Source organism: Perna viridis, chromosome 5 (genome assembly GCF_037379345.1).
Source record: "Perna viridis isolate PV_CMFRI_1.1 ecotype Kerala chromosome 5, ASM3737934v1, whole genome shotgun sequence".
Lineage (NCBI taxonomy): Eukaryota > Metazoa > Mollusca > Bivalvia > Mytilida > Mytilidae > Perna > Perna viridis.
The window spans coordinates 35715934-35788022 of NC_142449.1; the positions used below are offsets into that span (position 1 = coordinate 35715934).

At 33.7% G+C, this 72089-nt stretch overlaps 1 protein-coding gene and 1 pseudogene across 2 annotated transcripts in view; both read left to right on the plus strand.

Moving 5' to 3' along the window:
- The first annotated feature begins 1261 nt into the window (after positions 1 to 1261).
- On the plus strand, positions 1262 to 16842 carry LOC148617252 (uncharacterized). The gene is made up of 4 exons (XM_088584785.1): positions 1262 to 1630; positions 13536 to 13703; positions 15107 to 15256; positions 16069 to 16842. The coding sequence occupies exons 1-4, from the start codon at positions 1432 to 1434 to the stop codon at positions 16137 to 16139; spliced, it is 588 nt and encodes a 195-aa protein (XP_088440911.1). The 5' UTR covers positions 1262 to 1431; the 3' UTR covers positions 16140 to 16842.
- Positions 16843 to 60859: 44017 nt separating this feature from the next.
- The window catches only part of LOC148617253 (myosin light chain kinase, smooth muscle-like), an 11784-nt pseudogene continuing 554 nt past the window's right edge, over positions 60860 to 72089 (plus strand). Inside the window, exons 1-7 of the transcript XR_015922500.1 lie at positions 60860 to 61037; positions 63785 to 63943; positions 65738 to 65902; positions 66698 to 66742; positions 67345 to 67635; positions 69269 to 69560; positions 71173 to 71459. The product of XR_015922500.1 is annotated as a myosin light chain kinase, smooth muscle-like (transcript). The remainder of the gene's footprint in view (positions 61038 to 63784; positions 63944 to 65737; positions 65903 to 66697; positions 66743 to 67344; positions 67636 to 69268; positions 69561 to 71172; positions 71460 to 72089) is intronic.

Below are 72089 nucleotides of genomic sequence, written 5' to 3' on the forward strand. Positions count from 1 at the left end.
AATCTAAAGTAAACATAAACTACAACGACAAATTGTCATCATAAGGTTGCAATTTAATCGGTTTTAATCATTTATCAACATCTAAACAAACAATGTCACGAAACAGCAAAACATGTATTTATCAAAGTTGAAATTATCGACAACAGGGTTACATTGAATGTCGAGGTTACATATTTTAGGTGTATTTTATATGTATATCCTACATCACCTTAACTACATAAACAAAGTAACAGGAAATGAGTACACACAGGATGACAATTGATTAGACACCTTGCAAAAAATATATATATAAATCCATAGTGTGATTACAACTGTACATCTGTTTTTAAAAGAATATTTTAGTTCAAATGAATGCAAAGGGAAGTCCTAGGCAAATTAAAATTGTCTTTTTGTCGTGAAGAAACTATTTCAGAACTTGTAATAGAGTGTTTTTACATACATAAATTAGTTGACATTTCGAGACCATGTGGACAAAGTGGCCAGTAAAATATATATATAATCAAGACATAGGTTTCAAAACACTCTCCTTATTTTTTTATTTTTTTTATTTTTTTTTTTTGCAGTAGCGCAACTTCAGTTTACTTTTTTATATCTAGCGTATATTCAAAGTATATATTTTTAAAGTAACTCTTGTTCAGTAAGATATACTGTAACCTGTAACCCAGTTGCTTCTTGTCGCGGTTTCTGACATGTGACAATGTCAATTTTCACTGCTTCAAAAATTAATAGCGTTGAATAGTGTTAAAAGTTAATCAGGCAAGTACTATTTTCGCGCTTTTCTGTTTACCACAAAAGATAGTCAAAACTAGTACACATCGAAAATTAACACGTTTACAGTATTTTATAGTAAAATAGGTATTGACAAAAAATGTCTCTTGTATTAACCATAAATGAATTGTTAAATTTAGTGTTTGGTTTAAGAAGCGTGTTTAGATGAATTTTTGAAGTATTGCCGAAAAGGTGGGGAAATATTGATTTTTTTTCTCTGTCAGTTTTAACTTTTCTTTTTAATCAATAGCTTTCTTGTTCAAATTATATTAGTTGGTGGGCATGAATAAATTATTTAAAAAGCCTGACCTCATATATGTAATGTACATATAAAGGTTCTTTTCCTTTCTTACTGATATTGAGTTGTAAAGTATCGCAATACGGTAAAATAAGTACAAGCTATTTTAAAAAAAAAATAGATAGCCTGCGTAGTAAAGTTTGTTCTTTTTACTTATATTTTTCTACATATCATTTAGGAAAAACCTCCAATTATCGACACAGTTATTCGAACGCCATTAAGTTGCCAGTATTTTGGCCAATCGGAAACCACAATTGCGATCATGTGACTTGCGTTTCCATAGAAGGTGTAAGATCAAAGGGTAAAAAGGGAAGCTATACAGAGTGCGTCGGAAAAATAGCAGCTTGTACTTAAGGGTCGTGAACATGGCTAAACGTCTTCTTGTTAGTTTTTTCTTAACAGTTCTTACTGTTCTAATTGAAATCTGTACTATTGTTCCCTTGGCTTCAAATAATTGGCTGCTAAATGAGTACTTCAAATGTGGATTGATGAAATACTGTAATTTCAGCGTGAATTCTGCAGAAAGTTGTCAGAATCTAGAAGAAAAATTGCCTTTTGAAAAAGGTAAGAGTTTAAGTTTCTATAAAACTTGGTTTATTTAACTCATATGTAAATGACTTATAACTCAATTCTGAGCATTATGAGATTTTGCTATCACTGGGCATCCGTCATCGGTAACATTATTTCAAACATCTTCTCCTATAACGCTACTGAACTAGTTAGAAACAAACTTAAATGGGAATACTCATCAGGTACTTTGCCGAGAAAAAATAAATGTGTAGATTTTTTTTATCTAATGTCAAATAAGGCCGTTGTATTCATAAATAATTGCTTTAAGGACTTAAGAGTTATTGCTGCTTTTATGAAATTTATACCTCATTTTGCAATAATTGGTTATTTACATGTGCAATATGACAGTCCGTTATTTGATGATTAATTTCCATATTATAAAAACCTTTCATCCGTCAAATTTTGTAAATAAAAATCTTTTCATGATATGGCTAGCTCTGAAGTAGTAACTTCTGACCGTTTGAAATCAATTTTGGTATGAATATATCTCAGTATATACTACCCAGAGCTGAAGTGGAGATTTGATCAATCGAGAAATCTACTTAAAATCAAGGGACATTTTCAAATGTTCTAAAATCATTTTGGCATAAAATGTTTCTTTTACCTTAAAAAATGGAATTAGTAATAAGCATGTAAGCACCGTGGTAATTCTCACATTTTTATTTTGATATTCTAAGGATTTCAAAACCCAAGTTGGAACTAAAAATGTAGAACTTTAAAACATTTCAAAATCAAGTAATTTTAAAATACTATAATTTTTTTTAAAAAGTAGATTTCATTAGCCAGTCGGGTTAGCAAAAAGTACAAACCAAGAACATTGAAGACTCAATATCAATACTTGCTACATCTATGTTTTCCAAAATATTTGCAGAAGTATATAGAATATGGTCATCACTTAAGAAGAGTCTGAGTTGCTGATCTACTTTTTTTTGTGTGTGTATTATTTTGGTTGTTTGATTTTCTTTGTTTTGTGTATCTGTTATCCATGTCTGGTCTTTGTCCCTGGATTGTGTTATTTTGATTTCCGCTAGAATCTGGGTACTCTTTATTACTCATTCATTCGACTATATTTAAGCATGGGTTTATTTGCCTTTTTCAAATTGAATTAATCATAATTTCATGTCAAGAATTAATACCAAGCATTGCATGCTAGGCTAACGATAGACGTTCAGTCAAACGGAATAGGTATCAGTCAGAAATTGGTCATGGAAGTGAATACAAAGTGATAGTAGTCTTTAAATATATTAAAAATGAAAATATGCAAATCAATTTAAAATAAAATAAACAAGAAAAAAACATTTCCAGACAGGTTTCATTTTACAATCAAAACATGACCCCGCAAGGGTGTAAAGGTACTTTGAGGGATTTTTTGCTAAGGGAAATAACTCTACATTGACATATGTGACGTCAGACTGGCGGGGCCGTAAGGAGTGGCGTATTCGGAGAGAAAACTTTCGAATGTCACCGTACTAGCATCGTGTAAACGGTATGTCGTGGTTCCTATGATACATTTTAACTTCTTATTTGACAATCCATTTTTTATTTTTCGGTTTAAAACTGATCGGAAAGCGTATTTTGAAGAAAACTGGAAGAATCTTACCACGCCCATCGATAACTTTCGACCAATCAAAGGCTTTTGGTCATTCATTAGGATCAATGTGAAGCATCACCTATTCAAGTAACTCGGCATGATTTCACCAAGAACTGAAGACAAAAGCTGGGGAATGGTAGGCATTTAAATTTGATTTTTACGTCTGATCAATCGTAATCAAACTTAGGTTCAGGAAAGCGTTCACAACCACAGGTTTGCTACCAAATATGAAGTGAAATTAATGCCAGACTGACTTGCACTTCTTCTTAAAGTTCTTTTCTTCTTGTGTACATTATTTATAAAGTTTGTTGCCTGATTACTTTGTGTCACACAGTACACTCACTTGTTTCTGTCAACAGTAAACCCCTCCGCCTTTTTTGACAGAAACAAGTGCCTGTACAGGATGCACTGTCAGATCTGGGCTACATATATGCGTATAAAAAGCAGTTATCAACTCAATTATATACACGTATTTACTTTAGTAGACAAAAAAGGGACAACACTAATTCTAAGCATATCACAGGCATGCATGTAAAGATTAAGAGTTCGAATGATAAAAGCTATTGTTGTTGTTGCTGGTATATTCCTCCAGTGACAGCGGATCACTCTACAAATGTAGATATATATTAAATTGAATGTTATCCAGACGCTTTGTATGGGACAGGATAGATTTTACACTTTGCCAGGGAATTTCGTAAGGTTTTCATATATGTAAGATACTGGTTGATAATTAAGCAGACCCAGATCTGGTTTGCTAGTGTGACTGGCTTTGTTTTATGGAATCTTCTATACACTAATCATCCCCTTAATTGCCCTGACAGTAACTACACAAAATATATGTTTATAAATGACATGCAGTGATTATACTTTGTGTGCATTAACTATGATCACAATAAGTTAAAAAGCTATACATATGTACAAAAATGTTAGCTACATGTATTAGAACATGTACATACATGTATTAATAGTCTGTACATAAACATGTGAATTATTAATACCGACACAAGTGTAGGCACTCTACTGTTCACCTCATAACATTGTGTACTACAAATTTTACAAAAGCAACAGATGTACGTGAATATTGTAAGATAATAATGATGATAAACACAAGTATATACAGTACATGTACATGTAGCTTAACATTTTTGTTTGTTAAACAACATTACTGAACATTTGTATACATCCTGTGTTAAAAGAGCAAGAAGAATAAAATTTACAAAAAAGTATGAAAACCTATGGTATTGATAGTTTTTAGGCTACTTACTGAGGGAATGATATATATAGTTATCAATTGTACATTCTAGTAACTTCTATAATTCTACATAATAAGTTGATATGCAGAATATGAGTTGCTCCAGGTCTGTTTTTAATATTATAAACCAGTCTTAAACGGAAGTGAGACACTCAATGTCTTGTTCAGTTTACCAAAAAAAAAAAAATTTGTGACAAAAAAGAAAAGTATTTGTACATTCTGATAGCTTCTTGTGTACATGTACATTGTAACAAAGCATTTTTATAGGTAACAATGTCATTTTTTAAAAGGATAATTTATGTCTTAGCACAGGTTTGTACTCGTGTCATTATTATAGTCGGCGTCACATAAATAACATACTGTTAAAATTTGAAAAAAAATATTTTCTACGACTTTATTGACACCTACCGTCGTTTAAATTGTCTTAAATGACTTGCTCATTCGTTTAGCCAAACGGCTTCTCCCTAAACATTGAATCGTTAAATTCCGGTCAGATTTTAATTCTAGGTGCCAATATTTACATTGTAAAAAATCGGCCATGTTTACAGTGATCGGGTTGCTAGGAGATGTTGTTTACGTAGAAATGGTTTGTCCAAAAACCGAAGAACCCAGAATGCACTTCGGCGTTATTTCGGATATCTCGGATTTATTTTACGCGAACAACGTACAATACCGAGAAGTTGATCAAGCAGACGATTGTCACCGGAGTTCGACGGGAACTTACGAACTTCGTTTGTAAACAAATCGTCCCGTAAAAACCAACATGGCGGATATTAGTATGGGATTTTCCCGTAAGGATTTGTTACGCATGATTTAAGCTAATAAGCGACTTGTTTTTGAGAAGCTGTTTGGCTAAACGAATGAGCAAGTCATTTAAGACAATTTAAACGACGGTTGGTGTCAATAAAGTCGTAGAAAATATTTTAATTCAAATTTTAACAGTATGTTATTTATGTGACGCCGAGTATAGTTTGAAGTACGTATGCATGCATGACTTTTGACCATAACATTTATGTATTATATTTGGTATTATCCTGATTATCATAATATATATATGTTTAAGCATCAAAGAATTGAAAAGCTAAAAAGCATTGTGACATGGGGTGTCACTTGCTTTCCATGAACTTTTGTATTGAATCATGCCTAGCAAATACAAGTACCTGAACATGCCATTGTACATGTATGTCCATGTGCATGTACATGTACCTTTCATTTAGGTGCTTGGGAATTATATGTGCTGGCTAATTAGATCACTAATCAATAGTGATTGAAGTACATTATCTAATGTAGCATGTTCAAGATGTTGACAAAAAATATTTTTCGATCATTAAACTAGATCGAATGCATTGCATATGGTTAACACTCAGGAACAGTCATTTTTTTATCTCCAGGTGTGGGTTGGCAAAATATAAATTTACCTTAGAAAAACAGGATTGACACCCCCCTCCCCACCCGGCCCAACCCCTTTACAAAAAACGGTAAAATGTCCAACCCACCCACTTTCAACTACAATGTACTAGAAATATGAAAAAAATGAGACCCTCCCGTTAAAAGCATGCGATGGAAGTGTTTCTGCCATGTGTAAATGCATTAAACAAAGAATTGTCGATTTTAATGTCAAAATTTCAATATTCATTTCATAATGAAAGCATGTATACTTTTGATTTAAAGATCATAAAGATCATAAAGTCTGCAGTATAAAAGTGCACACAGACTAAATAGGAAGTGTTTTGATATACAGAGATGCTTAAATTTCAAAGATAATATACGGGGAGGTTTAGGTATGCAGACTAAAGTGCATAAATCCATCTAGATTGATCAGGGATTAATTTTATATTCAGACAGGCAAAAAATAGAATACAGAATACACAGGAAGTAATTTTACAAGCAAAATAGAAGTGTGTTCTACATATGCAGAGAGTGATTTTATATGCAGACTGGAGTAAAAATTACTGTATTAGATTATTATTATATTGGGTGTGATTTTATATGTTGACTGAGTATGAAAGTGCGTGAGATGGTGAGTGATTTCCTGTGCAGACTGGGTTATAAGAGAGTATCTAGCATCTAAATATAAAAGAGTATGTTGCATACTCAGGGAGCAATTCTAAATGTAGTCTGGGGTTTAAAATGCTCATACCATGCACAGCACATACTTTGGTATAACAGCACATATTACATTTTCTGGCATAAAATTTATTTGTACCATATAACCATAAATGGTTCATATTAAAAGAAAATCATGACCCCCCTCCCCATTCAAAAAATCAGAAAATTTTTTTTTCTTTGACACCCTCCCTAACTAATTTAAGCCAGCCCACGCCTGGAGATAAATAATGACCAGTCCCTTAATATTATAACCCCACTCAAAGAATGGGAGTATATTGCAATCAATTTCTTTATTCAGTGAATTTGTTTGCCCTTATCTCGGCTCTCAAGTTTGGTATTTGGTTTTGTAAAGATTGGGTATGGGTAAAATAACGTATATGTACATAACACATGTACAATATACATCAGTGTAGAAAATGTCTGTATAAACATTCCTGTAAAAAATATGACATGTGATAATCAAACCATTATTCTATACATAGATCTTGTGAACACTATCTCCAGTAGTATTTGATCACTTGAGAGAAACTTTGTTTTCTATATGACGGCTTGATAACATGTATGTAGTACACTTGTACCTGAACATACATTGTTACCAGTATATTTGGAAGATAGCAGATTGAGATAATCAAGTTATCTTTTTTTGTCAATAACAATCTTCAGAGCAAGTTCTTCCGTCTTAATCACTGTATCTTAATTAAATTTTAATCACCATATACATGTACATATGTGAACATGTAGATCATGAACATAATAAGCATACTAAGGAAATAAAGATTTTAAGAGAAAACATAATCTTTTGAAAGTTTTGTTTATACAAATATGCATTGTCATAACTGTGTTCAATACTTAATAGGTTGAACTTAATTATTAGCTTACATGACCTGTATCAATTATCATTGTTTTTACATGCTCATGTATTTCAGATGCTGTTTGCTCTTGAGAGGAAATGATGCTGTGTCTCACCCTGTTCAGGGGCGTAGCTGCCTATACGCAAATACGCAGTTGCTTACTTTCGAAAAAAGTAACAAAAATAAAAACACACATTTTATAGATGAAATGAAGGTTATTTATCACATATGCATACCATGAACGTAGTATAGGCTATGAAAAACTGGCTCCAAAATAGTTAAAATTCAGGAGTTTCCCTCAGGGCTTTGCCTTGCCAGACCCACTGGGGGCCTTGAGCGACCCCCCCCCCCCCAACAAGACCCCTCGCCGTAATTTTGCGTACAACTAAAACAGGCCTAGCTACGCCCCTACAGCACATTAATCAAAGCCTTGGAGGTACATATACATTTGTGACTTAGTGGATGTGAGTGCCCTCTAATAGTAACTTTGTCTATCTGACTGTTAGTTCATTTAAAGTTTGTCAATACCTGTCCTGGAGAGAGGTATTGTAGTTTTTAGCTTTCATCCTTTTGATAACTCCAACATTTTTTTATCATCTGAATACTTTAACATTTTACTCAGTTTTAATACTGCGTTTGTTTTAAAAGAGGGGGGAATGCTATATGCTTTAGTCCAGCTGTTCATTTTTAGTAAACTCACTATCTTTTAAAATTATAAAACCAGTTTTGATATATATGTATATGTACATGTGTACATATGAATGATATAAAAAATATTTTGAGAATTTGCATACCTAGTAATATTTAGGTTTGAGGAAATTGGAATTCAGCTTATGCTGAAACATCAGTTAAAAAATGTTTATTGAAAGTATTTTCAGTCTATAGCCTGCAAGAAGTTTGCACTCTATGTTAGGCAGGATTATAACATGTTTTTTTTTTTCAACTTAAGAATTGGGACCCTGTTTTCAATTTGGTTTTCATATGTGTAAAAGGGATAAAATTAAACTTTGTTTTGATTTCTTACACACTGAGTTATTTGATATCTTCAATATGCTGAATCTTACTGTATTGCTAAAATGTTCTTTGTATGTTCTTTTCAGATTATTTAAAGTTTCCATAGATACCAGTTACACTGGTCTGAAAAACAAGTAGTATTACCCTTGTAGAGAAAGCTTAATGATAAATACAACGTGTAAGTCATAGATTTAGTACTTGAATGTTCTAGTCACATTTTTGCAAAATTAAAAACATCTCAATAATCCCTATTATACTACTTCAGTAAAATATTTAGACAGATGTTTTTTTAAACTATAGTATGATTTACTGAATAGACTGTATTTGTATGCCTCCCTTTTGAATTAACTGCATAATTACATTGAGTTTGCAAAGTCATATGCAGAAGTGATAAAAATTTTGTTTTTAAGCAGAATAAATTTTTTTCAAAACCTATATATTTAAATTGTGTTTCCTGTTTTGGTGTATACATTTACTTCTGATAGCGGTATTTTGTGTTTCAAAAGTCAATTGGTTTTTCCTATTATAAATGCCTGCTGAAGGCTCATCATTTCACATTGTGAAGTAAACAAATATTGTGTATTCATTTTCATGTGTTGTTCTTCTATATTGAAATACAATTTAATTTATATAATGTGAGAAAAACAAGTATATTGTTGCTGTGTTTTAGGACATAAAGAGTACAAAGGGGTATTTTTATCTTACTTTAGAGAATGTATGGATATGTATCATAAATTTCTATTATAATTACTTCAACTATTTAAATCCTAGTTTTATGAGTCACTTTCTATTTACTGTAGGTTGACAGCAGTCATAAGGATCAAAATAAGCAGGAACCATAGGATAGTTAGAACAATGAAAAAATATTAAAAGGCTATACTTTTATTGAAATAAAATTTCATATAAATTTATGAAAGTAATTTATCTTACAAGTCAATCACAATGAAGTCTTCTTATTAAATTATGATTGGTTTAAGTTGCTTTTCTGTAGATTATTAACTGTCCAATGTCTGTCCAACTTCAGGTTTTAAGCACCACAATTAAAATGTCTCTAGTGGTCAATGGATTTCAAAAAAAAATTCTAAGAAGGTTAGGCATTATAATCTGGATAATAAATCTTTAAATGGAAGTGTATAAGAAGACAACAATTCTTCAAACCTGCAAAGAGAGATAATCCACCATAATGGTTTTGCATTCATAAGAGCATTTTTTTCTTAACCCCGTAATGAAATTTTGATCTCAAACTGGAAGGTAATGCAACATTAAGGTAAATTAAATAATGTCTGATACTTTCTAGAGGACAACATCATCAGGGTTAAGACAATAAATGCACTGGAGTAATGGGTTGTTCTCTTAGGCCATAGAAAACATAAGTCTTTTAAAGGTTACCCTACCTGTGCTATTTTTTTCTGCTCTAGCACATTTCTTGGTATTTTTTTAATGAAATGATGCTAAGTTGTCAATTTTCGGTTGAGCACTATTTAAGTCAAGAAATCCTACCATAAGTGTCATTAGAATAATTTAACCTACCTATACCTATCCTATTTTTACTTCCAGTGAAACCTTAAACTGACATATAAATTTTCTGGGTCTTAGTGAGGATGCCTACAGTACAATCCATGTTTTCTTGCCTATAATTACTTGTGCTTAAACTTACCTGTACTATAAGAATTTCAGTGCACCTTACTAAGTAGTTCTTAGGAAGAATAAGCTTGAAGACTTAAATACCTCTTTTGGGTTGGGAAAAAAGTTTTTTATGTTTACTTTGTTGTGCATTTCATGGAGATATATTCACACATTAAGCTAGTCCAGTGAGAATTAATGAAATTAATTTCCTGAGTAGTACATTTGTCTTCTTTCATAAGATGAGGAGAAATCAGGTATATTTTGATCAGGGATGTAGGGCCTATCGAAAGGCAGGTGAATTGGGTCATAGTAACTTGTTTTTTTTCATATTTGAAACCTTTTTGGCTTCTTTGATATGAATCTGAGAACGGCAAACTTGGACTCAATAAAAATCCTCAATAGAAAGGGCGAACTAGCGTAGGCAAAAACATGTAATATTGGTCCCAGGATATGCAGTGGGGTTAGAAACAACCTTTCGTTGGAAATTTTTGTTATTTTCGTGAAAATACTGTAAGCAATTCGCCCCTTTCAAAATCTTAAAAATTGATGACAAAAATCCAAGCCGTTAAAATTCCAGATATCGAAAACCGTTTAAATAATTCAACTAAACTTCCGACTTTCACTGGTTATAACTACAGTTTTGTCTGCACATAAATTACAGAACAAAGTTTTAACATGAATTCCGCCCTTAGTGCATATGTCAAGCAATCTTTTTGAAGCCGACTGTGAAAATCAATTTTGAATTATTTTATGTCGACAATAAAAATCCTATATATACAAAGGATGGTCAGTCCTATTGGTATTAAAAACGTAAGTTCCAGATAGAGATGCAGAGAAAAAAGAAGGATAATTGAATCCGTTTGTGGAATTTGAGAATGCGTAATAAGAAAAGGCGCATCAGCCGTACGCCCACTAAGAATGAGTCAACTTTTTTTCGCATGGGATTTTAATTTTTGCTGGCCTCGCTTCGCTTGGTCTTTAATTCTAATTACATGTACGCCCCCCCCCCTTCCAACTTGAAATCCTGGATCCGCCCTTATCGAATAAATATATCGAAAAACTGAAATTGTTGTGCTTTTGTAATAGGGACAAGATATTCAATTCTTTTTCCTAGCTATGTTGAGGGGCGGATCAAGGATTTTAGATTAGGGGCGCACAGTTAAAAATTTTTTAGGTTAATTTTATGAAATATTCTTCTGGAGTGGGTACTATGTAGATATCTTTTGTAGTAGAATTGGCGAGAAATTAAAGTATCAACCTAAAACCACCTAAATCTACCCCTAACAACCCATGCTTTGCATATTTTGGGGGAGGCGCACGCCCGCCACGCCCCTGGTGTTGTAGGCTAAACTCTTGAGTCGGTGAAATCTAGATCTTTAATCTATACTATTCAGGTATTTTTTAAATATGGCGTGATCGCAAACTAAAATGTTCAAGATACGAACAGAGAGTTGTGTTAATATAACGCCATTGTAATCTGACGGTACATATAGGCAAATCCCGCATGGGGTAGTGGATTGGGTCCATAGTCCGTTTCTCCCATGCACTATTATCTGTTTGAATCTATGGGTCAAGCAGTAATAGAGGTTGTCTGACAAAGTATTTTTGACTTGGTGCCATCCTTACGTTGGTGTATGGAGGAACGGAATTCCAACCTCTTATTTGTTGCAGGAGTAGGTCCGAGACCGGTATAATTTCCCGCCACAAACCAAACTTGTTACATGTATGATGTACACAATGTACCACCATTAAATGCTGCAATCGAGACTAAAATATTAGACACTGCTGATTAGAAATTTGGGACATGTATACAAATCCGGATGCAGTGGCACATCTTGACGGAGAAAAGGGGGAGGGGATTCGAAATTTCTCTTTCTGTTTAAAATTTTTCAATAGCAAAATGTCTGTCGCCCCCTTTTTATTTAAAACAGTTGAATTTCTGCATCAGCCCTTGAGTTGTTGATAAAGTTACAAATACAAATTTTTTTTATGCGGCAAAATAACATTATTTTATTGCATAAACACGTCATTAAATTATTTCACTCCTTTATTTGAGCTATCACAGATATGTGTTTTTTTATATATAAAAAAAACATCAAACACTTAAAACACTCTTTTTTTCTGATTTACAGCACGTGAAACGTAATATTTATTTATCGTCAACGTAAACAAAATGTTCAGTTCCTTTTTTCGGAAATTATTTTGTTGTTGTTGTTGTTTCGGTGACTGCATCATTTTACACTACCAACGTCAGTTCGGCGTTTTATTTTCGCCACCACAGAAAGAAATAATAATACCACTTGTGTTTAATCGAAAAGTCCAGGTGGTAAGAACACAACAGAATTACTAGATTTTCATATTCGCTAGAAGAGAAGTGATTGATTTAATAGAAAAGTGCTGCGCTATGAAAAGTATATTAAAGTACACGAAAATTGTCAAATTTGCGTAAATATGTCACAAGTAGCAACTTTTTGCTTTTTTTTAAAAGTTTTAACGATAATTTTAAAATTAGACGCAGCAGTTTCTGTATAGAATATGTAACTAGGACGCAACATGCGAAATTTCATGACAAACTGTGGTAGGCTTCCACCTGGACTTTTGATGTTTCTGATTAAGAGCATCATCCCAAGTCAGGGTTTTGAGTCCACCCTCGCTCCCTCAAACTCCTGATATCATTCGTTCATATTTAGCGGGTATCGTCCAGGCAATTCCGTTGGTTGCTTCTCCGGGTGAGAAGCACCAATGAAAATCGATTTAACATAAAATGTCTGTGGAAAGGTCAACAATAATACGAGGTAATGGACGATCCGATATAGTAACTGAAAGTTGTAAATGTATGATGTCACAAATGATGCAATATGAGCAAAAATGCTAACTGTAGATTCTGCATAGTCTTTACTGACAAAAAATGACGTTATGTGTAGCCACTTTGTAAGACATATCGAAGAGTTTCTATTACGAGTGATGTGATTGGATTTTGGATCTTGGTTAAATTTAAGTAACTCACTAGATGGCGCTGGACGATACCCGCTAAATATGAATGAGTGATGTCAGGGGTTTGAGGGAGCGAGGGTGGACTCAAAACCCTGACTTGGGAGGATGGATTAAGGGTGCTACTTTCGTTTTACAATCACGTGACGCAAAGCTGATAGCCGAAGTAAAAAAAAATGAATATTGCAAAGTGCTCTCTGGTTTTCAAGTAATCACGTAAGTCATTTAGAATTATAAAACTGACGTTTAATGAGTGTTATTATGCAGGTTACAGATGTACTGTATATTCCCAGTGAAAAAAAAGAAATCCTGAAAAGTATCTAACATCGTTGCGCCATTAAATGTTAATGGGAAAGGATACATGAGATAAAAAAAAAGCATAGGAACGTTTATGTGAACATCTTGCTGCTTGAAAACATTCTTTGTTCATTTGTTGCAGCTGACATACAAAGTATTGTTTTGTAGATTCAATAAAGATTTGCAGAGGAATTGTAATAGTTGCTTGCATTGTAAATGGCATTTCCATGTGTATCTTTGCATCGTTCATCTGGCATATAATGCGCAGCACGGACACTTCTTTAAGGAATCTCAGAATACTATGCGGCATTGCTTGTATCATATACTTCCTCGTCGGTAAGATTACTTTTATTTTGATCAATAGTGTTAGAATAAAGACACTTTTTTCAATAAGAATGTGTCAATAATCAACAAGACATCGAAAAATTCGTCTCCTAGGGCGAGCTGAGAGCCTATACAGGCAAAAAATGGCTTCGTCAAAGAGATAAATACGCGCAATCGAAATCAAAATCTGCAATGACACATAAAAGTGGAAAACAATGCTTACAATCTAAACAAATATTTATACATAATAAAATAATTTATATCATGTTAGGTAACGTTAGATATATTTCTTCAAAAACTGAGGGTGAAAAAAAATTTAGAGAGGAAATTAGCATGCAAATGTTTTCAACATGCTGGATTTTTTATTGACAACATATTTGTCGCCTGTGGTGGATGCGTTTTTTTAACTAACGGTCGGTATTCCAATGGTTACAAATTCTGCTCCTCTGCTTGTTGACATTTTCCTTCATTCTGATGAGACTGACTTTATAGCTGATCTGAACCTAAAGAAATATTATCGTTTAGCTCGATTTTTTGATTTCAGTTTCCGTTTTATATATATTGCGTATTATCTTGAAACAAAGTTTTTGGGATTTGATATACCGCATCCATCCCAAAGAATTTGAGATAAAGGATAATACGGACACTTTGAAGTCAGCCTCATATTTTGACCTACACAAATAGATCGATGGTAAGGGGAAACTTCTGACCAAACTTTACGACAAACGTGATGACTTTTTATTCAGAATTGTCAACATTTCTATCATCGTTGGCAACATCCCATCAGCACCTGCGTTTGAAGTTTTCATACTTTATGCCTGAGTATACCGTAACTACGCAGATATTTTGTATCGAGATAGAATTCATGAACTCGTGTATCGTTACGATGTATCCATCTGCACTATGACAATGATTTGTGCAACGTGTCATAGTTTTCCTTTCTTCTTTTGTCTACCCGGGACTTGACTTTTTATGAGCAACTCGATGGTTGGTTCTAGAAAAGCCGATGACGCTCACCCTACCGGTGCACCTGATGTATACAGTTTTTAGTGGAGTCTGAGTAGCTCATATACTTTTGTTACTTTGTATGTATTATTTTGGTTACTCCATTTTTTTCTTGTATTTATCTGTTTCTATGTCTGGTCTTTGTCTCTGGATTAAATTCTTTTGATTTCCACTAGAACCTTGGTTCTTTTGATTACCCTTTTTCCGACTCAGAAAATTGCTGTACCTAATATTATCTAATACGAAAATTTGAACAACGTACCTAATGAGGAAACAAAACATTTCCACACCGTACTTAATAATTTGATATCAGTTGAACATCATATTTAATATGAATTCATTAATTTTGTATTATTCCTAATATGAAAACATTTTTACATCATATTTATTGAAATATATTTTTTCAACAGGTGCCCTCATTAGCATGTCAATAGGAATCTACACGAATAGTGTAGCAATACGTTTTTCGTCAGAGGAAAGGCACTACGGATGGGCCTTATACATGGAATGTTTCAATATAGGACTGATTTTTGTTGCTGCAGTTGTTTCAGGGGGTTTAGGTACGTCACCATTTGGTAAAAGGTAGACAAATATATAAGTTTAAAATGCTTGGAAAATAGAACCACGAAAATGTGGTCGAGGACATCAATGTCATTATTTGCATCATTTAAATAATGAGACATGTTGCTTTCTACTAACTACATATTTGTAGACTTCTATACATATACGACCTTGATTTTCAAATGCACTCACGACCAAATATTCTTCACCCAAAATATCAAACATCTAAATCAATTTCAAATTTCTTTTGCGCAGAAGTAAATTTGTACCACTGTTCCAATACATGTTTTCAACGTATATTTATAATCGGTTTTATATTAATTTAAGTATTTTTACACGCGTAAACATATTTTAGGGGTAAAATTAAATAATTTCGTCTGTATGTCTGTCCACCATTCGTCTGACCATATTTTTTTTAACCGCGTAAGAGATTTTGATGAAATTTGCTACTGTCTAAAACGAACGCTTTTGGTCTTTAAAATACTTAACAATACGTTCATTTTATACAAATATTCGGTTTATCAAGGTTCAAAATACATAAAAACTGATGTAAAAGGAATTAAAAAATGGCTGATTTGGACAAGTTTTGGATTATCCAGGCTTCGGTTTGGACAAGTTCTCTGTAGTTTATAAAAAAAGTAATTATGAAGAGCATTACCCATTAGAACTTCAGCGAGTATATACTCGGACACGGTATCGCTCCATTGGTAAATCAAAGGAAATTCTAATACATATTTAATGTATATCTTAATTTAATATGTAAATACATCAACGGAATTCGCGTTGAATGTTTTACTCTGTTTTTATTTAGCATATACAATATTAAATGATGAAAACAAGGTAGAACCAGCAGAGAGACGATCATCAGGAGGAAGATACTAAATACAAACGAAAAGATTTTTTCCCAATACGATTGATTATTAATTAGACAAATTTGAAAGAGAATAACCAAAATGTGATGACGAGTGCCGACGAATGCAGTTATTATATTTTAGTTATTCACGTTTACCGATAAAACATTCTATTTTATCATAGAGATTTTCTAAATAATTGGTTACTATTGTCAACATTTATTCAGATTTTTGTTATCGGTGGATATATATTGCTATCTGTGTTGTCACGTTTAGGTGGAAGAGTGAAATTACTAGTATTTCACAGCGTGAATTATCAGTATTTTTTTTTTATTAAGGAACATTTGATAGATCACTGCTTTTGATATAATAAATGTAATTTATTTGCATGTAAAATTAAGAAGTGTGAAGCTTTTTTTTCGGACGCAGTCGGTATAGTTTCGCTCTTTACCCTTTGGCCTTAAGGAACATCTTCTCTGGAAACGCAAGTCACCTGATCGCAATTCTGTTTCCCTATTGGCCAAATCCTGGTAACTTAGTGGCGTTAAAAAAACGGTATCGAAAACCTGAAATAGCGTTCAAAAACTGTATCGGAAATTTGAATTGTGTGCCATATGTTATTTTGTTGAAGAAAAGGTTGAAACTTAAAAACACAATTTTACAGCATCGGCTTTCATTTTGTTAAGATAGTAGTTGTTTCTACTGTACACTAATTAAATTAATGAACACACATATGATTTTGTTCAGATGATATATATATAATATCCTTTGATTGTACATTTAGTTTTAGTAAGTACATCGTGTCTAACCCCAAATGCATGTTTTCAACGCCATTTTGAGGTAAAAAGAAAAAAACTATGAGATAAATTTGCTTTTCACGAATGATTGAGAAAACGGTACACTACAACCAACCGCTCAAAGATCGGCACCGAATGCTGATATTGCTAAGTAGATTAACTAAATGGTCATTCATATCAGAGTAATTCACTAATGCGTCCCACTTTTTTTTAGCTCACCAGGCCGTCGTCATCGGCGATACAATTACAAACATCTTCTCCTCTGAAACTACTGAATAGATTTGCATGAAATTTACAATGATTGTTTCTTAGAGTATTCTGCACAAAATGACCGTTTGGATATTTGATCGATTAAAAATACATGGCCGCCGTTACTAAAAATAGAATATAGGAGTCAGATAGCAGATTGTTGCATATATCTCCAAAACCATTAGGTTTAGCCAAATTCTGAACAAAAGTATTTTGCATGATGAGATCAATCTGTGGTCAGATTTTGATGAAAATCAGCTGACCCATGTTGGAGTTATTGCCCTTTTTGGACGTTTTTTTTTGCTGTTTTTGATGATATTAATTTAAAAAATCTTCTCAAAAACTACTGTACAGAATTCAATGAAAGTTGATATTTTTGTTTTTAGGGTATCCTAAATGACTAAAAGACCGTTTTGATTTTTGATCGGTTAAAAACATGGCCGCCGTTACTAAAAATGGAACATAGGCGCCAGACAGCAGATTTTTGCATATATCTCCAAAACCATTAGGTTTAGCCAAAATCTGGCAGTGTAAAAAGTATTTAGCATGATGAAATCTATCTGTGGTCAAATTTTGTTGAATATCTGTTGACCTATGTCTGAGTTATTGCCTTTTTTGGACGTTTTTTGCTGTTTTTAATGTTATTACAATCAAAAACCTTTTTCTCAGAAATTTCATGACAGAATTCAATGAAAGTTAGTATTTTTGTTTTACAGGGTATCCTTAACAAAATGACCCTTTGGATTTTTGTTCGGTTGCAAAACATGGCCGCCGTTACTAAAAATGGAACATAGATTCTTGCATATATCTCCAAAGCCGTTTGGTTTGGCCAATATCTTTCAATTGCTGAAATATTCTTATTATGAGGCTTACAAAAGTCTCCAAGTGATCAAAGTTGTAAGATGACTCAATATAAGTGTTATTGCCCTTGAGAGGTAAAAAATGACTTTTTTGACAGTTTTCAGCCTATGTCATGAAAACTTTGATAGATAGAATGAAACTTTCAATTGCTGAAATGATTCTTATTTTAAGGCCTACAATAGTCTCCAAGGATCAAAGTTGTCAGACGTCTCCATATAAGAGTTATTGCCCTTGAAAGACAAAAAAATACGTTTTTAGCAGTTTTCAGTCAATATTTATGTAATTTATTAAGCTTGTGATTTTAATTTTAATTACATAGTTGATTTGTCATTAGTTAATTTCAATAAACAATTGATGTCTAAAATACCCCGAAACAACAAACAATAGTCGTTTTTTAAATATCGACAAAAACTTCCAACTCATCAGCAGTGCGGTGATTCAAATACATTAAATTCTAGCGATTGCACATAAAAAAGCTAAAAATAAGGAAAACAAGACGTAACACAAAAAAAAGTAAAGCACCAGAAATATGAACTCCCACATGAAACCCGGAATAGCATCAGGTGCCCCGGAAGGGTTAAGATATCTTGCTTCGTCAGTGGTACTTGCCATATTGCAAGTGAGTATTATCCGATAATCATCTAGCAACAATCATGAAACTCCACAACTATTCAACGCTGTTCATATAAGGACTAAATCATTCATTTCAACTAAGTAACATGATGTTAACATAGTAATTAACTTGAAAGTAGTGGAAACATATCCGGAATAAACAAAACTCGGAATTTGATCTTGAACTTGATATCACAAAGCAAATTAACATGGGGCTAACATGTCCAAAAGAAATCAAATGTATATCTCTAAAACCTCGCACGACTTTTCCAAATAAAAGTGTGTTTAATCAAAAAAAATGAATACTTATTTTAGCCGGACCTGCGTATGGATATTCGTGTACCTCGAATAAAGGATATATTTCGAGAACATTTTATTGAATTAAGTATAGACTTAACATCAAATAAAAAGCCATGCCGTTGATACCCTCTTATCATACATCAACACAACCACTTCTGGTAGAGGGTAAAAATAAATTTTATTTCTCAAGACATGTGCATGTAAAACTCAAATTAAAACTTGATTATTTCAACGCACTCTCAGGATATGTCATATCCGTACGACATGAACTGAACTTTACATGCGTGAAAGTTAAGTAAGCTAGGTCTAGCGCATGTTACTGCAGATAATTATTATTTGTAATCAAAGAAAGTTTTATAAACGTTATTTAACGGCTCAGCCTCAGAACATTTTTATTTGATATTTATAATATGCTCGCTCTATTTTTTTCTTGCAAATATGATTTTGTCGGACTAGGTCATACATGTACATAAAAGTCATCAATCCAACCGAAAAGCACATTTTTTTTTAAATGAAAACGGATTTATTAAAAAAACAACATGTCAATATTCATCTTTTCATTGTTTTAAAAAGTTCATTTTGTCCTCTATGAAATAAGGGTGACTTGTAATTGTGGAGCGGAAGCTAAAATGTCTGTAACACTTTGGTAAAAATACACACGTTCTAGAGAACTACAACAACTTAAGGCTTTTATCTTAGCTCTGATTTAGTTTTGATGATGAGTACAAAGAAAGTTCAAGATATACAAGAGGAGGTATTCTGACAAGTTTTCTCTCTCTCATGATAGATACTAGTTCAGTTGGAAGTAAAGTGCGTGAGCAAAGGTCAATAGATTCAATAAGATAAAAGATGCAAGATAAAAATTGTGTGTGATTGAACGAACGAATCAGTTGCTTCTCTGCAATAGAGAATGATATCATCCATTCTACGTCATCGTATTTCGATGTTTTACAACCTACTGGAACAAATAATACGCCGTACAGAGTAATATCATCGATCAGTTGTGAACTTGGCCATGAACCGCGATCTCTGGTTGACCAAGATGCTGCTAATGAAATCCATTCATGACACCGAAAACAATTCAGAAACCCTATTTCAAAATTGTTAGTCTTTCTCATTTGGCAAGGACCATGAGGAACTCATGATTGAAGAATGTACGAATAGACAAACTTGATATATATTTCCATCACATCTGAATATTTTAACAGGTTTTGTGATAAGCCATATAGTCTTTCATTACCAGTGTCATAATTTACACTTTTCAGCCGAGTTAATCCAAGTTTTGTTGCTTCATTATCCATTACATCAGTGACAGTATCACATGCATTGTTCACATCAGGCAGTGATTCATAAACCCAGAAAGGGTTGTATAGATGCATAATATCAAAGTCACTCTGAGAAAATTCTAGTCCCTCAGCTTTACTACCACTGGCTATTTTTCGTAACGAAGGACTGCTATTGATGACTGCAGCAGCAAAATAATTTTTTTTGTCGCAACTTAACGACTTCCTCTGTTCCATATACATTACATAGTTATTTGTACAGGTGCATTAATAATGCAGTGTTTTTATCGGCCATAGTGGGTATTGTAGCAACGAGGTTGTGATTACTCATCTTTACGATTATATAGCATGGAAAACATTTTTCTTAATGATTACACACAAAAGCTTAATCTAAAAAAAAACAGTATTAATAAAATATCACTTTGATAGTTTTACAACAACTTTATTTCCCACAAAATATCTAACTAAAATCATTTAAATAGAAAAGGCTTACATTGATGTATATAAAGTAACAGTAACTATAAATAAGGCATATAAAAAGCTTCCAAGCATTCCCTGAAGAAGAAGGCATTTGGCTCGATTAATCAGAGTTGTGATATCATATAATATCAAATCGTTATGACAAAAAGAGTAAAAGCTACTTTTCCCGTACGATATCACGTCAAATGAGCTAAATCCATATTATTATTATATATATGTTGTTACAATCAATCATCAATGTACTGAAGTAGATAATAGTCGTTTTTCATATTTACGGAAGGAACGTAACCCACCAATACTTGGCGACCTGGTTGGCTGTCTCATTGGGAAAATGACAACAGTAAACATCATTCTTTCAAAGAGTAATCAAGGGAACCAAGGTTATAGCGGTAATCAAAAGAATGTAATCAAGGGATAAAGGCCAGACATAGAAAACAGATATACACAACAACGAACATAAAGTTACTAAAATCATACATACAAAGTAACGAAAGCAAAAAAGCAACTCGAACTCCTCTAAAAACTGGGAGCATGGATCAGGTGCACCGGTAGGGTAAGAGACCTCTGCTTTTCTAGAAACATCAGACGAGTTGCTCATGAAAAGTCAAGTCCGGGGTAGACAAACGAGGAAAGGAAAACTATAAAATAGTAGCAATTCAGTAAAGTACACTATCATATTCCGCCTACAAATGAAGCACATACATATACATGCATGTAAGTAAAACAGGAAATCCTAGGCAAATATATGCGTCAATAGCTACAGAAAAGATTTTTCCTACTACTTCAGGAATCAGTTGAGAATTTGTTTCTCTTGTTTTGCCAAATGATGTAATTTTAAAAACAAAAATACATTGTTTGTAGCCGAATCATTTAAAAGATATCTTAATAATGTTGATGACCAAATTTTGTTGCAACCAAATGAGTAGTGTCAGACAAATGTAATTTGTATAACATTATGTAAATATCATACAGAGAGAAAACAATAATGTAGAAATAAACTTCTTCAAAGAGAACGTATAGCAATGCATTACATGAAAGTCACGTCAGCATATTTTTCACAAGCAGAGAACACTTGGTGCTCGTATGATGGTTCTACATGTTGGGCATTCTCCATTTACTTGTGTTACACAAGCATCACACAGGACATGACCACAGTCAAGACGTCTGTTCGGTGTTTTATCCATACAAACTGGACATTCTATTGTGTAAGCAACTTTCTACAAGATTAGAAACAAATATATTTTGACACATTTGTTCTCTTTCGACAGGTTTTTGTTTATTTTAATTAATTATGCATTGGTGTAAAATATAAAAAGCAGATAAATGATGTAGGAGAATAAGTAGAAAAATTTTACTCAAAAATAAATGAATCGCTTATAATGTAACTATAATGTTGTCTCATAGGTAATAATTGGTTCTATTCTTCGTTCTCGGTGTTTATTCTTCGCGATTATTTATACGTGTTTATTGCAACCACATGAAATATCCCTAACGTGTAATTCCTAAGCATTTATGTAAGATTATATAATTTTATATACAAAATTCTGTTTGATTCAATTGTAATCAATTCCAAATCTAACATGGTGTCAAATATTTGTTCAACTTTCCATTCATCACTTGCGTATGGAGTTTTCGTATCACTCTTACGTTATGCCAGAGCTTGTCGTAACTACGCAGACTTGTTATATTGCGCTAGATTTTATACAATTAAGCTTCTTCTGGATCAGGGTCATGTTGCAACAAAATTGAAGGTCATCACTACAGGAGTTTTATGACCATCACTAACTTGTGCATCGTTACGGTGTATCCATCTGCACCAAGAAAACTAATTTGTTCAGCGTGCCATAGTTTTACTTCCTCTTTTCTATAAACCTGACTTGACTTTAAATGGACAACTCGGTGGATGTTTCTAGAAAAGCAAAGGACGCTTACCCTTCCATTGCACTTGGTCCATGCTCCCAGTTTTTAGTGGAGTCCGAGTTGCTCATTTACTTTTTTTATTTTGTATGTATTATTTTAGTTACTATGTGTTTTTTGTCGTGTTTGTTTTTCATGTCTAGTCTTTGTCCCTGGATTTCTTTCTTTTGGTTTCCGCTTGTGTCTTGGTTCCCTTGATTACGCTTTCAGTTAGAATTATTTTCAAACCTGTTCGACTTTAATACGCATTCTGCATATGTCGCTTCCATGTTGGTTTTCCGCGTGACAAGTGTACAATCCAGAATCTTGATAATCGGCATTGTAAATCTGAAGTTTGGCTTCATTTTGCAAGTATTGGAAGGTAACACGTGGATCTGATTTTATGATGTTATTTTCTTTGTACCAAATGACTTCTCTGGGTTTCGGAAAACCGTTGACTAGTAGGTCTAACTTGATTGTGTCACCTATTCTCACAGTTTTGTTTTCCGGTACGTTTAGGAATGATGGCAGACATGCTAGTAAACATTTATTAGAAAATATTATCATTTTTGTATTTGTTTTAACAGAACATTCAAATTAAAAAAAAAATCCGTATATGCGGCTATCCCACTGTTGCTACAAAGCTGCTTTAATTGCAGTGAATCCTGTTACATTAAATTATGAAAAATACTAATTAAAAAACACAAAACTCTGAAGTTACCCGTTTCAGCGGTTGTTAATATAATATAAAAAAGGTTTACTATACTGCTTGAAAAAAATAATCACTTCGCATTCAGAGATAAGATTAAACTGTCTAAATCTTTAATAATGTTGTTAAACGGCATTTTGTCCAAGACCATGCAATGGGTAGGTCTAGCTCTATCTATACAAGTTATCAAGTGGATAAATATTGATATTTATCTAGAGATATTTTACCAGTATAATTATGTCATAAAACGATGTTAGCAAGTATTCAATTTACCTTCTAATACGGTTACACGACAATAAACGGATGCCTCTTTACCATTACTCGAAGTTTTTTCCACATACTGCTTTGCACCTGTATTCCCCCTCGTCTTTAATACAAGCATCACTTATTGTTAATGATGCTTTATTATTACGAAACATCAATGTTCTGTTTTTAGTTGGAAACAGCAACTCTTCATTCCGAAACCAATCGACCAACTGAGCATTTTGAACTTTAACTTCTAGGAGAATTGAATCGCCAGTGTTAACTTTTACATCAGAAATATTTGTAATAAATACAGGACACACTGTAATTTAGGGAAGTATATATAAACAAATGAACGACAATCAACAATAACAACAAAAAAATACTAAAACATGGAACATCATAGTCAAACGATTAATAGGTTCTCACACGAGTACAGACTAAACATCAAATTATCTTTCACGAGTTTGAGAAATTGAAATGTTTTTCACGAGTTGAGTGTAGCTGAATGAGTGAAAAGAACAGGAATTGAAATATAACCCGATCTTAAACTGTAATGAGTATAAGTACCTGTATTTTGTTCGGTTATAAATTATCTAAGAGAGGGCCGCCATTTCTGAAAGCACAGTGTATAGCCACGTCAAAGGGGCATGTGCAGAAAATATTCAAAATCACATGTCTTTGTTTTGATTATGTCTTTAAGGCTGCCATTTTCAAGCCGTTTTATTGGTTAAGAGAACGAGCACGCGTCAACTCGTTTTAACATGGGTCGTCCCAACACGTAAAGGGCCATATCCATCAGATTAACTATTTTCGAACAATTAAAGGTCTACCCGTCCGATCTTAAAATTAAAATCTCATTACAAAAAAAATTGGCTTTAGCTTACCGATGACTTTTCGAAAGGACATTTTTAAAACATGTTATTACTCAAGATCAATAAAAAAAATATACAAGGATATCAAATGAAGGCTTGACAGTGAGGAGACAACTACAAAATTGTAATAATGGCTTGACAATATTCCTTAAGTAAGTAAACAGGAAGGATATTTGCAAAAGGGCCGAATTCGGTAAACGCGGTATGATGCCTTAATCGAGGTTGTATTCTGAATAGCGAATAGCTGTGATATGAAAATGCTCCTCAGAAGTGTGATATCATTATTATTTCTTTTAGATATTTAGGAGGTAAATTATATCATTATCTAATAATTATCTATAATTATCACTACTTCTGTACTCACAACAACGTCCTTTCCATACTCGGCGGGCGTATCTACAGGTGGTACTTTGAATTTAAGCTCTAAAATGATATTCGTATAAAATAAAGTAACACATTAGCTAGATATCACAACTTGATTCATTATCAAATATATATACATCAACATAAAAGATGACACAAATATCCACAGACAAGGTTACATGTATTGATAATGACTGCAATAGATGAATTGTAAAAATCTTATTGTAATTATTTTTAAATGAATTTTTGATGCGTTTCCTGATATAACTTTGACTCCAATTAAATAAATTTTTTCCTCTATGATTTGGTCGATTTTCTATTCTTAGGCTATTTGTTTTCGACATCACATCACGGACGATCGTTCGAATGTCTGTCATGACATATGCCGAATGTCAATCGACCAATATATGCCAAAGGAATAACAGAGAAAATGATTTAATAACTCTTGTTATTTAATTTTAACACCATAACAAACTCGCCGATGTTTAAATAAAGCAATATATTCTATATTTATGTAATTTTTTTCAGACATTTATATGCTTACGTTATCTTTGGCCATACTACCATACATCGTGTACTGAGTTACAGTCCTAGATCAATCCTACAAGGAGGAATAACCCGACCATCAAAAGCGAAATTTTTATATAGTGTTCTAGAGCGCTGGACTTTGTTCAGCAGGTGTTGCTAAGGATGTCAAAGCGGTACGAGTTCGCGTCCTGCAGAGCTATAATCTTCCACGATCTTACTTTTACACGTACCTTTGTCGAAATCGACGGATGACTGTCTTGAATACAAGTTACCACCTACAATGAATCAAATATTGTAATGCATTACACATTGTAAGTATACTAGGGATCTTTGTTATACACAAATTATAATTAAATTTGAGTGCCTTACGTTTAAGATAAAGATATAATTATGTCTTTTGTTATACAAAACTTTTTTCAATGTTTCGACATGAGTTTGATTATTGTGTTACTTCTCTTCATTTATTACATTCCAGTTTACTCAAATTCAAAAATAGAGGTAGTATAGGTTCGATTAAAATGACAAAATCGTACTTATTTCTTTTATATTTTCATCACTATTCGTTTCTGCTTGTTTTTTTTTTATTATTACTTTTTTTTGTTGTTGTTATTTTTTTATTGTTTTGTTTTTGTTCTATGTTCGGTTTTGTCTGAGTTTTTATCTTGTTTGTTATTTTTTGTTTTGGTTTGTTGGTAAGATCCTTTATTGACTTTTTGATCTACTTTCAAACCGAATTGGACTATGATTAATGTGATTTTAATTACCTTTTCAGGTATGCAAGTGAAATGTTTCCTGAGAAGCATGTGAAAATCACTTACAGAACAATCCAATTAAAAGCTGTATAATAAATAACATGACTGTCAACCCAAGAACTACAAATTGAAGATAAAGAGACCATCCAATTCTAACACCCCCTTGTTGAAACACGTCAGCAACATTAGTCATAAAAACTGCGACTGATGACGACTCAAACGTACCTAAATAAACGGGAAAGTACTATTAACTAAGTGTTTATAAAACTTAAAACTAAGGAACGTAAATGTTATCATTTAACTAAAAATAAAATTTATTATCTTATACCACTTCAGATGTAAAATTGTTTTAATGCACTTTGTTTTATTTAAGTCAATTATCTTTCAAAGTTTTATTGATATGTACATATATTTTTAAAATTCAATTGATTTATCAACATAAGTCGTCAAGAAGGAAGTTTGTAATAAACATTCTTGGACCGGTCTGATTAAATAATCGCAAATCCTTGAGTTTTCCTAAATAGTTTAATTTTATCAGATTCCATTTAAACAGTTTCCGTATAAGTGTTTGATTTTAAAACGATCTGATTGTTTATCATTTTAGCCAAGGTAGAACTTGATGAAAAACTGAGTTTTATATTTTTTTACAATAGTTTTCCTTTAGCATCGATTTCTAATTGTAGGTCAAGATATGAGGCTGACTTCACAGTGTCTGTGGTATCCTTTATCTCAAATTCTTTTGGGTAGATGCGATGTATCATATCCCCGAAATTAGGATTATTTAAAGATAATACGTCATCTTTACAGCGGATACTTAGATTGAAGGATCTAGCCAAACGATGATCAAATCAGCTATAAATTCAGCCTCATAAGAGTGAAGAAATAGGTCAGCAAGTAAAGGAGCACAATTTGTTCCCATTGGAATGCCGACCGTTTGTTGAAACACACGTCCACCACACTGGACAAAATGTTGTCGATTAAAAATTCCAGCATTTTGTAAACATCTTCCTCTGTATATTTGAAAGAAATTTGAATTATTCCTTACAAAGTATGAGGAATCTCTACCAAGAACTATATATTTGTATCTAGGTGTACCATCTTTTTTTGGAAAAAACAACGATGTATAATGTTTTTAAGTCTGGATTTCAACTGAGTATGTGGAATAGAAGTATACAGTGTTGAAAAATCATAGGTTTTAATGCTATTATATTCAGACAAGTCTTGAACTGATTGTCTCCAAAAGATCCACATTGAATTAATACTACTATGGGAGTAGCAAGTGTTGTGGTAGGACTGCAGACCCTCTTTGCCAGTTGTGAGTATAGAAGTTAAAAGTTTTGAATGAGATTTGGTGGTACATTTTGCAGATCCAGCTATGAAACGTTGTTCGTATGGATTCTTGTGAAGTTTAGGAATCCAGTACATAGATGGTAAATCACAATCACCGTCCTTGGTGGAGAGACCAAAAGAGGATATCACATATTTTTGGTTTTCCACAATCTCTTCTGTGGAGAGAGTGGTAACAGTATACGTCGTATCACTGCTATTATTTTCTACGTCTACCTCTGATAAACATTGGATGTAAAACGTTTTGCAGACAAAAACAATGTTGTTTTGGGCTTTGTCTGCTGGTACGACAACATGTTTGTCATGTATAGTATACAATGTTTTTGCTACATCGGGGTCTTTGAAAACTGATGTAGCCTTGGCACTCATTGACCTACTTAAAACTTTCATTCGTTTCAAAATTAAAGACCTCACGAATATCGTTTGGCTAGATTCTTCAATCTCAGTTTCCGCTATATAGATGACGTATTATCTTTAAACAATCCTAATTTCGGAGATTTCAAAATTAAAGACGTCAATGACCTCAAAAAGATCATTTCTTCCAAAACCGTTTGTCAACAATGGAATAGATTTAATAGCAATTAATTTGGCTAACATCCTCCATCACAATACGTTACCAACAAAATTCCCCCATATTTCAAAGACAAATCCATACCAATTGTTTCATATTCCTATACTTCACCCATTGCATCCAAAATTTTCAATTATAAAAGGCTATTGCAGAACCTCGAGATTGAGGACTTCAAGGCTAAACCACCTGACTGTTCTTGCAAAACCTCTCCATTCGAATATGGTCCTTCTGGTCACGTCGATTTGGGAGATTTAACCATTATCGACAACGATTCTCTGCGTAATATCCTTTCTAAAGGTCCCAAGTACCGTGAACCACGCTCCATAAATTGGAATTATAACTTTAAAGTTCTTATGGATGCCGTCGAGGACTACACAAGAAAATGTTTTTTTGTTTGTTTGGGTTTAACGCCCGAGCAGCAATATTTCAGCTATATTCAGGCGATGAACATGAAATGAAATGGATGATAAAATGAACATGAAATGATGATGAAATGAAAAAATGGATGGGACACAAGGATAATAGGGTCGACAAATTTTGATTGCCACTGGAAAAAGGAAGAGGTGGGTAGGGTACGGCAATTTAGCCTCCTGTGGCGGAGCCCTATGGTTCCTGGAGAATACCACAGTAGGGTTTTTTAACGTGCGAGGAACGTGGCATCTTTCCCAACACGGTGCACCACTATGGTTTGCGGTCAGGTTTTCCGTATTGTAGCCTTACAACCCCAGCATGTAACACGCCAGGGGTACCCCATTCCACCACCGGGGCACACAGCCCAGTTGCTCTGTGGGCAGAGCGCCCTAGCCCCCGGCTGAGCACTATTTAGTCACCTTTTACGACAAGCTCAGCGCTGCAGCAGGCCTATTCTTTTGCCTCCTGGACCTGCAAGGGTCTGCAAGAAAATGGATAAAACGAGAACAAGAAGACATTGATTCTCTGTCAGAGTGATTAAAGGCCGTGAGGTTTTTAACTTTGAAACGACTGAAAGTTTTAAGTAGATCAATGAGTGCCAGGGCTACATCAGTTTTCAAAGACCCCGATGTAGCAAAAACACTGTCTACTATACATGACAAGTATGTTGTCGTACCAGCAGATAAAGTCCAAAACAACATTGTTTTTGTCTGCGAAACGTTTTACATCCAATGTTTATTATCAGAGGTAGACGTAGAAAATAATAGCAGTGATAAGATCTATACTGCTACCACTCTCTCCAAAGAAGAGATTGTGGAAAACCAAAAATCTGTGCTATCCTCTTTTGGTCTCTCTACCAAGGACGATGATTGTGATTTACCATCTATGTACTGGATTCCTCAACTCCACAAGAATTCTTACAAACAACGTTTCATAGCTGGATCTGCAAAATTTACCACCAAATCTCTTTCAAAACTTTTAACTTCTATACTCACAACTGTCAGAGAGGGTCTGCAGTCCTACCACAACACTTGTTACTCCCGTTGTGGTATTAATTCAATGTGGATCCTGAAAAATTCGAAAGATCTTTTGGAGACAATCAGTTCAAGACTATTATCTGAATATGATAGCATTAAAACCTATGATTTTTTAACACTGTATACTTTTATTCCACATACTCAGTTAAAATCCCGACTTAAAAACATTATACATCGTTGTTTTTCCAAAAAAGATGGTACACCTAGATACAAATATATAGTTCTTGGTAGAGATTCCTCATACTTTGTAAGGAATAATTCCAAATCATCTTCCAATTTTACAGAGGAAGATGTTTACAAAATGCTGGAATTTTTAATCGACAACATATTTGTCCAGTGTGGTGGACGTGTTTTTCAACAAACGGTCGGCATTTCAATAGGAACAAATTGTGTTCCCTTACTTGCTGACCTATTCCTTCACTCTTATGAGGCTGACTTTATAGCTGATCTGATTAGAACGGAAGAATATCGTTTGGCTAGATCCTTCAATCTAAGTTTCCGCTTTATAGATGACGTATTATCTTTAAACAATCCTAATTTCGGGGATTTAATACATCGCATCGAGATAAAGGATACTACAGACACTGTGAAGTCAGCCTCATATCTTGACCTACACTTAGAAGTCGATGGTAAAGGAAAACTATTGACCAAACTTTACGACAAACGTGAAGACTTTTCATTCAGATTTGTCAACTTTCCTTTCATGTGTAGCAACATCCCTTCGGCACCTGCGTATGGAGTGTTCATATTACAACTCGTACGTTATGCCAGAGCTTGCCGAAACTACGCAGACTTTTTGTATCGAGCTAGAAATCAAACATATAGGCTTCTGGAACAGGGTTATGTTGCTACAAGTCACCACTACAGAAGTTTTATGGTCGTCATCATGAACTCGTGGGTCGTTATGGTGTATCAATCTCCACCATGAAAACTGATTTATTCAACGGGTCATAGTTTACCTTTCCTCGTTTGTCTACCCCGGACTTGACCTTTTTATGAGCAACTCGGCGGGTGTTTCTAGAAAAGTAGAGGACGCTTACCCTACCGGTGCACCTTGTCCATGCTCCCAGTTTTTAGTGGAGTCCGAGTTGCTCATTTCCTTTTGTTACTTTGTATGTATGATTTCAGTTACTTTATGTTCTTTGTTGTGTATGTCTGTTTTCCATGTCTGGTCTTTGTCCCTGGATTACATATTTTTAATTACCGCTATAACCTTGGTTCCCTTGATTACTCTCTCAAAAGGCGTAGATTATGCGTTTTGAAAGAGTGTTCGATTTTTAAAATTACTTTTCTAGGCTTTTGAGCCTAGAATTCACATAAAGTAATACACCCCCCAACCCCAATTGTTTTTTTATTATGACAACAGAACCTGTCAAAAGTGAACCCCTTTGGAAATAAATTTTGGTTTGGTTAAGATAACTGTTTGTTTCACCAAGTTTCCGAATAAATTTAAATATTGAAGAAAAAAATGTTCGCTTAAGTAATTATTCATCATATTCAAAACCTGCATAGATTGATCTCATCATTGGTTGATAATACATTGGTTTTCTCATCGTTCATTGAAGAACCGTGGGTGGCCTTGAGCTGACGTTTTGAGAATTACACCATATTCATTCTCTTTATATTCGTATACGCTTATTCATGTGCAGTAAAAATTCCAAAATCCTTTATTTCGCCAGTACAGAAAGACAATGATTGAATATGATCCATATTCTTCTTGACATGATTAGGCACTGAGAAAGGAGAGAAATTTCCATGTAGTTTAAGTGTTAAATGACATTTTACAATAACCGCTATAACCATGGTTCCCTTGATTACTCTTATACAGTAGAAACCTTCTCGATTGTAAAAATTTCTAATTTCAAGACTGGTATCAGTTATATAGGTAAGAAACTATCGAGAGTAAAAAAAAAGTAGTTTAAGAGAAAATACGTTTAAAAATTGTTTTACATATACTTTTGTAATTTGTCTCTGAACACTAGAAAAGTTGTATATTATGGTGCAACACGACATAAAAACAACTTGCTTGAGAAAGTAAAAATGAATAGTGAACCAATCAGCTGCTGTTTCAAAAAATCTCTAAAAGGGCGAATATTAATTGTAAGTTTAAAACTGAGTTTGAAAATAAGAAAATCATATATGGTATTAACAATACATTACCTTTCAAACTAGGAAAATCATTTTCAATAGACAAACAACTGTTGTTAAATCCATTAGTACAATAGTCTAAAATACCAATTTTAAATGATTCACCTTCTAGCCAACTATCTGTAAGAAGTCCAACCAAAAGATCAATTAAAATTATCAGAATCAAAATCAAAATGATAAACTTCCTCATTTCGACGTCGCTGCCAGGAGTGAATTCACTTTTCTGATGCTTATTTATTTCTATTTATAACGGATTGTAAATTATCACGAAGGATGAACTGACTTCTGAATATTTGACTGTATATATTAATCATCTACACTAAATGACAACAATTTACATTATTTAAGACTTATATTTATGAGTTTAAATTGAAACTGAATATCATTTAGAAGTTTTAGTTTCAGTAAGAGAACTAATATTCTTACTACGTTCTAGTTCCTGTTGCATTTGTTCTGCATAAGATTCCAGTGTTATATCAAGTTTCAACTATATCAGTATTTAAGGATTTCTTTTATTTTGCATATCTTTCTGAGTACTTCTTGAAATCTTGCAGTATTCCAAATTTAAAAATACCTAAAACACCGAGGCTTCATTACTTTCATTGCATTTGGTAGAACATCTCTGTGATGGATTTGGCTTCCTCTTTCGATAGTTTTGGTTATGAGTTCTTCTTGTATACAACTAATATTTTGATAATGATCTTCCTATATATTTAATTTTAATGCTACTGATGAAAGGTTACTTCTTGAAAATTATTGAAAATATCGAAATTTACAATATGTAAAACTGATTTTTTTATATTTAAAAACAAACTACAAAAAACTTGTGAAGAAAGCTAAATTCAAAACACCCCTTCCATCTCTCCAGAAACCACATGTGAACCCCATAAGTCATCTATATGGGAATATAAAATAGGGGACACACTTTGATATAATGTTATAAAAATATATGATAATTTCATTAAAGTCCATCAAATGATTTAGCATTTGTGTATAAGAAGATGACAATTTTCTGTTGTTGAGAAAGTCCATGCTTTATATTCGAAAACCAAAAAGGTCATTCAGATAAAAAAAAAAAAAGAAAGGACGTGCACAGCGACATCATGTAAAGAATAATTTATGAAAGTTTTATTATTTTCCATTTAAACAGTTTCCGTATAAGACTTTGAGATGGGCGAATGGGCGATCGGGCAGACGGGAAGCACGATCTTGATGTACTTTCCCTTCATAAAAACATGCAGACCTTGTTTTAAGATACAAAAAAAGATATATACAGAGAAACACAGCATAACACTAATATATACATTTAACAAAGAAATATTTGGTTGAAAGACAAGCAACAAAACCAGAATTAGAAACATTAAATGTAATGTCATTTGATAATTTATAGAACAAATGTACCTGAAATGTTTCGGAAATGGATATGTAATTGACATCTGTAAGAACTTTTTTTATTCATCAATAGTTACATGACGTGGAGCAGATAAAAATAGCTTTAGAATACATTACTTTTTTTACACTCCAAGTTCACTTCCTGTCCATGAAAAATCTGGTAACCTCTATGATATAGGTGGCCAACCACTTTTCAATGTAATGTGTATATGTCATTTTGAGATTTATGTCAAATGGTATAATGTTTTCGCATTGACAATGAATGACTAAGAAAATTATTTTAAAGTACTCTAACAAAGAAACAAAATCTTGCTCAAAGTAAAGAGTTATCTCCCTTTTTTCAATTAATTTCAATGTTTTCAAGTAATATATTTCTCTTTCTCCGCTACAAATAACCAAAACCAAGATGCATGTCGCCATAGATGGTCTTCTGTCTGTCATACAAAAACCCTTAGACTTCTTCACATTCGAATTAATTTTTTTTGTCTTTAATTCTCACGTTACTACCACTCCTTGTACAAAACATGTCTTCACATAGCTGTTTCTGAACCTATCTCATCACTATACAGACTCGTGGCCATCATTTAGAAGATTGGTTTCCACAGACTCTAAACCAGTTTGTGTCAGTGGTAAAGATGAAGAACACCGATCATTTTTTCCACTATGGTTTACCAATAATATATAGATGTAATTTCTTAAAAGGTTTGAGACCACAACTGTATTTGATTTTTGATTGATATATGGGCAGCATGCCACTTATTGGACGTGGTTTTTGCGTGTGTAAATTACTGCCCACCTTGAATTATGTGAATGAACACACGTAACATTCCGATGTGTATCTGCTTTTTTCATTCATTTCAGTAGCGTGATTGAACATAAAATTCTAATTTAAAAAAAGTATATGATGTTATGTTTCTGAAAAATTAAATTATATTCACTTACATACATACATGGTAACACTCGTCGCCACGTGCACCATCATGTATGAAAACTAACACTAACAATTGTAAATGAATGAAACGTTTCAGTCCAGACGCTGTACCTGTCTATGTGCGACCTTATAATTCAAACAACTGTGTCATATATATCATCATCCTACTTAATTCGCCCTCTCTTTCGTTATAAATGAAATAGAAATAAATCACGGAAAGAACAAGTTATTGTTGTTTTACTACCAGGTGACCATTTATTCCGATATTTTACCCCTTGCTGTCGCTATGCGGCATAAATGGCCAGTCCGTGGTAAAATAATGATAAAATGGAGTTTGCGAGATTTATGTCTTAATCAATTCGGCTAACATCGTCGATAAAAAACGTGACGAACAAAATGTCTCCTTATTTCAAAGACGAATCAAAACCGACCATTTTGAGATTAAGGACTTAAAAGCTAAACCGCCTGACTTTTCTTGCAAAACTCTTCAAATATGGTCTTCCCGGTCACGTCTTCACGGGAAATATAAGCATTATCGAAAATGAATCTCTCCTAAGTACCGTGAACTACGCTCTATAAATTGAAATTATGAATTAAAAGTTATAATGAATGCCGTGGAGGAACATGCAAGAAAATGGATACGAGGAAAACAAGAAAACATTGGTTCTTAGTCAGAGTGAATAAAAAACTGTGAGGCCTTTAGTTTTGAAATGTTTGAAAGTTTTAAGTAGGCAAATGAGTGTCAATGCTACATCAATTTTCATAGACCGCTATGTTGCAAACTTATTGTCCAATATACACGACCAGTATATTGTCGTACCAGCAGAAAAAGCCCAAATCAATATTGTTTTTCTCTGCAAAGCATATTATATCCATTGGTTATTAACAGAGATAGACGTAAAAAATAAAAGCAATAACAAACCTTACGCTATCACACTTTCCAAAGACGAGACAGTGGAAAAACCATAAATATGTGCTATCCTCTTTTGGTCTCTCTACCAAGGACGATGATTGTGATCTACCGTCTATCTACACTCCAAAAGAATCCATATAAACAAAGTTACAAAAATGGATATGCAAAATATGTCACCAAACAAAGATTGTTAACTTATATACTCACAGCTGTCAACGGGGGTGTCCAGTTCTAACTCGACAATTGTTACTCCTGTAGTGGTAATAATTCAATGTGAATGTTCAAAAATTTGAAAGACCTTGTGGAAACCCAAATTAAGATTGTTATCAGAATACAATAGTATAAAAAAAACCTATGATATACTATCATTATCATGAATTATTATTAACCTATTTTCAACTCTTTATTCTTCTATTCCCCGTATTCAGTTAAGATTCCGACTCAAAAAATCATATATCGTACACCTAGATATAAACTTGTACTTCTTGGTACAGATTTCTCATACTTTGTAAAAAGACAATTCAAAATCATCTTCCAAATATACAGAAGATGTTTTCAAAATGCTGGAATTTTTTATCGACAAAATATCAAAGACATAGTTTGTCTAAAATGCTTTGTCTCAAGTAATTTCATTACTCATTAGCCTCACACGACTAAGGAATACACATCAGATTTAGGGTTCAGCGAAGTTCACTGAACAATCTCGGGGATATTTTGATCCTGCTAAGTTCCTTTATATTGCAACACATATCATGTATTTCGTGATTCCTCAATGTGATAAAATGTGTTCATATATTTTATAGTTATAACTTATCAGAACTGATAACCCAACAGGCACATCTATGTTAAATCAACGTTGATCAAACGTTATGCCCTTACGTTGTATCAACTTTCATGAAAGGTGTATAGTGAAAGGTAAGTTAAACCTTGAATTATCAACCTCGTTTCAATATCGTCGAACCAAGGTTGATTCAACGATATATAACTAATATTGGAACAACATTGCTTGATGCATGTTGAATAGGTGTTAATGTTTTTGGCTGAAAATTCCACTGAAGCTGTTATATGGTCTTTGTTGCTACTTATTGTAGTTTTTCAAATTGTTACCTGTCTTCCTATTGTTTTTTTTTTCATTTTTGGCGTGTCATGATATCGCCATTGTCAAAATAATTATCTATTCATAGCCAATTTTCAGTTTTCCCTATTTTAAGACAGAGGGTAGCATACGTAAAAAGCTCTGTTGTTTTATAACTATTTTCATTTTTTGAGTAATTTGATTTTGTCTGTACCTCCACCATGTCTGCCTGAGTCAAATTCCAAGAATTGAATTCCTTAAACTCTCTCGGTAGCTCCAGGAAAGCAGCGAATTATACAGTCTGTAAAGGATTACGTTAATACCAGTATTACCATCATAAAAGAATTTTGAAAAGACTTTCAGATTTTTCCCATTTTCTTTACCAGTATATTTGTTTTGTAAACTTTTTTCCTTAACATTAACTAAAATATATATATATTATCTATTTTTTTATCATGATCCCAGAAATCACTAGAAAAAATTACTTTAAAAAATATCAGTGAAGAAACTTCCGTTTAGATGAATGAAGAACAGAAAATATAACTATTTGATGTTTATCATACTTTTCCCTTCCTGATTCTAACCATGCGTTAAGTAGCAGTCTTTATATAAAAAAATCAGACAGGAGATGCTTCATGCATGTCATATACCCGCCAAATTTACTTTTGTTTCTTCTTCAGAATCTCTTATAGATCACATAACCAGTCTTATTTCTTCATTTGGGGGTTGCGCTTTTGCGATAAGATTAATATAGATTGTACATAATATTAGCAATTGGCAAGAGTTATCGTTCTTGATTTAGTGTGATTTGGTTGCTTTTAGTGGGACGTTAAAGTGTAGCTTTCTCAAAAGTACAGATATAAATCAGGAAAAGACTATTGTCAAATAAAAATATAGCATATATAGAACAAAAAAGCATCGTCTAATCCATGTTTTTTTTCTACACCACGAATCACCTTACCATTGACTGAATTTTATATGGACTGGTACATAATTCAATGAATGTCATACTAACAACAACTTTCATAAACCATTAGTGTTGTCAGAAAAAAAATAATAAACTTGTAATTTTTACCATTCCAGTGACACATTTCATAGTCTCTCTATCATTGAGAAATTTAATTAAACTGTTGTCTTACTTATAGAGGCAATAATAAAAGTATACAGATAAATCTGACCACTAACTAGAAAAAAAATTGTCGTTTAAATCGGAAAAAGCAATTATATTTCTGAATAAAACCCCATAATATCTTCCTTTAAATCACTCCCTTCATGTGATTACCGTTGAAGTACTATTGCTCGTGGAATACCAATTTTCGTGTTTTACGTGTGTAGGCTAAACCACAAAATGTGGTTCCCAACGAAAAGGAAACTTCAATTGATGTGTATACTGAAAATCTCAAAACCACGAATTCAAGAATCCTCGAACGTGTATTTCTTCCATAATCCACGTAAAATTTTATCCCTGAATTAATTGTTTTTACAGTACGTTGTTTTTACCCTCTCATTTTGTTTCAGTTGCTTTCACAGTTGCTATGTTGTGCGTCCAACAATTGTTATGTATACGGATCTACAGATTCTTGGCAGATTAGCTCCTTCATTGTCTATAGCCTCTGATAAAAGTTCAACATTACTTCTGTACATCCTCCATTTTTTTTCAAATTTGATCTCTGTATATAAAATAAGTCCTTAAATAAATGTGATACTACAATGACACAGATTTCAAACAAATAAATGTATAATACCAATTATTTGAAAAAGAATCCCGTAACTCTGGAACGACAAAATTAAAAATCGTCAAAAAAGTATACGGACCAAAAGATTACCATACATGTAAGCAATAATCTGTTTAAGATTGAAGTTAGTCAGTCATACTTGATTTATCACGTACTTGCAAGATCTATTTTATAGTAAGGGCGTTGTCTTAACATGCACAGGTTACGCATTTGATTATATATCTATGAAACAGCACCTTAGTTAAAACTTTTGTAAACAAGAGCATTTATTTTATCAAATTCAGGATAACTCCAGTATGTAATATTCACAGCAGTCAATATATACTGATTACTATAAACAAAATTGATCTGAACGGAAATTTACTACTGATAAGGCATTCTTGTACCGTCTATAAATAATAATTTTATATACATATTAACCTTTGGGTTTTCGAACAATTTTGGAAACACTAGGACAAATAAACCATGCTTTTGTTTTTAGTTTTTCAATCACTTCTGAGGTTGTCGAAAATTTGAAGGTTCTGGCAGTCATTCCTTTGAGATAGAAAAAAAGTAATTTTGTGTAATTTATCAGAATTTGTTGTTTTAGGCTACGTTTCTACATATTCTACCATATTTTTCAATTTTGGAGGGACACGTTTTTAAACAAATTATTGGCATTCAAATTGACACTAATTGTGTCAATATACTTACCGATTTGTTTCTCATTCCTATGAGTACGTTTCTTTTCCGAAATCTTGTGAAAGAGTAGTCACGGGAACCAAGGTAATAGCGATAATCAAAATATTGTAATCCAGGGACAAAGACCAGATAGTGAAAACAGACATACACAACAGAGAACATAAAGTAACTAAAATCATACATACAAAGTAACAAAAGCAAATGAGCAACTCGGATTCCATTAAAAACTGGGAGCATGGACCAAGTGCACCGGTAGGGTAAGCGTCCTCTGTTTTTCTAGAAACACCCGCCTAGTTGCTCATAAAAAATCTGGGGTAGTCGAAAGAGGTAAGGAAAACTATGACACGTTGAACAAATCAGTTTTCATGGCGCAGATGGATACACCGTAACGATCCACAAGTTCATGATGACGACCATAAATCTTTTGTAGTGATGACTTCAATTTGTGTAGCAACATAACCCTGTTCCAAAAGCCGATTTGTTAGAATTCTAGCTCGATACAAAAAGTCTGCGTAGTTTCAGCAAGCTCTACCATAATGTATGAGTTGTGATATGAACACTCTATACACAGGGGCTGTAGGAATATTGCTATAGATGAAACGAAATTGACAATTTTGAATGAAAAGTCATCACGTTTGTCGTCAAGTTTAGTCAATAGTTTTCCTTTACTGTCGATTTATATGTGTAGGTCAGGATATGTGAAAAACAAGAAGATTCCCTTTATTTGACAAATCGATATAGTGACGAAATTCTCCAAATAAACAATCAAAAATTTAAAAACTAACTTCCGTTAATTGATTCAATAGAAATTTAAGAGACTACTGATACAGCTTCTACGCCTAACTTTAAAGATTTGTTTCGACTTTTACGGCAACAAACACCTCATTTTAAATATATATGACCAAGGAGACAATACCAGCAACCCTCCATGATGGGTTTGTACTTTTCAGTTGTTCAGAGTTGCCTAAGATAGTAGTCTCCTTCTGTTATCTTGATGGGCCACTTTTTTTAAGAGACAGACGTTTGGATTAAAATGATCGAAAACAAGTTTTTTACGCTGCCTAAAAAGTTATTCGATATCTGCTTCTGACAAACGTTTTATAAATGATGGATTTCCATGGTATCAATAAGTTTATTTTCTGTATTTGACGTATCTTCCGACAATAACTTATTTTGAAGTTGTTGTCTTCTTTGTCGAATTGGTAATGAAGCAATGCTCCCTTTTAAATGTTTACAAATTCATTATGACACTTGAGAAATTTCCTAAAAACACAACATCGCCCTCTATTCAAGATTTACATATAGTCGTAAATATAACGTTTCAAAGACTTATATGTTGTTCCTTCGGAATTATTTTAGCATTTGAAAAAGGCCACCTCCAGCTGGAGGGAACCTGAAAAAAACGCTGCATTCTACGCCTAACCAAGAACCTTTTTACGGTGTTTTTTCTCGATATTGCCACATGTATATACTGACTTTTATCACGTTCATTCATAACGAATGGAAAACGACCTGTGTATTAATTTTCTTTCTGACCTTTATTTCAAACGTTTTTCATTGAAATAAAATGAGATTCTTTCATTTTAAATTAAGAACGTATTTTCTACAGTGAGATGGTGTAACAATACAATATTGTTTGATGCTTATTATAAGACAAGACTATATTTGTTTTAAATCATAATAAAGTGTCGGCTGCATGTATATTTCTTTTGATCCTGCAAATAAAGCGAAAAGAAAATGAAATTTGTTCTTCTTCCTACTCTATCACTCTTTAAATGTTGTCCAGATAAGTAAGAGATATTTATACCAATGACGTAGATGTCTGATAGGTATGATATCATTGGCAAGTTACAATAGCAAACAAGCCGTGCCGTCATTGTAAAACGATACAAAATCGATTATCAATATGTATGTACAATTTACATAAAAAAGAAAAGCGAATAATGTTACTCCGGAAAACCTTTAAGCCACGTTCTCATTTCTGAAGGCCTTGCAACAAAAAACCGAAAACATCATTACCATCATTATTCCAGTTACTACACAGCCTGAGATAAGCAGGTATTTAACCATAGTAACATCATCTGAAAAATAATTTCAAAAGTCCACAAAAGTATATATCTTTCTTGTTTTCATGAGATTGTATATACTTTGAATATTTAAAACATTTTTAATGCATAAATCAGTTCCAGATAATATTAAGAAGTTAAATAGAAGTATTGCTTTTCGATGTGTTGGTTACTCAGTTAACCTGAAAATGACTTCTTTTAAAGTGTTTTTCTTTTAAAAGACAAAAGAGATATTTGTTCATGGTAAATAAGAAGTGAAAATGGCTTTATGCGATTTACAACGTAAAGCGTAGGGCCATGCAAATTATTTTAAGCTTGATTTTCTTTGAGTTTTATCAAAATCTAATCAAAATCTGGACCACCCTAATTGTATATTGATCACATATATGCGCATATGTCTTTTTATATTGATAGGATCTAAAAACTTTGAATTGTTTGTATTTTATTTTTTTTTTTTCATGTGTGTTTAAAGCGTTATGGTAATCTTTGCAAAAATTAAATAAATATGATAATTTATTTTTTTAAATATGCATTTAATGTCGCGTGTGGGTGTAATACAATTATACTAAAAATATTTCACTGTTGGTCAATCTTACAGTTTTGACAATAAAACTTCATTGAAACTTGTCATTTTGACTTTTTTCTGTTTTCAATATCATATGATTAATGTTATTAATCGTTCTCTTCTCCGTTGAATTTTTGTGGCTGTGTAAGTGGCAGAGCGCGTACAATGCGCCAAGAAATTATGTATGTGTTATAAATGCCTAGCAATCGTAAAACCAATACAAATATTTGAATACTAGAAATACTCAGAAAGCTTCTTGAGACATTTATAATTCTGGTCAAAATCTTTCATTAACTTGGGTCTCACTAACCACTTCTCACGTTTCCATTACTTTACATGTTATAACTGTGAATTCCCAGGACAAATGACATCTTAAAGTTGCATACCGTTGCGAAGCTTGGAAAATAAGGCTTCCAAAATCATTATGCTAATGGTACGATGATAGTAGAAATTCTTCACAAAATTTACTTGAATAAATAATACTGAAAATCCACATTTTTACCTGTTCTGCTAACTGACAGCATGGAGGCAAATTACTCACACATGTAAACAATATTCATACACTTTTGTAGTTAATTAAATATATGATTTTAAAGTACACATTCTCAGATTCATTTTGACTACTTTTAATCATAATACACACAAATAATGCACTTACAATGCATATGTCTAGGTTCAGTGTGTTTTTGGTACTACATAGGGGGGTGGTCATTTGACCTGGAAGTGGTTAGTGAGACCTTGATGTGATCTAGTCAAGAGTTAGTTTACTTCTATGTACTTTACCTTTCTGATCAGGGAGCCCTTCATCAACATGGTGACAATTGATATCGAATCCATTTAGAAGACATAGATTTAGACGTCTTAAATTGAACCCACCCTTAATTAGCCAATTATTCGTTAATATTCCAACCAACAGACCGACTGATATCAGTGCAGTAGTAATTGTCATTAGAATAGCATATTTCCTCATTTTGTCAATAAACTTCATTTGATACAAACTTAAAACGACGTATCATTTATCCAACCGTTAAGAACCTTTTGTATTAAGTAACAATCAATTTATTTTGTAATTTGTTTCTTCGAATGAAATAAACCTTCACTGCAATTAATGATAGTAATCAGATATATAAATACATACATACTACACACATCAGATTTTCGATAATTAAAAAAACCTTATAATTACAGTTAGAACTTACATATATAGATTGATAAAAAATAAATCTTGAATTTCTTTGTCCGAGTGATTTCTCTTTTGTTGTAATATATGTTTGCAAACTCTGAACGATTAAACAATCAGAATGAAAAAAAAAATTCTGTATACAGACGAAAACTCTTTTTATAAAACACCTTTACGAATTTTTATCCATATACTCTTTTATATCTGCCTCGGGACCTATAAAATACTGCAACGGTAGTCTTTGTAATGTCGATTTTTTATTTATTTGTGACACATTTCATTTATTTTTCCTTTTTAACGGCAATAACTTATATACGTTTCGAGAAAGTGTCTATGAAGGTTTGGGTCCGAGTTACTGACTTACTTTTGTTACTTTGTATGCATTATTTTAGTTACTTTGTGATCTTAGTTCTGTTTTTTTTTCTGTTTTCCATGTCTGGTCTTTGTCCCTGGATTTCCGCAAGAAACTTGGTTCCTTTGTCTCTTTGACAAACCAAATTGTTTTTACAGTTTGCGCAGGATTTTGTAGTTTGTTTCTAATTTGTAGATGTCACTTAATGTTCGTTTGCCTTAATAATGAACATTCCTATCACTAAACTGTTAATCTTTCTAAAGAATGAGCAGGTTTTATTCATTCGCGATAGTAATTGAACATACAAACGCTTTCATGGTAAGTCGATGAGCATGCGTTGCATGTACTTCCGCGAGGTAGGGCTTGGATAGAATAATATAATTCTCCTTGCTGAAGTGTGTATTTAGTATGTTCCACTCATTTTCCATTCATGCTCAACGACTATCCACCAGGAAGCACGAAAGGGTCTATTGAACTCATTTTCTTGAATGGTGACTTTCAATCATTTTGCTAGTTTGGAATGAAATATATGCTATTCGTTTATGTGCATATACGTAAATAATTGCTGATTATGAAATTCGCGAAAATAAGTAACATTACAGTTTGTTCTTACATATAACACTGGGTACGCCTTAAACGGTAAGCCCTTTAAACAGCAAATAGTTTTTTTTTCTATTACTTGCACCTATTAACTGCTAAAAACGTTGATTTTGTTTTTTAGCTGGTGGGATATGGTCCTTATTCCATTATTCCTTTAATTGCTATAGTTTTGATTTTCAAGAGTAAAGAAATGAATGTATAATCGAGTCGTAATCAAACACATATATTCCAAGCATGAAGAAGAGAAGAGAGAAAAAAACACGCACAAAAAAAGTTAAAGCCCCAAAGTAACACGTACAAAGAAACAAAAGATAATGAGTGACACATTGAGAGGTGCAGGGAAAATTCTTAAACAGAGTTCGCGTTCTGAAGACGAATTGCCTTTCTATCCTTGTTTACCCCGTTTAGCTAAAGATATTGATATTGTTACCCGAAATGGACACAAATAGATCAAGATAACGAAAAATAAGCGTAAAAACATACGCCATTCTATAGTTTCTTAATGTGAGAATTTGATCTTGAATTTGATATCACAAAGCAATAAATTAGATACTAAAATTAGCACAGGGAATGGCCAAACTTTACTCAAGATGATTTCAAAGAAATAAAATGTACATCTCACCGAAAATACCAACACGATAGCGCGTTTCCAAATAATACTAGTAGATAAAATCGAAAATATTAATATTTATTTTAGCCGGACTTGCGAGAGGATATTCGTGTAGCTCGAATATAGGACATATTTTGTTTGATTATGTAGTGACTAAAACTCCAAGTAAAAAGTATTTTAAAAATCCAAAGCCATGGCATTTTTACGAATGCAAAATAATAATCATGTTGAAGTGTGCAAAGATTAGAAAATAAATCAACATCATTGTGAGATATTAGCGAAAAAGGGGTTTACCCAGAAAATATATTTGGTATATCGCTGGAAAGAATGCTGTCAAAAGTGTTCCACCACTGAGCTCACTTTTGAATGGTATGCATAATCTATAAATTATGCTTTGTTCCCGTAGGCAAATAAACACTTAAAACCATTTATCACATCTTCAATCATGAAAACACCTATCTACTGTGTTTATTGTAAGCACAATTTACCCTGTGATTTTGCTATACTACCGTCGTAGAATCGAAACATGCAGTTCTTAATCAGGACGAAATATCTGGCAACCCAGATTAATTTGCGAAGTGAAATCAGAGTCTTCTAGATTAATATTGTAAAAAATGTACTGCTAACGTTGACTGAACAAAATGCAACTATTGGTTTTATGTACCTAGATAAAGTTATCCGATTTGGGGGGGGGTAAACTGTAAAGTAGAATTGCTAAGCAGGATCAATCTTAAAGATCCCTACAGTGTTAACCAATTGCCAAAATGAGATATATTCTGGCGAACGCCTAGATTCAATATGTCTGCAGAATTTGTTCCGCGCACGAGTTAAATCCTTAAGCTTTCTTGGCACGAGTGATCATATTTTAGTTATTCACAATAACCAATTGATTATCCTATTTATTATATAGTTTTTCTTCGTAAATTATCGATATTTTCAACATGAATTTTAATTTATTTGATTGGCCGATTGATATCAAAGTTATAACGTTTTGGCGTGAGAAAGTCCGAGAGTGAAATTACACAGTGTGAATTATAGAAATTAATTGCACTGGGAACATTTGATAAAACACTGTTATCTATACAATAATAAAAAGTCTCTCCGTCTGAAAGGAGAATATGTTTAATTAACAAACAATTTTGAAAGCATTGAACAGGCAAGACAAGGTTGTTGTGCGTATAGTAGTAGTATGAATGAAAACATGGATGGATGACTTTATTTTATGACAGCAATATATTTGTCGAAAACTTCATAATTCTATTTTAATTTCCCTGCTTTAATAAGTATATACAGTAAATAATTCTAAAACAAGAAGTGCTCTGTACGCATGCATTTAAATTCTTAATTACTGTCACGGTATTTAATTTCAGTTCATTTAAATTGAATGATTCTTGAACATTTTGATAATTTGATCAAAAAAAGAGCATCGAACGTTGAAAATAATTTTCATTAACAAAATAATATATATACAATGAGAATGAGGAAACTAATAATTGTGCTAATCATACTAACTGTGTTAATAGAAGCTTGTCTTTCAGTTGGAATATTTACGAATAATTGGCTTACAGGTAATGAATTCAGTTTTGGAGTTTTGATATATTGTCCTGTAAATAAATTGAATTCAGGCTGCACTTCTGTTGATGAAGCTTTGCCTGATTAGAAAGGTATAATAATAACGTTAATCCTTATAATAAAATACTAAATGCATTTTGTCTTTCGAATAATGGAGGTTGTATCAGACAACTGTTTTTTTTTTTTTTTTTTTTTTTTTTTTTTTTTTTTTTTTTTTTTTTTTTTTTTTTTTTTTGAACAAATGCACATTTCTTTTATAATGTCATTGTTTATATCACTAAGTGCAATCATCTAAAGTATATATACATTATGTATATTAAAACACAGTCGTGTGTTCACATGATGAAAGGGAACCGAGATTCGAGCGGAAATCAAGGCTTATGGCTAGTCAGGGAAAGCAGAAACACACAATAAGGAACATAAAGTAACCAAAACAACACGTACAAAGAAACAAAAGTAAAGAGCAACTCGGAATCCGTGAAAATGGGAGTATGGACCAGGTGCTTCAGTAGAGTAAACGTCCTCTTCTTCTAGAAAAAAAAACCGCCGAGTTACTCAGATAATGTCAAAGCCGAGTCCGACGAAATAGGAAAGAAAGACTATGTAAGAACGGTTTGCTTTCATTTTTTTGTTAAAAAAATGCTCTTTGAATGCGTCAAATTACTTAAAACTGTGATGAAATTGCAATGAATCATCGTTATAGTTGTTGCATTCCTCATAGTAAAGAGCAGACAACATAGATTTTTTAAGCGACCATCATAACCGTCATGCAAATGAGAAAAAGCAGATTATAAGAACTAAATACTACTGGAACAAAAACAAATTTTAAGAATCAGTACAAACAGTAAATAAAAAGAGCAAACATGCAATGGGCAGTAGAGTAGATATGTATTTAGACACTGTCCGTAAGATCTGACAACACTGGTATAGTAGATATATAAAATACACATGAGACACTGTATAGTGCTGAAGGACTCGCAATAAATGGGTTGCTCATATATGGAAAGTCTGCTAAAAGTTAACAAATTTGTACATACTAAACAAACATAAGATATTTCTGAACCTGAAAAATACAAAAACAGCACTTTATAGTAAAGAGTTAAGACAGTAGAAAATTATAAATGTAGTGCACCTCAAGCTTGTCTGGTCGGGAAATATAAAAATATACAAATTAATTCAGTTCACTTCAAGCATGTCTGGTCTGCAAAATCAAGACTTGCATGACTTGTATGAAAAGTAAGTGAAAAACATACCAGTCATATATAGTGCAAATTTCGATACAAGTGTTTCAAGTAATCTCTCATCATCAGCATCACAATCAAATACATTGGAAAATCTCAATAAAAAACATTGTATACAAGTACTCAAACCCAACATTATCGAAATAGGAAAAATGAAGGATAAGTTTTAAACAACCGTAATCAATAGTAAGATGCATGGATCAGAATAAATATCTGTCATTAATTTTTACTTTCTTTTGTTAAAATAGCTCATAGAATAACTAAGCATCTTAATCGATTTCTTCTTCCCCAGAACACCCTTTTGTTTTAAAAAATGTGTAAATTTTGTCCAAATATTGGTAAAATGAGAAAACTTTAGCCTTGAATCCCTTTAGAACCCTCCTATTTAAACTTTCCTTTCTGGATCCGTCATTGTCTTCTAGAAAATTGGGTCTTATGCTTTGACAAATCTCATAGAGTAATCAAGGGAACCAGGGTTATAGCGGTAATCAAAAGAATGTAATCCAGGGACAAAGACAAGATGGAAAACCGACATACACAACAAAGAACATAAAATAACTAAAATCATATATACAAAGTAACAAAAGTAAATGAGCAACTCAGACTCCACTAAAAACTGGGAGCATGGACCAGGTGCACCGGTAGGGTAAGCGTCCTTGATTAACCCTACTCCATTCTCAATTTCCATGGCCATGGCTGTGCAGGTCCACGCGGTCAACTTTTCCTCCTCGGTCGTCTCTGACCTGTTTTCTGGTGGCCATACAATGGTTGTCTTGCTAGTCTTCACAAACTCAATAGGATTAATGCCCGCCCATTCTCGTTTTGCTGGTGGTAGCAAGGCATAACTTCTGTAGTTAGAAGACAGTATGACATTTCCGTCACTTGAGTCTTTTCTTCATCTTCAACATATGGTAGGCTTTGTATATTCTCTATCACTGCATCTGTTTGGTTAAGTTTATCATCGTCATGCTTATTGTACGTCCTATCTACTTCTACTACAAACTCTACTCTCTTCATTGCCGTCTTAGAGGGTGTTTCCAATTTCTCCACTACCTTGGTAAACAATGGCGTATCATCTTGGTCTTCCTTCTGAGTGTTAGATTATTGTAATCTTTCAAATGTTTCTTTCTCTGCTTCTTTCAATTGTTCATTTTCAATGAGTTTGGGACTTGACGGTGTGGACTCCTTTGCTGGTAGTTCTGCTTCTAAAGCCTTCTGCTCTTGTGGTTTATGTGATGGTGTTGAAATAGCTATGCCGGTGAAGATGTGTCCTTTTTGTCTGCTTGTTCTTCTAATCTGCTTTCCCAGGCTCGATAATTTCTACATCATCGTCAACTCCCAACTCTTCTGCCCAACACTGGAGTTTTCTTTTTCTAGACACCACGGAGAATGATGTTACCTGTCGGAATACTTTTATAATGTACTTCTCAGCAATACCCAGTTCTTTGGCTGCCGCCTTGGTAATCCCGTGGTGGTCTTCTGCCAAAGTATTAAAGTTGCCTGGAGTGGTTCTGGTGCAGTGATGGTCTCCACTCGTCTAAGTAACCCTTCAGAGGCCATTCTGTCCATCATTACTTCTTGGTTTATCTCAGCCTTGTACCAAACATTAGGAGGCGTAGTCTCTCCGGTCATCATGACTTCCCATCCCTTTGATTCTTGATGATGTATTCTTAATCTCCATTCATCTCTCTACTATGGACCTCGTCTTTATTGTAACAACACTGCTGTAATCTGTGGGCTTCGTGACTCTCTTGTAGTCCTGTGTCTTCAGGGCCATCCAGTAGCCGTTCCCTTCCGAAAAGAAGTCTCTTTTTTTCATCTCAACATGGACGTACTTGTGCTTCTTGTTCACGTGTTTCAGGAGCTCCGCTGTGGTTCTGTAGGTTTGCTCTACTTCTCCATGGACAGACAACTCTCATTGCAGAATGCTTGGAGGATGTTGCATGGTTCTTCAGTTCTTTGGTGCTATTAAACTTCTCTGGGCACAACCATCTAAACTGATGACATCCTGAAATCTTTTCAATTACATACAGCCCTTTCCATGACGATGTCAGTTTCGAACATACTCCCACTTTTCTTCCTGGTTCATATATCCAACTGGCTCTCCTGCTTTTAATGAGAGTTCCTTCACTTTAAGGTCGTAATGACGCTTCTGGTATGTTGAAGATTGTTTCAGAAACTTTCTTGCAATTTCATGATTATCTTGTAATTTCTTTTTCAGGTTGACGATATACAGATCAGAATCACATGATGGTTGGGTTGAGTCGTCTACGACAGGAACACTGCTCGGAGCGGCAATACTATTTCCCGACCAAATACCACAGAGTTTGGTGTCCTAGAGAGATGCTCTCGTGCACGGACGAACGAAAAGCCATCATAACCTGCTAAAGATATTGATTTCATAAATGTTGTTTATTTTCACAATAAATAGCATAATCAGAAAGGTTCTGCTGTATCTTTCAACTGCACCATTTGACTGTGGTCTGTAACTCGTGGATTGAGTCTTGTCTATGCCTAATATATCACACATCTTCCTGAATATATCGGACTCGAATTTTGTCCATTTATTTGTATGGAGCTGTAGTGGGGATCCAAACCTGCTGAAAAACTGGTCAATGAGTGTGTTAGCAATGACAGTGCTATCCTGTGAAGGGATTGGTACAGTTTTGTAATGGGTAGTGGACACCAGATGTCTAATGCTACTCTTTCCATGGGCTCTCTCGATTATGTACTGGTCAGGAGGGGCTACTACTCTTTCGTTCTTTGGTTTGCGTGCAAAACAACAATCACATCTTCTGCAGTATTCTTGAATAGACTCTTTCGTATTTGGCCAGTAAAAATTGTTGATGATTCTTTCCACTGTCTTTTCAATTCCTTAGTGGCCAAAAGTTGGTATGTCATGGCAAAGCTTCTGTACTTCTTGTCTTTTCTTTGTTGGAACGACGAGCTGGAGCTTTGAACTTTTCCCTTCTTAAAGTTCCCATCTCCTATAGAGCATTCCATCTCGTATTTCCAATCGCCTGAATATAGCTGAGATATTGCTGCTCGGGCGTTAAACCCCAACAAACAAACAAAAACGTATTTCCAATCTTTCCGACTGTGCCCATAATGTCTTCAATACGGCGCCCTTGGTGGATATCATACTCCAGTCGGGTCTCGATTCCCCGTTTCATTTTGCAACAAGTGGTGATATGCTCTCGTCTGTTAGTTATTTTTGCCTTATCTGTGATGGTTCCCATCCTTCTAAAAGCTTACTGTTCCTGACTTCTGGTTGCTGACTTCTCGTCATAGCTCTGGTTGTACATTCACAAGAGTTTACGATTGATGTTCCTCGGAAAGCTGCTTGGGTACGACCCTCTCATCTTCTGTACTTTGATCTCCGTTTTGACCTCCATTATTCAAGGAACATGGATTTTATTTCAACCAAGATGTTCGTCAAGGTTGACCATTTTCTCCCATCTTTATTAGTGTCTTCCTCATCGTGTTTCACATACCTCTTAAAAATCTTGCAATGGCCTTGACTAAGGGCATCAGCACTGCTTTGCTTCTTTCTGTGGGACACTGTCATGCTGTAGTTGCCAAAAAACTTGCAGCAATCTTGCAATTTGACCAGAAGGATTTTTCAAGTTCTTCAACCAGCTTACTGCAGGGTATTTTCTGACGATAAAAATAATGGCAAAAGGTCTTCAGAGCCATCACAACTGCTTAAAGTTCTTTCCCTGTTGTGCAGTAGGATTCTTCGTGTTTGTTTAAGGGCTTTGCTCATGTATTTGCTATGACTCGTTCTTTTCCGTCAATTTCATCGGATATATTACTGGCATCTGTATCGAGGATGAATTCTTGTCTTATCTTTGGGCTTTGGGTATGTGAGCACTGATGGATTGTTCATTGCTTGCTTAAGCGACTCAAAAGCTTGGTTGCATTCGCTGGTCCATGCTAGCTTTCGGAGTAGACCATTTTTGTATTGCTGAGATTTTATCTGGGTCGGTGCTGATACCGTCGGCAGACACCACAAGTCATGTCCCAAGAACTTGAGAGTTTTGTGGAAAGGGATGCACTTGGATGGTTTCAGCTTTAGGCTGGCTTCTCAGAGGCTGGTAAAAATATGCTGAAGACGGTAAGTCCCTGATCAACAGTATGAGCCGGGACAATGATGTCATCCATGTAAAGTAACCATTCAGACCACTGTAAACCTCGCAGGACGTCTTCCATAATACGTGCGAATTACTGACTGGCTAGGCTAAACGGGGTTACAGTGAATTGATAGAGCCCCTGTCTGGTAGAGAATGCAGTTTTTTTCTCTGTCACTCAGATCAAGGCCAATCTGGAAAAAATCCCTGGTTAAGGTCCAGTCAGCTGTACCATTCAGAACCATTCAAGGACTCAAAACATTCGTCTACCCTTGGTAGTGTGTAGGCATCATGGGTTATGACCTTGTTCAGTGCTCTGTAGTCTACACAGAAAAGAGTGGATCCATCTTTCTTTGCTACCAGTGCTACTGCTGAGGACCATGGGCTGTTTGAAAGCTCTATTACTGCCCTGTTTAGAAGTTTGACTATCCTTCCCTTTCGATTTCTCTTTTTCCTAGTGATGGTCTCCAAGGTGGCTGTCTTATATAACAGATCGGGAACAGCATTGTATCAAAACAGGTACAACAGCACCAATAATTAGTGGAACTGCTGTACCTGTTTTGATACAATGCTCTACCCGATCTATTCTACCTAGCTAGATCGTTAGTTGACTTTGAGAAAACGTCTTGGCATTGTACGAGAAGTTTTGCTACTTTTGGTTTCTCTGCGTCAGGGAGGTGTTCTGTGCTCCCATCATATAGATATTGAAGGTACTGTCTCAGTGGAGAGGTCGTCGTTTCGTATTCTGTAGCAGTGGGCTACTGCTGGTTGATATTGCTCGAAGTATGTTTCGCAGATACTCAGGTTTCTCTTTGGCTGGACTATGACTGGTGTGTTTCCCAAGTTGATTATCTGTATTTTGAAGTCTTCATCATGTAGATCAACGATTCCTCTTATCAGATAAACTTATCATCTGGTTCCGGTTTCTAACCTGCATCAATAAGTCCCCATTTACTAAGATGTTCCTTGTTTAGGACAATTACGGACATGAACATTCTACTTTTCTCTGGGATGGTTATTGCTTCTTTTGACACAACCCTACGTCTCACATTGGCCTGTCCACCAAACCAGCATTGTATTTCAACAGTGATGAGTGTTTGTTTCCTGTAGTCAATTTGTTAACATTTTCAATGAGAAAGTCTTGGCCCAAAATACATCAATGTCTAGGCTACATACTAAAAACGTAATCTTGTAGGAGGTGTTCCCTAAAAGAAGTTCGTATGGTAAATTTTAATGCAATTCTAGTTCTCTTTCCCATTAACATAATAAAGTTTGTATTCTGCTTTTTCTAATTCAATCTGTAAATTCGAAGTTTCTGTTAACTTCTTGTAAACTTTGTAACCCAATAAAGTGGAGTTGGAACAATATCAATTAAAATATCTAGTCGTAAGGTTTCAATATATCCTATGTTATAAAGTCCAATGTTGTGTAACTTGCTTGTGCTGGCTCTGCTCTTGAGCTCTGAACTCTTCTTTGCACTTGGAGAAAGCTGCACAGTTGTTTAAAGGGTGGTCTGTCTGGCCACAAAAGTGGCATGCTAGCGGTTTTCTGAAATTTCTGCTATAAGAATTTGGTCTACCATACCTTCTCTCTGTCTGACCGTTTCGTTCATCTATGCGGTCAACCAATCGTGTACGGTTGTTCAATGCCGCTGTCATCTGATTATTTTCGCTGTAATTCTAGTTGCTCGGTTTAGAGCAATTTGCTTCTGTCACCATCCTAACACTAGACCTTTTCTTCTCTCTACTGTCGCCAAGTATCGCCTAATACCGCTCAATAACTTCAACGACGTATGTGACTGTCTCACACCCCCGGTTGGTACATTGGTATTTTACTACTGGTGATACGCTCTAATAGAGCTGGATTAGCGCCAACACTTCTTGTGTCTTGTCGTCTAGGTCTGTATCGGCTCTCTGTGCCATCTGTCTCAATCGTCTGCTAGTACGGCAACTGACTCTCTTGATACTCTTTTCCTACTCTCAAGTCTGGACAACCATTGGCTCCTCTGTCTTGTATTGCCGAATCTCTAGGCTAGTCTTTAGACCAAGGCATCGTACGTCTGCTAGCGCCTCCAATGCTATCCCCAAAGCTAACAATTTCTCATGGTCTGTCCATCTTCCAAGTTCAGCACAAATCTCGAAGTGAGGAATGTGCTCTTCCCAGTCTTCAAAACCCTCAAAATTCTCTGGTTTAAATGACAATATGTAGGACATCACAGTACCAGTGTCTCCCTCTACATCTCTGTTCCGTCTTTGTGGAGCATTTTCCCGGACGTCTCCGTCACCTCTGTCATGTAAGACTTGTCTCTCATCTTCTAAAGTTTGATTTGCATCTTCATAATCATTTTGTTCTAGCACGTTACGATCTTGGTTTCGTCAGAATACTATATCTCTGTCTGGCGATTCCGTCATTTTACTTTTCGGACAACTACTCTGACTGTAATTACTTGTTAACTCTTAAAATAAACACACATATATGTATATATATATACAAAGTTTCCACCACACTAATGGTCCGTTTATATAAAAGTTCGTATCCTTGGATTTTTTAAATTTGTAAAAAAAAAAAGTAAAACCCACTTCTGACACCAGTGTGTAATAGACGGATGAATGAGTCTGGTATTCCAATTGGAACAAATTGTGCTCCTTTACTTGTAGACCTATTCCTTCACTCTTATGAGACTGACTTTATAGCTGATCTGATCAGAAAGGAAGAATATCGTTTGGCTAGATCCTTCAATCTCAGTTTCCGCTATATAGATGACGTATTATCTTTAAACAATCCTAATTTCGGGGATTTGATACATTGCATCTCCCCAAAAGAACTTGAGATACAGGATACTACAGACATTTGAAGTCAGCCTGATATATTGACCTACACTTGGAAATCGATGGTAAAGGAAAACTATTGACCAAACTTCACGACAAACGTGATATCACAACTCATACGGCCCCGTGCAGGTCCGGGTGTTAAAATAATAGGCCTGCAGCAGCGCTAAGCTTGTCGTAAAAGGCGACTAAATAGTGCTCAGAACCCTAGCCGGGGGCTAGGGCACTTTGCCCTCAGAGCAACTGGGATGTGTGCCCCAGGTGGTGGAATGGGGTAGCCCTGGCGTGTTACATGCTGGGGTTGTCAGGCTATAACACGGAAAACCTGACCGCAAACCATAGTGGTGCACCGTGTTGGGAAAGATGCTACGTTCCTTGCACGTTAAAGAACCCTACTGTGGTATTCTCCCGGAGAAGGAACCATAGGGCTCCGCCACAGGAGGCTAAATTGCCCGACCTCATCCACCTCTCCCTATTTCCAGTGGCAATCAAAATTTGTCGACCCCATTGTCCTTGTGTCCCATCCCTTTTTCATTTCATCATCATTTCATGTTCATTTTATCATCAATTTCATGTTCGTCTGAATATAGCTAAATATTGCTGCTCGGACGTTAAACTCCAACAAACAAACAAAACAAACACAACTCATACGTTATGCCAGCGCTTGTCGAAATTACGCACACTTTTTGTATCGCGCTAGAACTATAACAAATAAGCTTCTCTAACAGGGTTATGTTGCTACATGATTGAGGTCATCACTACAGAAATTGTATGGTCGTCATCATGAACTCCTGTATCGTTATGGTGTATCCATCAGCACCATGAAAACTGATTTATTCAACGGGTCATAGTTTTCTTTTCCTCTTTTGTCTACCCCGGACTTGACATTTTATGAGCAACTCGGCGAGTACTTTTAGAAAAGCAGAGGACGCTTACCCTACAGGTGCACCTGGTCCATGCTCCCAGTTTTTAGCGGAGTCCGAGTTGCTCATTTGCTTTTGTTACTTTTTATGTATAATTTTAGTTACTTCATATTCTTTGTTGTGTATGTCTGTTTTCCATGTCTGGTCTCTGTCCCTGGATTACATTCTTTTGATTACCGCTATAACCTTGGTTCCCTTGATTACTCTCAAACTTAGTACATGATGTATGGTAGTACGGGACAGTTCATTTAGGTGTTATTGAGGAGGATAGAGGATCAAATTAATGATGCATGTCACCACAAATCAATATTATACAACGTCTCAGAATGTGACGACTCTATTTGCTACACTGCTCCATCGGATCAAATTGATACAGGGAAGATAACGTATAAGTGAGCGCATTAACACTGCTAGAATAATGACTTACTGATCGACATGTGTGAGTACCAAAGTTGTCATGCCATTTCTTTTTTTCTGTTCTTTTTTTTTTTTTTTTTTTTTGACAGTATTTGCCTTGATCTATAAGAATGTTCTATCGATCAAAAGTAAGCGTCCGTTTAATTTGTACATTGACCTTATCTTTTTCCCATTGATTTGTTTATATAAATGTATATAAATGTATCATTCATGGTCATGTAAAGTGTATATTTTATTTATTTTATTACGTTTTGTCACGTTTCAATTCTAGTAGGAGATACAATAAATTACTTATTATTGTCTCAACTGTACTAAATAATTAATACATGTCCACAAAAACCCATTTGAAAATGAAAAAAAGTTACTAAAGTTACTTTGCATCAAATATACACGTCAATGAAAATAAAACAATTTTGAAAACTTGTAATGGAAGTTTGATTGAAGAAGTTATCAACAAAAATACAGTTTAACAAGACATCAAAAGTTGATCTTGTTATTTAAATAAAATCTGTGCAAAATATGACTGTGCAACGCAATAAGTATTGAATCAATAATAACCAAATTGTGCCAGGACATTGCATATACATTTTAAAAATGCACACCCCCTATTGTTGAAAAATTTGTTAACTATTTCTAATATTGACATCTGTTGAACAAATCGTATTTTCAGCATTATGTGCTATCATAACTACATATTTTAGGTAATGTCTAACCTGCATTACAGTTCATATATATTTTTTCAACTTTTTAATGCATCAAGTTTAAGTCGTCAAGTTAAAGATGAAAATAATAGCATAAAGGTAAAACTTACAAAAAAAATATTTGTTGACATTATGAAAATCCAGCATCTATAATATTTGTGTCAAAAATAAGGTAAGTTCTAGATATCGGTAATTAAATATATTTAGGCAGCGTATAAGATGTATTTTCATACCCTTGGTCCAAAAGTCTGTCTCTCATGTAATGATTGGATATTAAGCAGTCAGAATAGTCGCTTATAGCTCTAACATACCTTAACAACGAAAAATTAGAAACACTACATGCAGAATAAGCTAATTGGTAATTACTGCAAAAGAAAGGAAACTTTATAATGTAAAAGAAACGTCTAGTTTGTTATGTATTATTTACCGAAATATTTCGTCAAATTCGAGGTAAAGGTCTAATAATTACACAAGAAGCTGTGTCAGTAGTGTCTAATTTCTAGTTCTTGTACTTGAGCCAGGTAAGCCATTCTCATAATTTAAAATAATTAATTGAAAGTACATCGTCAATCTATCAGTATGTAAAGTTAAGTGATTGTTTCTAAAACCAAGACTTTGAAAATAAAGAAACAGATAGGCTAGAAGAGGGTACAACTATTGCCAACTTGAAAACCGAAATTTGGTAAAAAAAAAAGTGACAATTATATGTTAGAGTGTCAAAAAGAAACTCTAGCATACTGATCATCTGTTGCTCGTTGTAGCAACATTTGTCTTTTTGTAGTGGAAAATTACATAAATCGTTGCAAACAACAAACTGTAGGGGCATTAGGCTATAGATATTGCCTAAAAATATCAACTTTTTTGTAATAACATAATTGTTCATAACAAGCACATAGTAAAATTGATGAATATTAGGAAAATGAATGTTTTGTGTCTCTAGTTCATTGTAATGGTAATAATGGTGCCACAATTATAGGTCATTAGGAAATTCACCTATATATTTTTCGGATATATTTACATCCAAGAAAAAAATTATAATTTCGAATATGGTGGACTATGTAATAATGAATGTGTTCACTTAAAAATGACACCATTTCCTTGTCAAAATTTTGGCAGGAACGGGACCAAGAAATACTGAATTTAACAGAATATCTGAATTTAGGTAAGCATCAAGCAATTTGGTGTTCTTTAAATGCAAGAATTAACAGAAGGCTTTATGTCGCCACATTTATGAAGCATTTAAGTCTTAACATTTACTTTTAAATCTTTCATTTTTTTTGCTTTTTTTTTGTTTTTGTTTTTTTTGTTTTTGTTTTCTTTTTTTTTTATTAAATTTCTATTGTATCTTAGACTAATAAGAGCATTTATCGTCCCTTCTACTTTGTAAAAATTACCCAGGTAGTATTTTATTTGAAACCTTTCAATTGAGTTACGAGTAAATTCAACGAAGGAGCGAGATATAAGATTGTCTAAAAGATCTTTTTTTTAATTATCGCGAGTCCACATATGATTAATACCATAACGCAAGTAAAGAGTTTCACTGTATTGTAAGATTAAATACATATGCATTAAAACTGGAAAATATTATTGGCTATGGTGTAACAGGTACATTATTCAACGGTCAACTTTAATTCAGAACTTGCAAGACCTGGATGTTTAATTAACATAAATACAATTCTATTCGTCGATAATATCTTAAGTTCGCCATTGTGATTTACTGTACACCCTAAAAATCAATGTATGCCTTCAAAATTAAATTCATATTTTAAACTTGATTTTCGACCTATAATAAAAAAATCGGAATTAAATGGACTGTGTAGTGAGTTAAAGGGACATTACCATTTTAGGGCGACTTTTTCAGTTTGTATACTTTTGAATTCTTTTCATTCCCCACTATTTAGAATACCCCCAAAATTAGATAATATCTTGGTTAAGATAACCGTAGTCAGAGAAATACAGATATAGTACGAGGGTTTAAGGGTCAACCAATACGGTAATTTTCACTGCTACGCTATAGATTTTTACATGAATTGGGTATTTTATGTTTGTTTCTTTGGAATATATGTAAATGAGACAACCGATATCGAGCAAAGCATATAATTTGGATGGACAAATATGAAGCTATTTTAGAACACCACCAAAGTATTTTGCCAAAAAATATCAGAGGACTATAAAGAATTATACGTAGACACTTTCACTGGTCGAAATAAATTGTTGAAAGACTTTAAAGACTGATTGGAAAGATATTTTAGTGTCACTAGTACTGAACAACAGAAAAAGAATGACAAAAACTAAATTAAAAGTGGACATTCACAAAATTCTACTAGTCATTCTCACAAATTCAGTAGTAAACATAGTTCAACGATAAGTGCATCACCGGGAAGTCACAGAAGTAATATTTCTTCAAGGAAATTTAAAGAGGGGGAAAAGAAGGCAGAGCTTGAAGCCAAAACGATCGCATTAGAAAAGACAAAAGCAATCCAGATGGCCAAAATGCAGATAAAGCTTGAATAGGAAGAATTGCAACTTAAAACCGATATGGCCATATTCTAGACAAATATAAAAAGCAGAAAAATATTGACAGAATACAGACTAAGTTCTAGAAAGAATGATACAACTACTAATCTGAAAATACACGTAATGTTTCACATGATAGGAGTAAAGACTTGCAAAGAAATCTGAATGTGAATGCAAAACCATATGTACCTACACAAATACCAACAAGAGACAATCCAAAAGTCACACAAGACTGTGCAAATTCTTATGAGGATTTATCTAGTGTTTCAAGTGTTTCAGAAAGTAACAGAGACCAGACTAATCGAATAATGGATTATCGGAACAAAATGTATGCTAGCTACAATTTAGACAGTCATACAGAAATGGTTTCAGTAATGAAGCATTTTCAAATAACCGGTTAAGGATTTCCGGAAGTTTGGAGGCGACCTTTTCAATTTCGAAAATTTATAAGACAATTTAATGCTAGAATCGTCGTAAACGCCGAAAGTGAAGATGAGAAAATGACTTATCTTGAACAGTTTACCTGTGGTGAGGCTCGTAAAGTGGTATCAGGATTTGGTCAGTTCGATGCAGAACATGCATATAATTCCGCAATAAAGCAACTATATGAAAGGTATTGAGATGAGGAAGTCATAGCTAATGCATTCATAAAGAAGGCCTAGGATGGCCTGGCATTCACCCTGCAGACTGTAGATCATGCGACGAATTTTCACTCTTTCTAATCGAATGTAGAAATGCGATTGAAAGCATGGAGGCCATGTGGATATTGGAATATTCAGTAACATAAAACTCTTGATGAAGAAACTCCCCTTATATTTTCACAACCGTTGGAGGACTTTTGTTTTGAAAATTAGAGAAAAACGGACAACCAGTGAAAATATCCGACTTTATTGAATAAGTAGCTCTTGAAGCGAAAAATACTCAATGATCCTGTTTATTGGAAAATGGCAACACAGAATTCGAAGACAAACAAAGGAAAATCTCAGAATTCACACGACTCGAGAATCACAATGTCATAAAAGTATTTTTTACGGCTGCCCCTGATTTGAAGGATTTGAAGAAAGAAACACCAAAACAACAAAATGATCAAAACCGTATGTATTATTCTAGACCGAGTCATAAGTTGGAGGATTGTCGAGAAATACTGAAACTTTCAATCCCAAATCGTCATGAACATTTGAAATATGAAGGTCACTGTTATGAATGCATGAAAAGAGGCCATCAAAGTTCCGAATGTAGAAACCGATATTTTATATGTAAAAGAAGACATCCGACACTTCTCCATGATGAAAGTAAATTTTCAAAGGAAAAAACTCATACATGTCTACTGACTCTCCTCCTAAAATCGACGATAAAGCTATCACAAGTACAACACAGGTAGTCGATTGTAGAATCGATGGACGGACCGGAGATACTTGATATGCGATGGCCTTTATACCTGTGAAAATGAAGCTAAAGAATAAACCACAAATCATAGATACTTATGTTTCTTCTATGCAACGATATCATATAAATAAAACACTTTTAATTTTGTATGAATTACATTAGTGCATATTATGTATTTGCCAAAGTAATTAACATCTTAATTTCATTATGCCATATCAAACCACAATAAAGCCTATATTTAAATTTTGTCCGGTACATTTAAATACTTATTTCAATTATCATTATTAAACGCAGAATTAGGCTTTACGGACCTTGCTTTTTTGCTGTACTCCCGTCGTAGAATTGATACACGCATTCTTAATCAGGACGAAAAATCTGGCAAGACAGCATATTTTGCGGAGTGAAATTAAAGTCTCCCACATTAACATTGTGAAAATGTACAGCCAACTTTGTCTGAACAAAATGGAACTTTTGGTTTTATGTACCTAGATCAAATTATACGATTTGGGGGGTTTACTGTAAATCAGAATCGCTTAGCAGGGTCAATCTCAAAGATCCATTCAAATTTCAAACTGTTAACAAGTGTCAAATTGAGATATCGTGGAACCTTTTTTCATTATTTCTTTTATTATAGATTATGGCTCTAAATAGAAAGGAGGATACTTTACTGGAAAGAGGGAATAACCAAAATATGATCACGAGTGCTGAACGCCTAGATGTAACAACTGCGGAATTTGTTCAGCGCACGAGTTAAATCCTCCTCATGTGTTCCTTGCACGAATGATCATGTTTTGGTTATTCACGCTTACCAACTGATTATTCTATTTTTTATATAGATTTGTTTGATAATTTATCTATATTTCCAACATGAATTTTACATTATGTGATTGGCGAATTGATAACAAAGTTGTGACGTTTTGGCGGGAGAAAGTCCGATGGCGAAATTACCAAATTTATTTCACAGTGTGAATTATCGAAATTTATTACACTGGGAACATTTAAAAAACACTGTTATCAATATAATAATAGAATGTCTCTCCATCTTAAAGAGGAAAATGTTTAATTAACAAACAATTTTAAAAACAATGAAATTCGCACAGGCACTCTGTTTGATGATAAGACAATGTCATTGTGCATATTGTATGAATAATATGAATGGAAACATGGATGAGTGAATTTATTTTTGTGATAGCAATGTATTACTTTATAATTCTATTTAAATATTCCTGTTTTAATATATGTATACATTTAATAAATCTGAAACGCTTAAATGCTCTTCATGCATGCATTTAAACTCTTAATAACTGACATAGTATTCAATTTTAGTTGATTTAAATCTAATGACTCTAGAACATTTTGATAATTTGATAAAATAGAAGGCATCGAACGTTGAAAATAATTTTCAGCAAATACATAATATATATATATATATATATATATATATATATATATATATATATATAATGAGGAAACTACCAATTGTGCTAATCATACTAACTGTGATAATAGAAGCTTGTTTTTTTAGTTGGAATGTTTACGGATAATTGGCTTACAGGAAATGAATTCAGTTTTGGAGTTTTGAAATATTGTCCTGTAAATAAATTGAATACAGGCTGTACTTCGGTTGATGAAGCGCTACCTGATCAGAAAGGTATAGTGTAACGTTAATCATTTCAAAAAATACTAAATACATTTTGATTTAGAATAATAAAAGTTGTATCAAACATCTGTTTATTTTTTTTTAGAACAAATGTAGATTTCTCTTATAATGACATTGTTTATATCATATTATGGGTGCAATCATCTAAAGAATAAAAACACTACTTGACAAACTATAAAAACACAGGAAAAATAAGGGATAAGGTTTAAACAACCGTAATTAGTAGTAAGATTAATGAATCAGAACAAATATCTATCATCATTATTTACTTTTCTTTGTCAAAAAAGCTTTGATTCAGAACAAAACTAAGCATCATTTTATGAGCAACTCGGCGGGTGTTTCTCGAAAAGCAGAGGACGCTCACCCTACCGGTGCACCTGGTCCGTGCTCCAGTTTATAGTGGAGCCCGAGTTGCTCATTTGCTTTTGTTACTTTGTATGTATGACTTTAGTTACTTTATGTTCTTTGTTGTGTATGTATGTTTTCTATGACTGGTCTTATGTCCCTGGATTGCATTCTTTTGATTACCGTTATAACCTTGGTTCCCTTGATTTCTCTTCCAATGGCGTCTTCCCCATTGTCTTCTAACATATTGAGTCTAATACTTTGACATATCTCAAAGTTATTCTCAAAGTTTATTGATCAGTTTAAAGGAGTTGCAAAATTATATTTTTAGACTTTCGCATTACAGGTTTAAACGTACCTATTACAATAAAATATTACGTGACATTTAAATGTCAATATTTCAAATATTTCAAATATAAGATTCAGGTAGGAGAACTATTGTCTTTTACTTGAAAAGTATATTTGTTTACAGAGTAATGTTCACAAAAATGTTATTAGAAAGCTTTTGACCGACAAAACTGTCTTTAAATTTCCAATTACGGTACCAACTTCTTTTGCACTTATGTGCAAATGGCATTTAACCTTTGTAAATGAAAGTCAAATGTAATCTTAATATCTAACGAAAGTTTGCGGTAATGATATATCAAAATACAACCTTCAAAAGTCACAAATTGTTCGATATCCATTACACAGGCAGATGTGCCACACATGAGAATCATATGGTTTTCATCATATGATTATCATATGAATCAAGCACCATATGATAATTATATTTCCCAGTTAACACAAGATAATCGCATGGTTATTATATGATAATCACATGTTTTTCACAAACATATAATTATCATATGTTTTCAAGCCCATATTATCATAAAAGAATCATATGATAATCATATGACTACCACATGATAAATATCATATGATTTTTATATGATTACCATTTGATTATCATATGAATCGAGCACCATATGATTATCATATGTGGCACATTTGGTTGTACAGAATCGCATTATAGTTTTCCAGGAATGGCGATTGTGTCATTTGTAATTTAATTCGGGTCAGTTTGGATTTTTTTTCTTCTGTTTTGTGTAAATAAGATGAATCGAAAACGTTCACTTTTTGCAATTGAAACATATCTTCATTGATAAATACTCCATGTTTTGTAAATGTTGAAAAACATAATATATGTTGCTTAAGTTGAGTGGACATTGGTATTGCCATGTTTTTAGAAATACGTGATAAAACGATTCGTGATATTAATTACTAATATTCAGTTGCTTGTTTTTATTTGTTGAAAAATGTTCACTTATTCATATCTTAAAAAAGATTTTTCCTATTAAGTGTTAATTAATGCCTGATACTTATTTATGTTTAATTAAAAAAATATCTATATTTAAGTTTAAAGTGTTTTTAAATAAATTCATGGTGCAACGACATAAAAATTCTTAAGGATAATAGTGTTTCCTCATATGGAGACAAGAATATTTCTATTTAAGCCATATCAGATTTTCTACTCTTACCAAAGGATAAGATAAACACTCAACATTTTAGAAGTTACAATAATCATAAACAAAAAGGAAATTCGACAAGAGGGTCGTTCTCGATTCTACAAGAAATGTTAAGCTAGGAATTCCAAGCACTCCGCAGTAATATATCGACGTGCCAGAGTTACAATTTTGATGTATGCTCTATTTATGTTTTTCTATGAACTTACACAATTTCTTTTTAAATTTTACCCGTGGAGGTCTGAAGGTTGTCTGTCTCGCACATGCAAAGACATGAAAATAAATGTAATCATCCTATTGCATTTCTTGACATGTTTGTTACAACGAATTACTTCGTTGATATTATTTTTATATTGTTAGATTGTATCTTATTCGGTCTCTTGTTGCAGTGTGAACGGTACGAGTGTACATACTTCCTTGAATCTTACAAGAAAGGTGTGATGCATATCATACATATAAGCTTTTGTTCGAACTTCATAGTTTTGTAATGCAATTAAGTTAAGTGAACTATAATCGTCGAAAATGGTTTGGTAGACATATTCTTGTTTATATAAAACATGTTTAACTATCTTTCACACAGTGCAACTTTTCATGCATCTTGGAAGTTTGTATCAATTGATATATTTCAATAGGTTATACAAAAGTATCGTAAACATGTAGAATGTATATTTGTTGTTGAACTTTACAAAAGCGGGAGAAAGGCAAACATACGTAAAGGCCTAGTTACTTGTGAAGAATATTATCTTAAAATGTTAATATAACTAGCGAAAACACGAACAGAAACGAACTCAAAATGTTTTTTTTATTATTATTATTAGAATAAAATATCTAAAAAATATATTGTCAATTTCTGCTCACTTTCGAAGGAAATTTCCCTTTACTTTTCAGATGATGTAGTTGTTACTAGATACCTGCTGATCGCAGCTTGTGCATTCGATGGATTAATTATGTTGATGCTCTTGTCGGTTTTGTGCTGCAAGACTTGCAGGGACGAGGAGACTGCTAAATATTGTGCTGGAGTTACAACTTTTGCTTTTCTAATTTTAAGTAAGTTGTATATATCTAGATTTAATCTACGTATCTTTGTTACTAAGGAATATTATAATAGAGGTGTCCGTCTTTCCTTCTGTTCATATTTCCTTCTATTACGCAGTGGGGTCCCATTTCTTATCCGTTACTCCTTATACACTGCGGAATAAACTTTGATGAATCTTTCTTAGTATTTATATCTTGTATTCCCATTGTGCACCTAAATCAAGTTACGGGTTTTACATTGCAAAATATAGACTTTATTCATTTTCGAATTTGGGGACAGGTGGGCATCTCTCAGTCGTTACTGACAGTGGCAGTATAAATTAAACGATCATTTCTCAAAGTTTTATGTGAACTTAAAATTTAAGGATCTGTCCGCAATAGCATTTGAACATGTTCTATACTATACGTTTAGTTCACTCTCGCTACTAACAAAAGGCAGACTTTTGTAGGCTTTTTCATAAATCAGTTTGCTCTAAGCAGAGTTGAACGGTATGTCGCGACATCATTTTATTGTGTGTTGTAAAACAATGATTGAGAGAGAAAAAAATGTATTGATATTTATATATTTTACCAATATGAAAATTTACATAATCCTTTTTAAGAAAGTTAGTAAATGGTAATATACTGCAAACTCAACTAAATATAATAGATCTCAACACTATTTTTCTTGGGGGGTACACCAAACGAGTCGTCCTACTTTGTCTTTGATAAGATAAAACATAAGATTAAATACATTTTGTGTGTAATATAACGGTAATAGGTATGGTGTATATGTCCAACAGACAACAATCACACTGGGATGAAAATGTCAGTTCAAGGTCTCTCATTGGTCTCATTGAAGGTTGAGGCAAATCTCATACCACAGGGCAGGCTGCAACTGGCGCCAAATTATTATTATACACAGGTACAGATATAACATCTAGTTTCAAATACGTGATACTCTCATACCCTGTAAAGCAATTCCAAATAATCTACTAAATATACAGAAGAAGATGTTGTTAAAATGCTAGAATTGTTTACAGACAACATAATTTTCCAATGTGGTGGACGAGTTATTCAGCAGACACTGACCATTTGGAAACAAATTATACTCTACTACTCCCCGACTTATTTCTTTTCTTATATGAGGCTGTCTTTATAGCTGATCTTTTCCAAAAGAAGGAACATCGTTTAGCCATATCCTCAGGATCTCAGTTTCTATTATATAGATGGCATGTTGTCTTTAAACAATCCTTGTTGGTAACACACAACATCTACCCTTAAGAACTTTTGATAAAGGACACTACAGACAATATGACGTCAGTGTCATTCATTGCCTTGATCTAACCTTAGAGATCAATGGAAAAGGAAAACCCCCGACCATATTTTACGACAAACCCGATGACTCATTCCATATTTTCAACTTTTGTTTTATCTGTTGTAACATCCCATGAGCACATGCGTATCGCGTTTTCCACAGCTAAGACGTTTTACTTTGAGTACCGTGTTAGACCTCTTCCAGTTAGACATCTAGAACAGATATATTGCTACAGGATTAAAGTCATCATTACCGAAGTTGTAAGGTCGTCATCATGAACTCACTGATCTTCATGGTGTAACCGTCACCTTTTCAACCGATTTGTTCACCCTGTAATAGTTTTCCCTTCCCCTTTCACCTTGTTTTTCTGTACGTGTTCTCTTTTATTGTAGTGTGTTTGTCCCGGTCTTGTGTTTGTCCTTAAATCATATTCTTTTGATTAACATCTTGATTCCATTTATATCTCTTCTTTACAGCTTTATTCTGTATTGTGTTACATTTATTTTCAGGTGGATTGCAGTCTTCGTATATTGCAGTGTTTTTGACAAAAATTACAGGCGCTGATGCATTTCAGTCATCGAATGTTGAAATTGGCTGGTCCCTTTATGTTGAATTTGCTGTACTTGGACTTACAAGCTTGTGTTTTTTGCTACAGCTAATGATTGCTTTATTTTGTAAGTTAAAAGAAAAACAATTTCAGTTAGCATGATTAAATATATTATAACACATGATAATGGAAAACGGTCACCTAATAGTGATTTAAATTATTAGCTCATAAAATTTCTACAGCAAGTAGGATTTTTAATCGATAATATTGTCACCTGTGCGATCGTTTCGTATACTCACAATAATCACAATGATTCAAAACATTATTCTATTGCGTCTCTATGTAAAGTCATTGTTAATAGACACAAAGATATAAAAGGGGTAATAACTATGAAAGTAAACTTGGTAAGAATAACATATTGCAAAATAGAGAAGTAAATGTGTGCATACTTCATACTTTTGTGTATGTCTGTTTTCCATGTCTGGTCTTTGTCCCTGGATTACATTCTTTTGATTACCGCTATAACCTTGGTTCCCTTGATTACTCTTAAACCTTTTGTAATATAAGTAACAGGGCGAAAGACGGTTTTATATCCCTTTGTTTCAATGGATGAAAGTAAATTTTGAAGACATATACTTCTTAACATATTTATCTAGTGTTACAAAGATGTGTTTCAACAAAAGAAATCTTAACCTAGAAACAAATTTCTATGACTACAATGGTGCCAATATTTACGCAGAACATTTTGGTTCAAAATAATAGCACATTCTGCTTCATCAGACAGTGTTTTGGTAAAAATTATGACCATAATAAGGCATGGATTTAACTTTTTTTACTGACTTGAGTATATACATATTTTATTTACTTATGAATTTATTGACAAGTGTGCTTTATTGAATATATTTGTTTCCAATACATATAGGTGACAGTCAATATGTACGAAATTCTGCTGTTGGAAATATTACAGGTAAAAAATAAAAGTAACACAAATGATAGCTAGAGCAATACATATTTGATTAAAAGAAATATGAACCGAATTCCGACAGCGTTGACCAAAGTATGCGTCCTCTTTGCAAAACCAAGGGTCAATGTACTCATAAAATTCCTTCTTCGTAAAACAGATTCACAAGTCATAGCTTTAACGAGACCAATATGGCTTAGTGAATCGTATATGTAAAGAGAACCTGGTCCATTTAAACCAAAATGTAAAAACATTAAGGTGTTGAAATGTCATTTTAAGGGCAGATGGAATGGTAGAACAATTAAATATTTAAAGAGTTTAATCTTTTTTTTTTGTATTTTTGTTTGTTTAGTTTTATTTTAAGGGAAGGGGAAATACTAGCGGCTTTATGTCGTTTTAAAAATATTATTTATTCGGTTATTTGAAAAAGAAAAATTAGCTAAACTTTCACCACAATATGATCTTTTCCTCAAGAGCTTATCGATACATATTTTAGACAGTTCAGTGATTCGATTTGTGTGTACAAAATAGCGTGGACACCATCATTTATCAAATGGGAAAATGTTTCCAACAACATATAGTTAAAAATAAACATACTCTTTGTTAAGACACCAAGTTCAAGACACCACCAACAGACTCATCAGTTGTAATCGAAGAGACAACTATTGTGAGAACAGACGTTCAAAATGCTAATGAAGTTTTTTGGTTACGCGGGAATGAAAGGGTCATCAGGTTCTCCAATGACTACATTGAAAATTTCGATACGCAAAATGGATGTGCGAGTTTAACCGTACAAAATGCCCGATTTCAATATGATGGGGAATATACGTGTGTGGCAATCAAATACGGCAGGGCGAGAAGGGAAATAAGACATAGATTCAACATATACGTGATCCCAGGTGAGCTATAACTAAATTTATTTTACTTGAGTGCAATCGGCTTTAACGTGAGTTTGTATGAGGTAATCGGATAATTTGTATAAATTGCATGTTAAAAATTATATTCATCTGCACTACATACATACTACATATTTGGAATATATAAGTCATTAAAGAGTAATCATGGAACCAAGATTTTAGCGGAAATAAAAAAGAATGTAATCCAGGGACAAAGACCAGTTATTGAAAATACACACAAACAACAAAAAACGTAAAATAACCAAAATGATAATAAAATATAACAACAGTAAAAGAACAACATGGACTCCACTAAAAACCAGACCAGATATATTGATTGGGTAAGCGTCCTTTGCGTTTCAAAAAACCCCTACCGAGTTGCTCATAAAAAGGTCAAGTCCAGGATAGACGGAAGAGGAAAGAAAAAGACTAATGACATTTTGAAGAAATCATTTTTTCATGGTGCAAATGGATGTACCGTAAAGATCCACGAGTTCATGATTCCTTAAAAGCCGTTTTGAAAAAAAAACCACACTAAAATGCAATAATGGGCCATTTTAATACATTTTCTTACGACAAACGTGATGACTTTTCATTTATAATTGTCAACTTTCCTTTCATCTCTGGCAACATTCCTTCGGCTCCTGCGTATGGAGTGTTCATATCACAACTCATACGTTATGCCAGAGCTTGCCGAAACTACGCAGACTTTTTGTATCGCGCTAGAACTCTAACAAATAGGCTTCTCTAACAGGGTTATGTTGCTACAAGATTGAAGTCATCACTACAGAAGTTTTATGGTCGTCATCATGAACTCGAGGATTGTTATGGTGTATCCATCAGCACCATGAAAACTGATTTATTCAACGAGTCATAGTTTTCCTTTCCTCGTATGTCTACCCCGGACTTGACTTTTTATGAGCAACTCCGCGGGTGTTTCTAGAAAAGTAGAGGACGCTTACCCTACCAGCGCACCTGGTCCATGCTCCCAGTTTTTAGTGGAGTCCGAGTTGCTCATTTACTTTTTTCACTTTGTATGTATGATTTTAGTTACTTAATGTTCTTTGTTGTGTATGTCTGTTTTCTGTGTCTGGTCTTTGTCCCTGGATTGCATTCTTTAGGTTGCCGCTGTAACGTTGGTTCCCTTGATTGCTCTTTCGATAATAAGTAAGTTATGTTTACGAATACTGATAACAGTAACTTAAAATGGCCTTTCGGTTGACAATATACATTCACATGTAAATACACTTGCAAAAAATAATAGGAAATGTCATTCATGATATGCGTTTAGAGTAGATGCCTGGAATCAATTAAGGTACTAGTTTTAAGTGGTATTAAGAACTAATAATGATGCTGGAAAAATAATTAAGTTCAATATTTGGTTTAAAATCAGTTGAAATACAGTCTACCACCGTTTTACTTAGTTCAGAATTAGTAGTATCAAATATATATTCATTGGTAAGTTATTTTGTATTATTATATCATTTGAATCAAATAAGATATGCGCAAATATTTCACAGAGATGGCAACATATATCAGATTTTACATAGTGTCTCTCACACGTTGATAGTGCATTAACAACTTTTTAGTTTTTTGTTTTTGTTTTTGTTTTTGTTTTTTTTAATTTTGATTTCAGTGACTCCAACATTTCTTTATGGAATGTCTGATGTTAAAGTAAATACTGGAGACACCATAAAATTAAGGGTTGAAGTCCAACATGGCGAATTTACAGAGTGGTATTGCAACGAGAATCTTCTTCAACAAACTAATAGAATACGAATTCATTATCGACACAAAAAAAGCATCCTTAACAATCGAAAATGCAAGTATTAAAGACAGTGGTGAATATGCATGCAGAGCTATTTGTGGAAAAACTCCAAGAGAGGGAATAGATGCTTTTTCATACTGTCAAGTAAGAGTAGAAGAAGGTATAACGTATTGAGTTATTAAAATTAATATACAATACTGAATGAAGCATTTTTACATTTCAGATGTCAGTGGTTATTTTTGTACATGTTTATACTGCAAAGAAAAATCGAATTCTAAAATTAAGTTGCTACATTTTGATACAAGCCACAAGCAGTTAGTCAAAAAGTGAAACTGTAAGGTATGAAATGTGGTTTTCTCTAAATTTGCTTCAATTTTCATACCGCTTGACCGCGTGGAAAAAAATCACTAATGACTTTTTTGTTCTCAGAGTTCGATTTGGCTTAGAAACCGATTGTCAAGACTCCATCTTGAAGCGCCTCGATTGCCATTGTAGTCATATTTCAGTTAAATGAGATAATTTTGGTGTTTTCTTACCTGAAATAAGAATTATGAAGGGCCTCGGGAAGATTTGAAAACCTTTTAAATCGTCTGGTTTCTATTGTTTGGAATGTTTGCGGTTGTGTGACGTCAACATATTTCCTACGAATCCGAATCATAACGTTCCGCGCGCTTTTCATTTTTGGGTATTTTTGACGCTTTCAGGGCATTAGAGAAACAGAATCTTCACTCAAAGCTTGTTGATTATGAATTTCTCACATCTCGTGAAATAGGTTTTATAGTTTGAATAGCTCGGCAAGCCCCGCGATCAAAACTATAAAATTTATTTCACTCGATGTGATAAATTCCATAATCAACTCGTCAACGTTGTAGATTCTTTATTTCCAACATAAATGTGTATGCAAATCTGTGCTACAAGTAAAGCAACAGCATGATATTGAAAAAACGTTCACGGTCCTTAATTAACTTTCCATCATATTTTTTTAAGAAATCGCTTATCCAGAATAATGTTATGGCTATAATGAGTTCTCCTTTTCATAACCAGATTTTGAAAATGCAAATGATTTTTAATTATCGGGTTTTGATCAAATTTCTGCAAGAGTTTCCCAACCATTTTACATTTTCAACGTTTTTTACAGATTCTATGGACGAAACTGATTTTTCTTCGTCCTATTCTGGATTTATAATATTTCCCCACTCTCTATGGTAAAATCAGGATTTAACATGCTCGCTAAAGCTTGCATGTTGAAAATCTAAATGTTACTATCTCGAGTGGAGAAATAATATAATCCACCCATTACTGAAGGAGAATCTATATTTGTGTGGGATGTTTGGCTGGCCAAAAAAAAAAAACGAGTTAACAACCATTTACTTTGGGATCCGGAATGTAGGTGCTATTTTATTTTTTTCGGTTTCTCCTTGTTTTTTATTATTATTTGATGTACTTAAACGTCCCATCTCGGTTAATGATTATGAGTTCGGTTGTGATTGCCTTTATATAAATCAAAACAGCAAACAAAACAAATGTACAAAGCAAAGCAGAGAACTATAATAATAAACCAATGGAAAATAAAAAAAGAAAAAGAAACAAAATATAAAGGTATCCCAAAATATGCTAGGTCTACCGTTCACACAATTATAAAGAAGTCAATGAATAACTTAACCGACTGAATACAAACAAATCCTTCCTACGTTGTTTTAATGTGCTTTTTTTAATATTTTTGTTGTTAATTATATCTTTCTTTACATGTATATGTGCTACAAATTGTTTAGATTCACCACCATCATTTGATGGTAAACTAAAGAACAAAACGGCGCTACGTGGTGACACTCTCGATCTAGAGTTGGTTGTTTTGGGTTTTCCAAAACCAAGTGCAGTCATGTGGTATAAAGACAGCACATTGATCCAAACAGATGCACGAACCACTTTTCAGTATTCGGAGGGCAAAGCTAAACTTCAGATTTATGATGCCTCCCTAGAAGACTCTGGAATGTACACTTGTCATACAGAAAACAAACACGGGAATGCTATTTGTAGAATACCAGTCAAAGTTGAGAATGTAAGTACATGTATATAACGCAGCCCTAGAGCTTCACGCAAATCCAAGTTTACTTATACTGCAAAGTAAACGTTAATTTGAATGCCAGATCGAGCTACAAAATTATTAAATTAGAGTATTTAAATATACGCTGTGTAAGTACGAATAAATTGATAAATTCCGTGTACATCAAATGACTTTCTTTTAAGTAAATTTTGTTTAAAATGTTTATATTGAACTAACTTTTCAAGTTTCATTCCTATCGTGGCTCTTTTTCTTCTGAAAGTGTTTTTTTTTTTCATATTTTGCCTAATAGTTTGAATTTGCAACATCCCCTTAGCAACTGCGTATGGAGTATTCATATCAAAACTCATACATGTACGTTATGCCAGATCTTGCCGAAACTACGCAGACTTTTTTCATCGAGCTAGAATTCTAACAAATAAGCTTCTGAAACAGGATCATGTTGCTACAAGATTAATGTCATCACTACAGAAGTTTAATGGTCGACATCGTGGATCGTAACGGTGTATCCATCTGCGCCATGAAAACTGATTTGTTCAACGTGTCATAGTTTCCCTTTTCTCTTTCGTCTACCCCGGACTTGACTTTTATGAGCAACTCGGTGGGTGTTCCTAGAAAAGCAGAGGA

Excerpts from the sequence above, each read along its gene's own strand:
- LOC148617252 (XM_088584785.1), top strand. The coding sequence starts at position 1,432 with ATGGCTAAACGTCTTCTTGTTAGTTTTTTCTTAACAGTTCTTACTGTT. Across the intron at positions 1,631-13,535 it reads AAAATTGCCTTTTGAAAAAG|ATTCAATAAAGATTTGCAGA; the intron begins GTAAGAGTTTAA and ends ATTGTTTTGTAG. Across the intron at positions 13,704-15,106 it reads TATCATATACTTCCTCGTCG|GTGCCCTCATTAGCATGTCA; the intron begins GTAAGATTACTT and ends TTTTTTCAACAG.